Genomic DNA, 71,130 nt, shown 5'->3' on the forward strand with positions numbered 1-71,130 from the left:
AACCCTAGTTCTGTTGACCGCGCGGTCTACCCCTTTGACTGCATCCCATCGGGGGTCCCCCGGTGGGCATATGCCTCCATTTGAGCTTGGTTAGGTCATAGGTACATGTGGAAACAAGGATCATCACATATGATCTCAAGTTTCTCTCCGGTTCACCTCAGGAGTTCCCCCTATACATGCAGACCGCCTAAGTGTAGTAACCCCTGTCCGAGAAGCCGGACACACAGAGGTAGCCTTGGATATAAAACCATCTCAAATCACTTTTGTGCATTCCATGTGGACACACACAAGTTTTGGGGCCATTCCCTAGATCCGATGCTCGATTTCCGATGAAACCCTAGTTACGTTGACCGCGCGGTCTACCCCTTTGATCGCATCCCATCGGGGTCCCCGGTGGGCATATGCCTCCATTTGAGCTTGGTTAGGTCATAGGTACATTTGGAAACAAGGATCATCACATATGATCCCAAGTTTCTCTCCGGTTCAACTCCGAGGGAGTTCCCCCCTATACATGCAGAATCTGCCTAAGTGTAGTAACCCCTGTCCGAGAAGCCGGACACACCTGGGGGGGTAGCCTTGGATATAGAACCATCTCAAATCACTTTTGTGCATTCCATGTGGACACACACAAGTTTTGGGACCATTCCCTTGATCGGATGCTCGATTTCCGATGAAACCCTAGTTCTGTTGACCGCGCGGTCTATCCCTTTGACTGCATCCCATCGGGGGTCCCCCGGTGGGCATATGCCTCCATTTGAGCTTGGTTAGGTCATAGGTACATGTGGAAACAAGGATCATCCCATATGATCTCAAGTTTCTCTCCGGTTCAACTCCGAGGGAGTTCCCCCTATACATGCAGACCGCCTAAGTGTAGGAACCCCCGTCCGAGAAGCCGGACACACAGGGGTAGCCTTGGATATAGAACCATCTCAAATCACTTTTGTGCATTCCATGTGGACACACACAAGTTTTGGGACCATTCCCTAGATCCGATGCTCGATTTCCGACGAAACCCTAGTTCTGTTGACCGCGCGGTCTACCCCTTTGACTGCATCCCATCGGGGGTCCCCCGGTGGGCATATGCCTCCATTTGAGCTTGGTTAGGTCATAGGTACATGTGGAAACAAGGATCATCACATATGATCCCAAGTTTCTCTCCGGTTCAACTCCGAGGGAGTTCCCCCCTATACATGCAGAATCTGCCTAAGTGTAGTAACCCCTGTCCGAGAAGCCGGACACACCTGGGGGGGTAGCCTTGGATATAGAACCATCTCAAATCACTTTTGTGCATTCCATGTGGACACACACAAGTTTTGGGACCATTCCCTTGATCGGATGCTCGATTTCCGATGAAACCCTAGTTCTGTTGACCGCGCGGTCTACCCCTTTGACTGCATCCCATCGGGGGTCCCCCGGTGGACATATGCCTCCATTTGAGCTTGGTTAGGTCATAGGTACATGTGGAAACAAGGATCATCCCATATGATCTCAAGTTTCTCTCCGGTTCAACTCCGAGGGAGTTCCCCCCTATACATGCAGACTGCCTAAGTGTAGGAACCCCCTGTCCGAGAAGCCGGACACACCTGGGGGGGTAGCCTTGGATATAGAACCATCTCAAATCACTTTTGTGCATTCCATGTGGACACACACAAGTTTTGGGACCATTCCCTAGATCCGATGCTCGATTTCCGACGAAACCCTAGTTACGGTGACCGCGCGGTCTACCCCTTTGATCGCATCCCATCGGGGTCCCCGGTGGGCATATGCCTCCATTTGAGCTTGGTTAGGTCATAGGTACATGTGGAAACAAGGATCATCACATATGATCTCAAGTTTCTCTCCGGTTCAACTCCGAGGGAGTTCCCCCCTATACATGCAGAATCTGCCTAAGTGTAGTAACCCCCTGTCCGAGAAGCCGGACACACCTGGGGGGGTAGCCTTGGATATAAAACCATCTCAAATCACTTTTGTGCATGCCATGTGGGCACACACAAGTTTTCCAGCGATTCCGACGCTCCGGTGGTCTGTAACTTGGAAAACCCTAGGGCGGGGACCCCACACATCTACCCCTATAGCTTTCTCCGTGCGAGGGTTTACCAGTGGACTTTTTTATTTAGTTTGCTTTGTTTAGGACATATGTACATGGAAACGATAGGTTGGGCATACTTTACCATAAAATAGGCTCCGTTCGAGCCATGGCGGGGTTTCCACATACGGATCCTGGATTTTACCAACTGGTAGCCCATTATGCGGAAATCGTCAACGCCGGGTACATCCAAGGTTAGCCAAACCTTACATCACACTTGTACATGTATGTTAGGGGCAGAAGCAAGTTTTCCAACAATTCTGACGCTCCGGTGATCTGTTTCTTGGGAAACCCTAGGGCGGGACCCCTAGGGTTAGGGTTTTACCAAGTGATCTGTTAGGGTTATAGTTAGGGTTAGCAATGTATGTGGAAACCCTAGGGTTAGGGTTAGAGTTAGGGTTAGGTTAGGGTTAGAGTTAGCAATGTATGTGGAAACCCTAGGGTTAGGGTTAGGGCTAGAGTTAGGGTTAGGGTTAGAGTTAGCAATGTATGTGGAAACCCTAGGGTTAGGGTTAGGGCTAGAGTTAGGGTTAGGGTTAGGGTTAGAGTTAGGGTTAGAGTTAGGGTTAGAGTTAGGGTTAGGGTTAGGGTTAGAGTTAGGGTTAGGGAAACCGTAGGGCGGGGACCCCGCGGATCTACCCATATGTACATCGATAGCAAATGTTGGGCCTAGTGGCTCCGGTTGACCCGTCTGCGAAGAGCGTCACCCGTGGGACCTACATATGCCATCTACGAATTCTTAAAAAATAGAACCATTTTTTACATAATGCATACTAGTAAATAAATAATAGAAACATAATATAAAGTAATATGAGAGAGAGAGAAAAGAAAAAATAAAAAAAAAAGTCTATATGCCGAGGGTGGCCGTCGGCATAGGGTGGCCATGCCCTATGCCGAGGGTAGCCCTCGGCGTCTGTCTGACGCCGTGAGAGGGCGGTGACGGTGCGGGTGCGAGGGGAGGTGATGGAGACCTCTACGCCGAGGGCCAGGTAGACGCCGACGGCGGCCCTCGGCGTAGGAGCCTATACGCCGACGGTACCTAGACGCCGACGATCGGCTTCCGGCGCTGCCCTGGCGAGGCCGTACGCCGACGGCCCCGATAAAATGCCCTCGGCGTAGGGTTTGGCCGTCGGCGTATAGGCCCATTCCTGTAGTGTATGTACACGGCGAAATGCTTTCCTATTTGTGCGCCTCAGTAAAAAAGAACAACCGCACTCTACATTAAGCCGTATGCAACGGATGGCTTGAAGTACATGCACATCGGTGGGTCGATCCTCATGATGGACAGTATCGCAGAAGGGACACTCCAGATCCCGTCACCACAAATCAAACCCGAAGCAACCGCGCCTGCAAATTCCTCTGACTCCTTGCGGTTCAACCTCTCCCAGACAAACAGGATGACCGTCCCGATGAACATGTCGATCGCAAAATATGCTCCGATGTAGAAGGGAATAGCCATGGCCATTGGGAGCGGGACGTATTTTGACACGCTGCCTGGAGTGACGTCCTTCAGGAGGTTGATAGCTATGGCTGCAAAAAAGAAGAAAGTGCAGATTGCTAGGCAGTGCTGGGGCAGCGCTGAGAATCCTTCTACACCCAGGATTGACATTTCACGGAAGATGACCGCGTATGGAGCTTTGAACATGCCATCAGGATTGCCAATATCGAAGGCCGCCCAGTAAAGCCAAAATGTGAGAGGAGCAATGACACAGCCTAGGGCAGTCCCAATCAACTGTGACACAAACATGGACCTTGGCGAAGAGAGGGTCAGGTAACCAGTCTTGAAGTCCTGCATGAGATCGGCAGTTGTGGATACAATGGACATCATAACACCGCAAGCTGCTAAGCCCGCAATCACACCGCCATGCTGGCCAACCCATGAGGCAAAAATGAAAAGGCCAATCTTTCCATATGTGGATGCAAGGTTCCAATCTGTCAGGCCAGTGCCATAAGAGTTGCAGAAGGCGAGTAGGGGAGCAACAACATAGGCAGAGAGGACAAGGTACCACTTAAACTGTGGGAACATCATTGGTACAGTCGCAGTTGATATTGCTGCAAGGCCCACAAAACCAGATCCTGCCAACCAAGGAGGGATATTGTCTTTTACAAATACCTCGTTGAGAAGTTTTTCCTCGGATGATAACTTAGAACTTCCATCATCTGCAACAACAGAAAGGAAAGAAGATGAGATGCATGCATGATTTATGATATATTGGTAGGTAAACCGTAAACACCATACAACAAGAACGTTACCATCCTGAACCCAGACAAGAGGGAGTCTTCCTTGCTTTGATCGTGCATTCACTATTTCCTTGATAGTAGCATAAATGATCTTAATGATGTTATAGATACCATCACCAAGTATCACGGATACAGGTATGAAAACCTGGAAGGCAGGGTAGATACAACTTAATTTTTGTTAAACATAAAATTGTTAGAGACTAGTCAATCTCTGAACAAAGAATAATAAGTAGTAATCCAACTAGATGTGCCATCGGTATGTTCACTAAGTAAACATAGAAATCTAACAATTTTATCCTTCAACTCAGTTAGTCAAGATCACAATGTCCACTTGTGAATACACATGTTGACTTCAGATACACTTGGCTAATTTATTATGGGGGGAAAACAAGCAACATTGTTTTACCAAGCATTATGATTCATGGTCTAGTGGATTGCCAGTTTACAGTATGAAACTTGAAGTTATTTCCAATCAGTAAGAAAATTTCAAGTAATAAAAGCGCCCATTATCGAAAAAATCAGTAAGAAAAAAATCTTCAATCATTATACCTTGTATCCATAGAGTCCTTTGAAATCGTTGCTTCCCAGGTCAGCTGGATACCACTCCCCAGCTTTCGTGGTTATATATGGCCAAAGAAAACCCCAAGATATAATGGCTCCAAGCAGTGTAGAGCAGTTAACATGCAGTGGATGGTCCATTTTGAAACATGGGTAATTTCATATGACATAAGTTATATCAGTCACATGACAGACATGGTCAAAGCAGCTTAGAGCCCTAAGGAGTAAGGAGACAAGAAAGGCAAGTTTCTTTCGACCTTCAAAACTAAAATGTATTCGTTCAGTGTCTTGTACGTTGAAGGAATAAAAATACATTAAGGAAAACATACGTGTTTTTAAATGCAGCAAGCCCCAGAGATGGGAAATTATCGAAGCCACAAGAATCCCCAGCACCACTGAAGAACCACTTAAACAAGTTCCAGATAAAACTAATGCTTAAATACTTCCCAAGACAGCTAACTTGTTTCCTGCAACCACAAAAACAAAATTAGTAGCGTTAAGGCTCAAGAAACTTAGAAAATCGATAAGGACATTGCAATTTAACAAGTACAAGTAGTACATGCTGCATGAATACTGTACAAACAGAGGAAATTGGTATTTTCTATCTTCAGATCCACCCTACTGCACTAATTAAACAATTCATTGCAGACACCTTTCCCAAGAATGATAAGCTTCTGAGAGAGAGGGAAAGAGCATATGGCAACATTCCTTTTCTTAATCAAATACTACCTCTGTTCCAATGAACAAGGCGTTTTTTTAAAAGTCAAATTACGTTAAGTTTTACCAAGTTATTTGAACAAAATCATTAGCATGTAGAATACAAATTGCATATCCCTGGATACATCATGAAGTATATTTTTCATATGATATCTATATTATATTATAGTTTTTGTTATATTTTTCTAAAAATTTGATCAAACATTACTTACCTTCACTTTTTTTAAAGGCCTTATTCATTGGCATGGAGAGAGTAGAATTCAACTGTCCTAAATAGATCAATAAAACCGTGTACGACCGGCGGTTTCTATTTGAGCATTACAAGGACAAAATATGATGAAATTACCTAGCGCACATTCATTTACTCACTAAAGTGCAGTCAAAATAGGCTATCATATCCCCTAACTACTTGATAGATGAAATGCATATAATGGTGTCTTAACCTCAAAAAGAAATATAATGGGCTGTCACTTGCAACTTCACGAGACTATTGTGGCAAACTATTGTTGTTCTATATAAAGAAAAGGTGTCATTGGTCTAACTCTAACATAAATACAAGAAGATTTATTTTAGATTTGTTTATAGGAACCATCGTACAGAAGACCAAGAATTGATGTACATTGAAATATAAGTATAAATTAACGAAATTAAACTATGATCCGTTTCTTACTCCGCGAGCTCGGCTCCACTAGTAGTGTGGAAGCTATTTATCAACATTGCGGTAGCAGTTCCACTGGGATAGGTGAGCTTGTAATCAATTACCATCACCTAGCAAACACAAAAAAAACATACGCTAAATTTACTAAATTCATCCAAAAACAAAAAATGTTATCAGATAAACATGACATATGCGTGGTTCCAAGACATGAGTGAGTACCTTGCGCAGCGCAACAAGACTAAACAGACCGAGGAAGCTAACAACAAACATGAAGCCGATCATCCAACCCAGTGAAGGATTCTTAACATCCTCTGCCCTGTTACCAGGATAATCAGCCCCGATAAGCTCATAAGTGTTCTGATCCATTGCAAGCATGTACGATCCGAAGCCACCTGCATGCGTGAACAGAAATGTCAGTTCATAATGTGAGCTCCATAAGAAGGGGTGAATGAGAATTCAGAAGCAAAATTTAGCAATATTCACTGCACTCCCAACTCAGGGAACGCACGTAGCATGAACCAGAGTCCCCAAAATCGGACGCGTACCGCTGAATGCGATGCCGTAGCAGGCGACGACGCAGGTCTGGATGACGGTGTTCTCCTGCCTGGTGAAAGGCTTGGAGACGATGCCGAACCTGGCGAGCGCCGCCGTCCAGGTCCGCACGAGGAAGTAGCCGAGCAGGCCCGCGGCGACGTTGAGGGAGGGGATGATCCCCACCGTGAGGTTGAGCCTGTGCGTGATGAGGCAGAAGAGCACCCCGAGGATGGCGCTCACCACTATCCCCCGCACCGTCAGCTGCTCCCGCCACGGCGGCGGCACCGTCTCCTCCGCCGTCGCCGGCGCGCCGGCGAGGAGAGGGCCATTCAGCTCCGTCGCGTCCGCCTCGGATCCCATCTTCCCGCGGACGCTAGTGTCCCTCCTCCCTCGGGTCTTATGAGTTCGTCGGCAGCTAGACTAGCTGGTTTCGTGTAGCGTAGGAGACGAGGATGACGAGGAGGCTGGGAGTGATGAGGCGGGGAGGGTGTGTATTTAAGCTCAGCTGCCAAGCTCCAAACTGCCATGCAGGCCCCATCCGTCAGTTGTGATTTGGATTCTTCATTTTTGCCATGAAGACGTTCAGAGTTAGACTTGGTCTGTGCCACGGTGGTCAGAGAAGCCGAATTTAAAAGTGAGCGCGCCGTGAATCGTGCTCGGTTTCCTACCGTGTCCCCGTCCGTAACATGCGGGTGGTGCTAGCCGGCAGCTCGCTGTCCGGTGGGGCCTTGTCGAGCTAACCGTAGCCACACAGTTCTACTGCGCCTGCGTATGTTTGCAGTTTGCTGCGCTAATCAACCGTGCAGACGCTTAGATTAAGATTTTGTGGGTCCAGATGTAAGTGTAACCACAAATATACAGTCGCTAGAACCATCAGGACGCCTGCATTATATCCCTGCGGGGCCGGGTGTAATGTTAGCCACAAATGTACTGATTTGGTGCGTTGCTAAACCTGAATCATGGGAACACAGCTGGGCTGAGTATTGGCAATTTGGCACGGCTTGGAAGAACTATGCTTAAGGCCCCGTTCGGTTTGGAGTTCCAGAAAACATAGAAACAGTGTCCTCAAACTGGTAATCCTTAAATTAATTTAAATACCGAGAAAATACGAATTTGAAGGTCCAAAACGGCTGGCGGAGATCAGTGCCCTCAAACCAACCCTCAAAACGGAATTGGTTTGAGGGCACTGATCTGCGGCCCAGCCTTCAGACCCTCAAAACAGGATTTCAACAGTTTCTTTAGAATTTCTTGCAACAGCAACAATAACAATTTACAGCACATAATAACCATTCTAGCTATCTAAAACACCAACAAATAATAGTTTCAAACACACAATAATAAGTCGACTTATTACAACAATGTTTTCTGCAAATTACAATAATAGTTCAAAGCAAATAGAACATGAATAAGTGTTCGAATCAAATGGAACACGAATCAACTAAAACAAAGGTAGATCATTGGCCATGGCCAAGCAGCTGCTAGTGGTGCTCGACCAGATCATCGCGGAGCTGGTTATGAGTGCTGGCATTTTCAATATCCCGCTATGCTTGGAGAAAAGCTTGAAGGCGATCGGGGTTCCTCTCCGCTCGAACTCGGGTACCAACATTATCATAAAAATATGGCAAATTTAACCCCCTCTCATCCTTGAGTATCATGTTGTGTAAAATGACACAACACTTCATGATGTTCACAAAGGTTTTCTTATCCCAAAACAAGTTGGGCCTCGAAAAATGGAAAATCTTGCTTGCAAAACACCGAAAGCTCTCTCAATGTCTTTGCGGGCTGCCTCTTGTGCCTTTGTGAAATTAGCTTCTTTCTTTGATAAGGGTTTTCCTTTCTTCTCTTTAATGGACTTCACAAGAGTTGCCTACTCAGGATAAATGCCATCGGCACCTGAAGCTAGTCTTGCAAATAAAGGAGACATTTGAAGCACATTGGTGTCATTGACTGTTCCCGACAACCCAAAAGCATACCAAATCCATAAGTCCTCCGATGCCACGGTCTCAAGCACAATGGTAGCATCACGGCTTTTACCGCAATACATTTCATGCCATGCCTTTGGGAAACTTTTCCATGTCCAATGCATGCAATCTAGACTACCAAGCATGCCCGGCCATCCCCTTTTTTCATTCATCTCCATCAATCTCTTTGTGTCATGCTCGTTCGGAGCTCAAAGATACCAAACACCATACAAACGGATGACCATCTTGGAAAACTTACGCACGGACTCCGTGGTTGTATCTTGGCCAATGCGAAGATAATCGTCCGTATAGTCCGCGGGTATGCCATAGGTGAGCACCCGCATTGCCGCTGATATCTTCTGAAATGCACTAAATTCCATGGTGTCGGCTGCGTTTCTATGCAAGTTGAAATAGTTTGTGTTGGCCTCGAAATCTTTCACTATTTTCACAAACAAGTCGCGGCGCATTCGGTACCTTCTACGGAAGAGGCGGGTGGATATGTTGGTGCCTCTGCAAAATAGTCTTGCATGAGTTGGTCGTGGCCGAGAGCGCGGTTCCTAGGGATGCAAGTGCGACCCATCTTCGACCCCTGCCTCCGATCAAGTAGCATCGCGCGGACCTGAAGCTCCTTCACGGCGACGAGAGCAACCTTCATATCGATGTCATCGTCTTCGAGCAGCTCTTCGATGACCGAATCATCCGAAGATGACCAACCGGAACTGTCGGACATCGAACTGTCCATGTTCGCATCAATCTAAATACCGAGACACATACAATTAATCTAACTAAAATGAACCAAAAATGAAAATACAAAAATAAAAGGTTGGAGCTTACCGTCGCGGGCGGGGTCGGAGGCTGGGAAAGCTCGTCGCAGGCGGGGTCGGAGGAGGACGGGCTCGGGGCGGGAGAGGCGGAGGTGTACGAGAGGCGGCGGGGTCGGAGGAGGACGGCCTCGGGGCGGGAGAGGCGGAGGCGGACGAGAGACGGCGGGGTCGGAGGCGGACGGGAAACGGCGAGGTTGGAGGTGGCGGCGGCAGAATCGGGGTGGCGGCGAGTCGGGGCGAGGCAGCGGGGGCCGACGGCAGGTCACGGCGGTGGGGCGAGCTCGGCGGAGGCGGCGGGCGGGGTCGACCAGAGGAGGAGGAGGCAAGGAGGAGGTTGGGGGAAATTTCAGAGGAGGAGCACGAGAGTGCATATATGGAACATGGGGGCACGTGAACCCACTTTTTGAAAAGTTCGGTTTGTGATGTCAAAACATGTTTTAAAAATTGAAACACAAAATGATTTCCCAGATGATCTCAAATATGTGCCCTGGACATGAGTTTCGTGACGAAAAAACCTTTTATTTTGTCTCGGCAAAAAAGTGAAATTTTGCAGGGCTATATAGCAGTATATATGTGACGTATTTTGTCTTTTTTAGATTCTAAAATAAAAAAGTGATTTCTCCGCGAAAACTTTCTACACACATGGAACATGCGTACGTACCCGGATATTTTTATTTCAGAATTTTTTAACATTTGGAAAATGCATTTCCAACTAGGATTTACATGCACCCAGGTTCAAACCGGACTTTTCCGGAGGAGCACGCATTGACCAAAATGAAGGGCCCTTCAATTTTGCCTCTGGACCTGCACTAGTCCAGATCGAGTGGGGAAATGAGGGTTCGGCCTTCAAAAAAATTTGAGGATTAAAAGGTCTCATGGTTCCGTTCCGTCCCTCGTTGACACACTTTTATTATGCTGACACGCGGTTGGCACCAACATTAATTTAGGTTGACCAAATGCTAAGCTAACCCGCATGTGGATATCCAATGTAGCGTTGCCACTTGTGAGGCCACAGCTGGGCACGATATTTACGTCCGGTGCCACCAACAGACTTATTTGAGGGCCACCGGGATGCTTTAAGATTAGCCACGATGGGAGTATCACAAGTAGTATCATGCATGCTGTTGGCAAAAATCTAATGTCTCATATCAATTAATGAGGTGAGAGATGAGGGTAGTACTCCCTCCGTCCCGGTTCACAGGACTCACATGAATTTGCATCGTGACCAAGCCAACAGTTTATTGGACATAAAACTCTTCTCAAATCTTACCTCTCTCCAATCAGCTGTCTCTATTTAATAGCGAATGCTAACCGACTCCATGCAAAAACGGAAACGGACCACATGAAAACTCCTTTGGTTTCGTACCGCACCCGCATGCACAGCGCGCTTAAGAAAAGGAGAAAGAGAAAGTGGGGAGTAATTAGAGAGGGTTACTACTTGTACTTAAATGCATGCATGCTTTAGTGGGATGATATTATGGGACAAATATTTTTTCAGAGTAGGCACTGTGAACCGGAACGGATGGAGTACGTAGTATCATAATATAATACCGTATCATGACACATAAACCTAGAAAACTTCATGATAAATACATCATGTACATATATTTGCATTGAGATTCTACAAAACATTAAATATGACATAAATATGATACCATATTATGAGACTATGCATTGTGGAGGTGATATCACAAACTAGTATCATGTACATGATACTAATGTATGATACTTTCCATTGTGACTAGTCTAAAGTATCGTAATTTTTACTTGCGGATTTTGAGGCTGTATTTAGTTAGTTCAAGCAATACTCCCTGCATTCTCAAATAAAGTGGATGTTTTAGGTTTAATATTTATCCATAAAAGAGTGTACTTTTCTCTTTCCTATGCTCTTTAAAAAATACTTCCTCCAATTCATAGTAGTTGACATTAATATAAATGTATCTAGGCAAATTTTAACTATAGATACATCCCTTTTAGTGGAAGTGATATGGATCAAAGGAGTAGGAAAAAACACTTTTCTCTCATCACACAAGAATCAAGACCAATAACATTTAGTTCATGGTCTTCTTATTTTTTACATGCACTTACCTCATTGAATGTGAAGAAATTAAAGAGGTGAAAGATGGCGTGTGACATTTTCTAATGCAAAATCCTTAATATGCCTTGAAAATACCCAGATATACACTCTTTCGAGGACGGAAGGAGTACAGTAAGAACCACCAATTAAATGCTGAAATACGTTACGCCTCAAAGACTGAAAGAACTAGCACCGGTTGACAGAAATTGATGCTATCTGACTGATGACGTCATAGTTAGTACAGGATGATATTGATCTACTCCAGCTATATATGGGCACAACTGTTGCTGCTATGGAGGTGCCATTGCAGCAATAGCTGCAACGAAGTATATACCCTTGTAGCACAAAGGTTTGGATTTACAGGTCAAAACTCAAGCGCAATGCTCGAAAATGATTGAGGATTGGATCAAAATAAAGTGGAGAGGTGCCCTTAATTGGCATCTGTGTTTGACTAAGATGCCACATGGGCATGTTCATCTACATGAGATGCATCTTTTAACTGTACTAGCTGAGGCTGCGGTTGCCAAGTCCAGCGAGTTTTGGAAGGCCGGTTGTATATTCAGATAGGCTGTAACCCTTCTCGACCTTTTCAGCTTCAAGGGGAAACTCTTCGAGCGTCTGAAAAAATTCAGATCAAAAGGATGCTCGACACATCAGTTGAAAAGGTCATTTAGGAGAGAAGTAATACCCTATGTGCTTGTTCGAGAACTTGGAGCGTTTCTTGAATACGCTGCCGTCTGATAAGAACTTCATCTGTTTCCCTCAGCATTTCATCAAGTAGGTTCTCTCTACACATCAGATAATCATTTTAAAATAGTTCTTTCAGATAGGAAGTAATCTCAAATTGTAAGATTGAGCTGCTCACTAGTAAGTACAAAAACCAAAGGCAACTCACCTGTATAGTTTCCGAATTAAAACGTTATGGAGCTCCCGCTTTGTGTGGTTCACCTTAAGTAAAAAATATCAGTCAAACACCGGTGTCACTAATACAGCAACTACATTGCAAGTTACATTCCAACTGCAACATTGATCAACAAGCAATTATACTTGGCTGGCACAATGAGCGTTGACTGAAGTTATTACCTCTTGGCAACAATATTTTAGTTCATGCAAGACTATGCTAACTAGGAACAGATGGAAATTGTAAGTTCTATCATGAGAAATGTTGAAGATCGTGGGTAAAATGTCTATGTTTCAGAGCATAGCAATATTATATGGGATATACATCTACAGAGGGAAATATCTATCATAACATCCACAAGTAAATGATGCATCCCAGTTTTCATTGCTATTCAACCTTCAATATTGGAGGTATGAACTTTTTTGAACTCTGACAACTGGCGCAAAGAACAACAAATAAGAGAGTCCCAAGTCAAGTAGAAATATAATGCAATACACCAATATGTAGATAGTCAACGTGGTACCTTTCACAGGGACCACTGCAACGTAGATGACAAACTTACCAGAAAGTGCATTATAGCTTTTGGAACTGCATCCTCAATACTCTTTCTGACAATGTCATAGTAAGATTTGACCAATAGCTTCACAATTGCTATCTCTGTTCTATCCTGGTCAGTCTTGTTTTCTGATGGTTTCAATGTGATGGGTGGCTGGTACAAATAAGGACGACAATTAGAGATTAAAATATTATTAAAATCGGAGGAATTCTGAATTTCAAGGCTCGCTTGTGATAGCAAATTTTACCTCTCTTAACCGAATCATAGAGTATAAGCTATTTAGGACTCGCGGTCCTGGCATGTTTGACAAACTCCCACCAACTAGAGAGTTACCCTTCTGGCCTCCACCTGCTGCACTTGTTCCTACATTTTTTATACCAGATGTCAGATGATAACCCAATAATATATCTCCTTATATAAAGCTGTGGCAATGAACACTTGGACAGAACCATTTAACATATTGTAATTTCGAGGTATTGAACACTTCAATATAATGTACTCCCTCTGTCCCTTAATATAAGACGTTATTACATCTAATATATGAGCATATTTGATGTAATAACATCTTATATTAAGGGACAAAGGGGGTAATTTGCAGGTACTAAACACTAAGGCAAGTTAGATATAAACAAAACTCATTTTTGGGCTAAAGCCAAATATGTATGAGGATGTGCCTCTAGAGTAGCTCCAAAAATGGTGCACAGGGTACAAGGAACAACGCATGTACAGAGTGCTCGACACATATCCCCAGGATTTATTTACTCCTTAAGTATGTCTAGGTTAGCCTTTCTAATCAATCTACCACTGTAACGTTGTTGAAAGGTATATAATATCCTATTCCTACCATGTGAGTACAGATTGAGAAAACCTTCACAAATCATATTGAGAAAACCATCACAAATCATATAGGCGGAACATATCAATTAGTTGAAGTTTCGTATAAAAGTACATGCATGTCATTATATCATTGCATAATAGTCAACAGTGTATATTGAGTAATGGTCAACAGTGTGTATTGGACTCTTCTGGAAAACAAACAGTGTATTGGACACTGAGTGTGTTTAGATTACTACCTCACTTAGCATAGCTACACAAGATTCATCTAACGCATTTAAGATATAACTCACAAAAGTAAGGCTCAATGTCTTGGTTGCGTGAAGGCTAAAAACGTAAAAATGCAGAATATACTTTGAGAACTCATCAAACGTATTTCGATCACTGTTTCTCGAGAGCCAGGTCAGTAAAAGTATCTACACAGATGGATGGGGCAAAATGGGTGGTCGACGACTCCACAGCAGTGACGCTCTAATGCATGCCCTAATGGATGGTGTTCAAGACAAGAAACAATCTGGATGACCACAACTCCACTAATCCAATATTGTTTCCATAGTCACTTGTTTCCCATGCTGGAGACTTGATTCACCTCTCCTCGGTCATCAAGAATTTGCAGCATGGTTGCAGGCCAAATTGCCACCAAAATGCATATATTTTTACAAAATGACTAACCTCGCCTGTCAAGGCTAGGATTTTCCATGACTTGGACCCAAACATACTCTGTGTCAATATCTGAAATGACAAGTAAAAGAGGATGGAGGTAGTGTCTCAGAAATCAGAGAGTTATAATGGAAATCCAATCTCATCACTTAGCAAAAAGTACGGATTGAAGTTCGCAACCGAAGGGTATTCACATCATATGGCTTCCAAGTGAGTAAATGCTCTTTTATAGATGTGCTACAAACCAAAGGACAGAAAATTGATGCACCTGGGCACCAGTGATCCTGTTTTTATAAAAAATAAAAAATCATATTTTTGAGTTTCAAAAAAAATTGAAAATAAATCCGTATATAGTCAATGTTGTATTCCACAAACGTGTAAAATATCAACTTGAAATACTTTATATTATGATCTACACAAAAATGATAAAAGTGTAGATCTGAGTAGTCATTTTCAAATCTCCCAAACATATCAAATTTTGTCATTTTTGTCTAGCACAAAATAAAACGAATTTTGGGTTAAGATTTTCCATGATCGTGAAATGTATCATTGACAATCCCTAAAATTATTTTCAGATTTTTTTAGTAACTTGTAAAAATATCTTTTAATTTTTTTAAAATGGCAGGAGCACTGGAGCTCGGGAGCCAAAAACACTTTCCGCAAACCAAAGGTATACAAAGGTCAATTTGGTTATGTCATACCAAAGTTCAAAACTTAATCATCAGAAGATTTCTTTTTATCTTTGTTTGGTATGAATTTGTGCCAAGCAGGATTCAAATTGCCAGCACCTGTCAGATCAGCTAGGTTTAAGGGCAGGTTATACCAGCAAGGTAGCACCAGTGACTCGTTAAATTCATGTTAAACCACTATGGGGCAAACCATGTAGGAGTTGTGCTATTTCCACCTCTGGACATTAAATGTGGCTATTTTCTTCTAAACGAAAAGTGAAAAGATGGTAGTATGAATATGGGTGGTGCATCTATGCATTGCTACTAGCAAATCCCATATATGACCAAGTCTGACTGATTCAGTCATCTGGTCTAGGGTGTAGTTTGAACGGTGTCCTGTGTGCCCAACGCCTGGCCTGGAGCTTCCTGGGAGCTGCCTAGATATTGTTTGGTTGCAGCCTGGAGAAGCCACGGAAATGATGGCCTAGATCTACCGGCACCTTAGTTAGCCTGCGCTCCTGACCCAGGTCTTTCAAGTTCAGGCCACGTGTTTCAACTGGAGGATGATCTACGATACCAGTATGCCAGCAGTAACAGTAACCAGGCAGAAAACGGGACTACCTCTTAGACAGGTTGCTCGCATAGCATACAAATAATGGTAGTATCTTACTTTATATATAATATATAATTGGTTAAAATATGAAATGAAATGAGCTGCCAGGAAAGCCTGACTCAAATGCAATATCATATGAAAAGAATCATTATGCCCTAATAAAGAATAAAAATGTCATGCCAGCCTGAAGTGGAAGAAAACAAGGAGTCAACTCAGTGTAACCAAGGACATCGTGCTTGCAGAAGATACAATTACAAAATCTCGAAAGCAGAATATATGTACAGATCAGAGCTACAAGGGTTTACCTGCATCAGTATCAGGCTGAAATCCCTGTCCAGCAAAGAAAACAAGACAGAAAATGAAGTTGTATAAAAATGTTAGTACCATCTTATAACACATCTAGAAACCAAAGTCGAACAGTAACAAGATATCATTTGAAATCTGCTAACCTGCTCAGCTGTTGCTCCTCTGGTAGCATCTCTTGCAAAAACAGCACGTGACTTTTGACCTCTTTCAGATTTGAGCTGTATATTGTTCTCAATAGAAGATTTTAACTGCATCTCAGAACTTATAGCAATACCATCCTGCAATAAAGGAAGTGGAAAAAGGATGTAATACTTTTTGTCCGGGTCAAACCAAAATCAAATGAGCTTAGCAGCTAATTATAAGTGTTCATCATGCATGTCAAGTACCATCTTATAGTGGTCTACACTTGAATTATTGGTTAAATACACATGATGAATCCTTGCTAAATCCACCAAACTTGGTGTCACAAATTGATTTATTTTTCAAGAAAACGCAAAAAGCCTTTGTGTTTCATTTCACTGAATAGATAGAAGGTTCAGAGACTCAGAGTACACTCCTCTGATTTCTTTTTCAGAGTCCTGAATTGATTTATAGCCATATAAATCTGATGGCTAATATTTACTGGCAACTTGATGTGTGAAATACACATTTCTCGTAATTTACAATATAATTTACAATATACTAGCACTGTAGCAAATGGGGAAAACATAATTTAATATAAGTACTCATTATTAAATTATTTCTTATCTTCTAAACTACTCTAAGGGGAAAAAATAGGTCATGCATTGAGCATATATAAATCATGATCTATAAAATGCAATTAGGCAGAAGTTAGTAGGGAGTTGATTAGGGGATTAACAATTCCATGATAAAATACAAGGATTCAACTTTAATTCTGAGCCGTTGATAAGAGATTTATGTGCATCTAAGATCGTACTTTTATTACTGTAGATATTGTTTGATTGTGTTATTATCTGTCGGCTAAAATTTTAATAGACGGCAAGAGCGGCTCAATGAAACGATATTAGTGCTGTGAGGGGCCTAAAATAGTGAATAGTCATAATTGACCACACTAACAAATAATCAAAGCTGTCAATTCATGTTATCTCTCTTTTTTTAGTGGTGTGATTTCGACATGTGTGGTGACACTATGTGATCCGTCAAGATTTTGACACAGAACTATTAAAGCTACGGGCGATTTGTGTATAAATTCAACAAATTCCATCCACATTGATTTCAGAGTTACCATACAATTTGAGCTGCTCCCATCAGTTGGTTGTTTTCTTCAAAAGGAGCACTTGTGGGTGACGCTTAGCATTGAATTTTTACTGACAGGTAAACTATGATTAATGGTGCTAAAAAAATAAAACTACTTTGCGGATAGCAGAGCAGTTGAACGCAAAGGTACAGCCAAGTCACACCCATTCTTCTTTATGTTATTCAGGAATAGATGCGGTAACATGAAACCTGAGGTGGAAAAGGTGGTACCTTATGAGCCGATAGTGAAGTTGGTCCTCTCAAAGGTAGACCATCGTGCTTAGCAAGTTCAACAACCTTGCTGCCTCCAACAAAGCTTGAATGTGAGGTATTTATGTAATCCATCTGTAGAAAGATTTGCATCATTGCATACAAGAAAATAGACACAAAAGATATACTCACAAGCGCATAACAAACCTAGAGGCTTGTTAACATGTATCAGGAACTCCACTATGAATTAGCAATCCATGTTCCACAAAATTCAAAACCAAATATGGGCTCAAGCTCATAGACTATAATAACCTAAACTTAGTTCTTGCTGATGACAAATGAAGTTCTCACTACAGAAAATACTAACAAAGGGAGAAAAAAAAAAGAAACACAGTTCTATGTATTCAACAGTATTTAAAACAGAATAATAAAAGCAGACCTAACCAACTTTCTATAGAACACTTAGAAAGACTGTACATAGAGGAGGGAAACCAGTAGGTTGCTGCAGCCACACCGTTAATCAACCAATTTCTTTTCAAAGCATACACAATAGTGCAACAAAGCAACTTTCAGTATGAAAGCAGCCCACTGTTTAATGGTTACTTTCAGTTGGAAACCAGGATTGAGGAAAGTAGAAGCTCCAAAAATTAGACTCCATCACCAGAGTAATCCAACTGTTACCTACTATTGGCAGATAATTGCCCATAAATCTAAACACTTACCTCCATTTCAATAATATGGGTTATCATTGTTTCTGCAGGTCGAAGACCATCTCTCAAGAAATTGCTAACTGATTCACCCATCCGCCTTTTAAGAATTGGGTATTTCTGCAGCTCACTGGTTAAGCAACCATGGCTGATCTGCATTATTCAGGATTCCTTACAAACAACTTGATCAGATATTCTAAGAAATAAAAGAGTTATGAATACATACTTTGACCAACTCATCATAGATAAACTTAGCACACTGAAGACTTGGATCAAGCAAACGGCCTATCTGCCTTCGGACAAGAATCTCAAAAGGCAACTACAATTTAACAGGAAAACACATACTTGAGCATGGATGAGTTAGGTAAAAAACATGAATTGGAATAAAAATATGTTTTTATGCAGAGAGGAGATAACAAAATTTAACAAGAAAGGATTGCATCGTCTAGACAAAATTAAACCTCTGGCAGAAACATAGCACCCTTTGGACCGCCAGAATTCTGTATGCTAGTGCGAATATCTTCATCGCTTATGTTCTTGCAAGGGTCAACTTCCTGCATATAAGAGTGTAAGTAACTAAGAAATTTGAACTGCAAGATTCATCACAAAAAAAGGGAATAATGTGAAAAGTATACCACATATTGTTATTTAAAATTATGGGAATACAAAATGTAGTTTGTAACTCCATACAGCTACATACGAAGGTAATGTTACACTGACTCAAGGTAATTGTTTCTGCCAGAAATTAAACTATTTGGCAGGAAGATTTACTCCCTCCGGTTCAAAATAATTACCCAAAAATGGATGTATCTAGACATGAAGGGACAGATCACAAGGATATTATGTGGGTAAGAATTTAGCAATGGCTGCATACAGGATTAAATTGTAACAACAAATTCGAGATAAAAAGATAGGATGCCAGGCACCAAAGAACAAAGCCATTACATAAAATTCAAACCCCTGATTTGATCTACAAAAGTAACAAAGGAAAAAAAACCTAAAACCTCTATCATTTTCAAGTAAAAGTATTCATCTCCCCTCTTTTTTAAGGGGAGAATTGCGCCCATTAAAGCCATTTTAACTCGCATAGTACTCCTAAAATATGCACCATTCAGCACACCATCGTGATCATACAATGTAAACCTGCATTGTTTGACTTTCTCTTTATTTAGATGAAGCATAACACTGAGTGGTATTTTTGCAAACTAGTTTCTGGTAGTGCTGCATGAGGAACTGGTCTGATGTGAGAGCAATTTTCTCTTTATTTAGAAATTTCATTAGCACATCAACACATAGTGAATTGTCATTAGATAGACACATGTCTGCTATGCAAACATGTAAAGGTTATTGCTTTTGCAAACCTCCAAGCTCTTGACAAAAATTGACTGAAAAATGTAGTGAATTCTTGCTCCACCAGAAAGCTGATCTGTTGACACTTTATTTTTGCCCTCCACCATTGAAGAAAAGGCTGAAAACAGGAAATTTAATATAAACATTGGAAAAACATAGCTTTGATAAAATCAAACAGGAAGCTTGAAAAGAAGACAACAGTTGCATGAAAATCACTTTGCATAAGAGGTTCTTAGTAATTATTTCTTTTTTGATCTATGCGGTCGGAAAACGTTCTCAAGTCTAAATTGCCATGTAATTCAAAGAGTCACATAAAGATAAACAGAAACAAGAAAATGTTTACTAGACAGTTAAGATAATTCAAGGATAGTAGTACTTTTTCGGTGTTCTGACATAATTACTGAATGGGACTAAAAAGGATTGTTTGCATCACTATAACAGCGTTCATAATTCTAAAAATGTTTTAAAAAACATAATTTAATACCATTGGTTTTACAACGAATGGAATTATGGAACAGGTTAATTTTCTTTACCTTCACAATATTTTCCCAATATGTTCAATAGTTTAACTCCCTGGCCAGCCTGCAAGTATCAAAGACCAGAAAGGCAGGGTTGAGAGGTAAAAAAAAATGTCACTAGGAACAAACTAAAATGTTAGTGAAATAAGAGAAGACCAGATAAATATATGCTTATTGAGAAGAACACGCATCAGGGAGCCAGATGCGATGTGTCATTTATGTGGTTCGATAAAGGATGACATAAGAGTGGTTACTCTTTGCAATGCATATAACGAACTAGAAAGTAGAAACATATGCACAGTTAATGCATCGCAGCACTACAAGACAGTTGCATGATTGCATCATAAAGCAACTATTAACAATGTATACTTATGGAGGTATCTATACGCAATTACCGTTGATTCTGCAGCATCACCATAAGCAGCATGTTCCTTTGCAACTGCTACCAACTGAGCATTTATTCGAGATTTCAAACCTGGAAGCATATCAGTAATGTGCTTTAGTAGAATCTGCAAATAAGAGCCAAGATATTAATGAGCTGCACAGATAGAATATCATTAGCAAATGTACTAATACCATTTGTGGATGAAAGGTGCCCGTAGATACTGCATTAATACATACTTCCTCAGTTCCTAATTATAAGCCACATAGTTTCTGGCACGGAAATCAAAGAATGCAATTTCGGAAAAATTAAACCATGTTTGGAGGGGATTAACCCTAGGCAATTAACATGAGCTAATAGGAAACTTTGCATAAGATAAGAAAACGTAATCAAATTTCTAAAAATATTGTACATATAATTGGCACAATGCAATACGCCTTATATTCTGGACTTTTTCTCAAAAAACTATATAGCTTATATCTAGGAACGGAGGGAGTATATGGTAGAAGTTGCAGAGTTTTCAGCAAGGCTTCCATTACAAGAAGTATTAATTTTATTGACCACGTCAGTTTTCACTAATTTACTCTCCCAGTTCCTTGCTAAAAGCCCAAACTGGAGGTTTCAACTTAATCATGAAAGCCCCATTCTTGACCCTTTATCATGCAGTAAACTGAGACTAATTCATTCTAAGATCAAATTAATCTCCGAGAAACTTTTCAAGGAAGATCGTTCAGGATATTATTGACAAATGAAGTACAGAGAGACCACCTACATAAAAAGATACAAGGGCAAAGTACAGGAATAAATATTTAACAGCAATAGGCCAATACCATATTTAACTTCTTGGCTAATTGAGGAACACCACAGCATTGTGAAAGACCGTGATAAGCCTGTTAAAACAAAAATAGAGCTAAATGCAATCAACCACAGATTTTAAGAAAATGTCCTAATTCACAATGGATGGTAATGCTGTGAGAAAAATCATAAGTTCTGGGCATACAGGTAGAGTCGAGAAAAACTTCTCCTCAAAGGCAAGTGCATCTTTAATGCTTCGGTTAAAGTTGATGTCCTGTAGGAATCATCCATTTGTTAGAAGTGATAACAAATAGTTTAGAAATTTAGGTGGTAGTATTATCATCAACTGATAAGATCCAAGTTTACATGACCAATACATACTACAAATCAAGAAATTTAGAAATATAAGAGCACATGGGTTTATTATTCACTGTTCTATTGTGGTTGCCAACATGAACCTTGCACTAGATACAAAAAAGAGAAACTGGAACTGGAAATTTAAGATGACAAACAAAATTATTAGGAATCATAGTTATGCCTAAGAATATACCTCTTGGCTGCGATTCACAATACCTACATAACCAAGCTTGAGAGGAATCACATTTCCCAGTAAAAAGTTACGAGCATCAGTTCCCCTGTCCATGATGTCCAACTATGGCCATCGAATAAAGATTTAAATAGCAATCATTAAGTAAGCTAAGAATTTTGCAGTTCGTGTAAAGCACATTAATACCTTGGTGATAACACCAATTGTCCTCGATCCTGTCACAAATAGAGCAAACGGTTAAGGTTTACACTTCATACTTACTTTCCACCACAAGGAAATTCACAATCAATTCTTTAATAGAGTTGCTTAAGTACCATCAGGATCACCAAGCCTTGCCAGTTGAAGCGCATCAGAATTAGCTAAATCTGCATTTGCGGGTGAGACAGCCAAGATAATGCAGCTTGGATGCTTAATGTATTGCATGATCATTGTTCTTATTCTTGACTCAATATCACTAGGCTGATCTCCAACTGGAACCCTAGTTATTCCAGGGAGGTCAACCAAGGTGATGTCAATGACATTCGGTGAAAAGATTTTAAGACGGATCTGTTTCTCGGAAACCCCTTTGTTACCTCCAGCTTCTTTGTCAGTTTCCGACTGAAAGTAGTCAATATTTCATCTCGTGAGAACATTATGAAGGTATTGAATTAGTGAATAATAGAATATCATCATATATAATTTGAGAGATTCTACAAATGAAAAGGCTAGAATATAACTGAATACGAGTAAACGAAAAAATCAGTGTCACATAGTTCAGAAGTACATGCTGAGTTGCAGATAAAATGACATATAAACCAATCAAGTTGGGATATGAAACCCAACAGAAATAAAAGGAAACCAAAACAAGAAGGAGAAGGAAAAGGAAAAAAGAGAGTGAACTAAGATTCCGGCACAATAAACCAAATATGCCTCCGTTCCAAAATATGTGACATTCTAGCAAGTGTGTGATCAAACCTCTTAACCTTAATTGCTAGAAACTACTTGTACTTGTTAGACATAAAACATACCTTCATATTTGTCATGAAATATAATATCACAATATATACTTACTATTTTTTTACTGCATATTTGTACAAATATTTATAATCAGACTTGCTCACTGGAGGCTGTGCAGAATCTAAAATATAATGTGTTTCCAAAGCACAGTGTAAACACTCAACAGATTAATGATCATGTAGGATAAGGGGGAAGTGCATCAACCACACTATGAAGAAGGTTACATGCTCGCTGAACAGCTGATCAAGCACATATCTCTGAAGTACCAACCACCAAGTGTGCAACTTCACAAGACCCGCCAAGATAGGATAGGCATGTAAGCACATGACAAACTCTCCTAAGTGTTCCATAAAGGCAGCATTTCTGAATTTCAAGAATATACTTATAGCATATATGAGTCTCTCACATGCTAATCAGCTAATGTCTAATTGGCTTCAGCATTTGAGCATATACTATAGCTAACAAGCACCAGTAAGTAAATTGAGCAACTGACTGCTAGTAAACAAGCAAATCAAGTCTGATGTTCCGGAACTGCACAATAATATCTAGGTTACTTGCATCTTGCAAAGTGGTTCCTTGAGATGGAAAAAAGGAACAAAAACTACCTTCAAACTTTGACCTGATTGTGATCTTCCCACCATACAGGAATAATTACATGCTCAGCGCAAGGTCCATAGAAAATGCTAAAAGTGCATGATTCACGTTATGTGCTACCAAGTTTAAGGAACAGTTATTTTTGACAAAATAAACTAGTGCCAAGATAAACATTAACTGACTAAAATGTAGCCCACGATATTGGTCAATGCTAGGGCAGAGGTAACACGCTAAGCTAGCACACTCGTTTGCTCCGTCCAGAAATTATACAAACTGCAAAATGCCTATAACCCTTACACGAATTACAATCCCTGTTTAAGTCGTGGAATCAGCAAATAGAAATTGCCTGCACAGTACGAGCAGCAAACAAGCAAAGGTACAGAAATCACTAAAACTGAAGCACAGTTTCTAAGTTTCCAGCACCAGCATTACAGCAAACATATAGCCTACACTCGGAAAACAAGCCTGAGACCGAGACACTCGTTTCAAGCCCCCAGCAAAATCAAACGTATCGCCTGCACGCACCAAACAAGCAAAATCTACAGCAATCGCAGAGAAACTGACCTGGATCTCGCGCTTGATGTGCTCGAAATCGTGGAATCGGCGGCCGGGGGCGTGGAGGAACTCGCCCCACTCCTCGGGGGCCGAGTGGCGCACGAGCTGGAGCACGAGGGGCCGGCGGGTGCAGATTTCGGGGCCCCTCGGGAGGAAGTCGCGGCCGACGAGCGCCTCCAGCACACTGGACTTGCCGCTGCTCTGCCCGCCGATGGCCGCCACCTGTGGCAGCTCCACGCCGGCGGCGGAGTCGCCGTCTAACCGCGCCATGATGTCCTGCAGCCTATTGACGAGCGGGATCACCGCCTGCCCCACCGTCGCCGGGTGCGCCGCCTCAGCGGCCGCAACCGAGTCCGCCATCGCCGCCGACAGCCTTGGGTTTTGGGAGACGAGAGGAAACTCGTAGGGCTTTTTTCCTCTCTTTTCTCCTTGGCTGGGTTTTGGATGTGTCTTTCGTGTGAGATACCTGTCCTGACCTGGATTTTGCTTTTTCCAAATTTTGATTCGCGAGGAAAATTTCATGATATGGTTTTTCTAGCACTAATATGGAACCTCGGGAGGGAGTTTTTTTAGTTTTTTTTTCACATAACAAAGTGTCGTCTCATAAAACATGTTGAATGTTAAAATTTAGATGTACCTATTACTATTTGATATCTAGATACATCTAAATTTTTATAAACCTTTGAGGGAGTATTTAATTACCTACTCCTTTGGCTCCATAAAAGATGTCTTAGATTTAAACAATGTTCAAAAAAGCGGGTGCTTAGTTGAGCTTAAGAGCGTAAACTTAGGTATTAAACACGATTAAGCGGTGTGAGTAAGCGTTGAGCGTCGCTTACGCACGCAGAAGCGAGGCGAAGCGGAGAAAAGCGGCTCGCTACGCGTCCATGGTCAGCCGACGGTGATCGAAAAACTAGGGTGGTAGGTGGGAGGGAAAACAGCCAGATAAGATTCCCTAACACCTTTCCCCACACCCGAGAGAGATGGAAGGGGATAGAGGCGGCGCACATCTTCGTTGTTGGTGAAGCCTCTCCTCTACCGCCCTCCAGGTCTTCCTCTAGGCCTCTGGACATCGACTCTGCTCCTCCAAGCAACCTTTGTGCCCCTTTCGTCCCCTCTCTGGCCCGGCACCCAAAGTTATTGAGCCCCAGATCGAGCTCGACCTACTCGACATTGGCCGCCACCCGTCGCACATCAGGTATTCCCTAACCCCCATTCTTTTAGCTTTTCTCAACTTGATTTGGGTTGTTGTTGCCGGTTGTCGTTGTGCTTGCGCGCGTGTGTGTTGCTACCGTTGCTAATGGGTTGTTGTTGTTAGGCTAAGTTAGATTACAATATGAGTAGGTACTACATAGATGAGAATATGAAATTTGTTGTTGGTACTGCCTACTTCTTAAGTTAGTTTTTACTTGTTATCTTAGTTGATGATGAGTGTTGCATGCCTTTTGTTGCACTAGTTTGTGTGCTTTGCACTTTCCTATTGCTAGTGCTAAGAAATTGTTGCGATCTTGTAGGTATTGTATAATGGACATTGATGTTGATCCGGCTTCAGATGGTGACATGGGTTATGCCATATCGGATCTTCAACATTGGCGTCTCTGGTATAAAGCCCATGAAGGAATAGGGGAAAGCCCACAAAGAAATCTAGATGAAGCCGAAGATATTACGTTATGTGAATTAGGAAAGCTAGGCCCATATCGGGTGAACCGACCTATGATGTAACTCGACCTCGAGGTGGACTCTGAGACCTAGCCCGCTATATAAGGGCTAGGAGGAGTCACCGAGGGGAGACAGATTCAACCAGACGATACACCCTATAACCCTAGCTTCATATAATACAATCTCGGCGAGAGCTTTTGATCATACTTTTTGTCGACGGCCTAGTTTGGCTGACCGGTTTGTTGGTTCGCCAGTGTCCTCCTTCCTATAAACCCAAGTCCATCATCATGGGCATTGACAAGGTTGACCCTTTGTCAGATGGGTCAGTGCCTAAGGTGCCATGGGCATTGATTGGTAACTAAAGCGATGTTGGTTGGAAGTATGGTAAATATTGTCATCCAAACAACAAGAGTAAGGTGAAATGTGATTTGTAGACATATTTGCACCAACGGCATCTACCATTCCAAAAACACAATATACGGGTGGACAATGTTCTATCCTTGTATGCAAGAAATCTACACATGAAGCTAGGTGTGATGATCCAGCGTACCACTGCATGGTGTAGTACACAAGTCGTTGACATAACACAAGTGAAACACCGTTCCACTCATATTACATCTCTCAGAGTGGTACAACAGAAACATATGCGAGTCCAAGGTATGCCTATAGAAGTACACACGAGCTGTTTACATAAGATCAACACAACCTCATACTTTACAGTGAGGTAAAACTTCAAATAAAGCTCCAGAAGAACGACTCGTAGTCTATCTAATTGCTAATCCAAGTTTAGGAGCTACTTGGCTTGCTATAGAAATCTAGCTACTTAGGTGCTAGGATTAGGGAAAGGTTCCCTTCTATTACTAGTCTAGGTTTCCATTATAGCTGATGCAGAAATTGACTCCATTGACTTCTTTGACTGGATTCTTCATCTTGTTGCAGTTGACTTCTTTGTCTTCGAGTTCCACGGTAGTTTCTCCTTCGGTGCCTTGATCTAAGAAGAGGGTTCAAATGGGATAGAATGAGTACGAGCGTACTCAGCAAGTTCATATTAGGAAATATGTGTATCATGCACTAGCTACAGCCATAGACCAGAAAGTCATAGGCCAATGCAAGTTTTCATAATCATTTCTTCAAAAGGTTGCTTTTATTCAGAAGAACTATGTCCGTCAGCCTTCACCGGTTTACTAGAACTTCATGGAGTTCCTTTCCTAGGCGTTCATTCCAAACCCGGAACAGGGAGTGACAGGTCACGATTCATTACACTCTGCAGAGGTGTGTTGCTTTACCCATAAGAGATCTTAACCTTGGTGCCAACCGAGTCTAGTTCTCGTCCACACTTCCTTTGGTGTGAGGCCCGGTATAAGGTCATAGCCAATCATATTCCTCCGCTACCTCATACACCCACCCGTTGTTGCAAACTCCGACCCTGGGTCCTCGTCGGTCCACTTACACCACTTAGGGATGGACCCCGACCACGACAACAGTTCAGGTCTCTACCATGAACTCCTTCGCCGAGAGATGCAACCCATCATAGACCGCAATACCGTGGGGACTTAGGGCTTCCCCAGCCTGCCGCTTGATCCTCGGGCGACAAGTGCCTACGGTCTCTACCGTGGGGACTTAGGGATTCCCCAGCCTGCCGCTTGCCCCTTTGGAATACAAGTGCCTACGGTAAAGCGCATCCGTTGATATACAAGAGGTGGAAATACAATTGACTATTCCGTCCCACTCCAGATCTTATGGTTAACACGGGTATTACGGCACAAGAATCACTGGACGACATTTGTTGTTTAATCCTAGATGGATATAAACCCTTGCAATGGAACCTCCACCATATCAACACATACCATGGTTCCATTGCCCACCACATAGTCATATTCATAGTTATGAAAATAGTACTTTTGCTTTTTATGCAAGAGTGATAAGTATAGTACTTTGCAAGTAATTTGGTAAAAATACTCAAATGACATGAGCAAGCGATGAACTTGCCTTTCTTGACTGCAAGATTATGCAGGCAAAAGCTTCGATACGTGAGAACTCCAAATGCTGAAATACCATCATCGTCCGGTAAGGACAATGTTTAAAGAACTGGCAAAGATGCTATAATGCATAGTATGAGATGCAATCATCCCGAGCGTAATCTAACCTCGATGATTTAGGATGTATGAGTTGTAAATATTTCTTTAGGGTTGGTTGCACTTTTAGAATGGTTCTCAAACAAGGTTCTTATTAGGGTTTGGTTATATTAGCATCATAACCAAGTGATATAAGACATAATAACAATCTTACACATAAAGAATAGTGGTGGAATAATATGTAAAGAACAGTTGTAAATTTTAAGTTCTACAGAACATGGTTGATGATTACTTCTACTATACTTCAAAAGAATAACTTTTGAAGAACATGTTGTTTAAGAAATATTTAGTATTTCAAAGAAGGATTAGGGCTTCTAAGGTTTGATTGACATTTGTACTTCAAAAGAATAACTGTTGAAGAACAGGTTAATAAGAACAAGAACTACTTTAAATAGGAGCTAAGTGCTATTAGGGTTTACTAATAGGGCTAGTTGGTGCTTAAGTAGAAGTGATCTACATGTAGTAAGTATTAGTAGGTTTATTACTATGGTTTCTCCTAAGCATCATATCAAAGGATGGTTATCAAGTTGTTGCTATGAGTTAGGGTTTACTATGACTTCATATTTGCTTTACCAAATAATCTCTAATAGTTTCTAAGCTAAGTGGCTTATCATTTTCTAAGTAGGGTGTAGTTGAATAGGAGCATGTGTTGTGAAGTATTACACAAGGTTGATACTAGGGTTCATAATTATAGTTCTACTAAATTATGATGATTAAGGTTGATCCTAATGGTGTGGTATAATGGAGTGGTGTCAATGGTACTAATCCAATTAACAAGTTAGGGTTTATACCTAGGTGACCAGTGGATTATACCAGGTTTATTCAAAAATGAAGACCTAACATGACAAGTTCATGTGAATTGGTTTTATGTTGGTGGATCGTGAACATGCATTCATTGGTTACCTATCAAGGTTTTACATGTAGAGTTGAGGTGGCTATGATCACATGGGCTAAACCCCTAGGGTTTTAGGTTTGCAACTACTATGGATGAACACATGGAATAATGAGATCAAGGTTCTTATTCAAATTGAAACTAGGGTTTCTAAATTATGGTACAACTCCTAAAATGATGGTTGGACATATAGGTGTGGTAACTAATTACTTTGAATCAAAATTAGGAATGGTTTGGCATTTTATTAATTTTCACAAGATTTAATAATTAGAGCAACTCCTATTTAGGTTTTAATTAAGAATCAGGGTTTAATAATTGTTATTAGGTTTTAAAATATTTAATTTGTTAACTTAAGCATGTTTAAGTAAATAAGTTTTGAATTACCAGAATAATATTGGCTTATAATATTTTCTTGAGTTATTACTATGTAAAGAAAATAGTAATTTAGAATTTTCAAATTAGGGTTTATGAATTACCACTAATAATTAAGTTAATGCAACTATGATAAAGAAAATTAATATTAACATTTTATTTAGTTACTGAATAGTTAAATTTAATTTTGGAACTTAATTATTTATTGAATTCAATTTGTATTTTAAATAAATGAAAAGGCATAATTAAAGAAGTTAAAAATAAATGGATTTTTATTTTGTCACACATTTTTGTTTTATATTTTATTTGAATAGAGTTTATTTTTGTGAGCATTTTGATATATTATTTATATTTTTCTGAGTTGAAATGAAATTTCTATGATTTTGCAAAGTTTCAACTATTTACTGGATTTTGAAATAAAAGCAGAAACACTAAATGTACCCGGTCTAGTACTACTCAAGTGACTGACTAGTGGGCCAGAAGCCAGGTCAGCAGTCACGATGGCTTGACCAAGTCAAAAGTGCTGCAGGGCCCCACGTCCACGTCATCTCGCCGGAGAGAGCGCCGGCGAGCGACGGCGACGAGGCTATGATACGTCTCCGACGTATCGATAATTTCTTATGTTCCATGCCACATTATTGATGTTATCTACATGTTTTATGCACACTTTATGTCATATTCGTGCATTTTCTGGAACTAACCTATTAACAAGATGCCGAAGTGCCGATTCTTGTTTCTGCTGTTTTTGGTTTCAGAAATCCTAGTAAGGAAATATTCTCGGAATTGGACGAAATCAAAGCCCAGGGGCCTATTTTCTCACGAAGCTTCCAGAAGTCCGAAGGAGAGACGAAGAGGGGCCACGGAGGGGCCACACCCTAGGGCGGCGCGGCCCCCCCTTGGCCGCGCGGCCCTGTGGTGTGGGGCCCCCGTGCCGCCTCTTGACCTGCCCTTTCGCCTATAAAAAGTCTCCGTGACGAAACCCCGATCTGAGAACCACGATACGGAAAACCTTCCGGAGACGCCGCCGCCGCCGATCCCATCTCGGGGATCCAGAGATCGCCTCGCACCTGCCGGAGAGGGGAATCATCTCCGGAGGACTCTACGCCGCCATGGTCGCCTCCGGTGTGATGTGTGAGTAGTCTACCCCTGGACTATGGGTCCATAGCAGTAGCTAGATGGTTGTCTTCTCCCCATTGTGCTATCATTGTCGGATCTTGTGAGCTGCCTAACATGATCAAGATCATCTATCTGTAATTCTATATGTTGCGTTTGTTGGGATCCGATGAATAGAGAATACTTGTTATGTTGATTATCAAAGTTATACTTATGTGTTGTTTATGATCTTGCATGCTCTCCGTTACTAGTAGATGCTCTGGCCAAGTAGATGCTTGTAACTCCAAGAGGGAGTACTTATGCTCGATAGTGGGTTCATGCCTGCATTGACACCTGGGACAGTGACAGAAAGTTCTAAGGTTGGGTTGTCTTTGTTGCCACTAGGGATAAAACATTGATGCTATGTCTAAGGATGTAGTTGTTGATTACATTACGCACCATACTTAATGCAATTGTCTGTTGTTAGCAACTTAATACCGGAAGGGGTTCGGATGATAACCTGAAGGTGGACTTTTCAGGCATAGATGCAGTTGGATGGCGGTCTATGTACTTTGTCGTAATGCCCAATTAAATCTCACTATACTCATCATGATATGTATGTGCATGGTCATGCTCTCTTTATTTGTCAATTGCCCAACTGTAATTTGTTCACCCAACATGCTGTTCGTCTTATGGGAGAGACACCTCTAGTGAACTGTGGACCCCGGTCCAATTCTCTTTACTGAAATACAATCTACTGCAATACTTGTTCTACTGTTTTCTGCAAACAATCATCTTCCACACAATACGGTTAACTCTTTGTTACAGCAAGCCGGTGAGATTGACAACCTCACTATTTCGTTGGGGCAAAGTACTTTGGTTGTGTTGTGCAGGTTCCACGTTGGCGCCGGAATCCCTGGTGTTGCGCCGCACTACATCTCGCCGCCATCAACCTTCAACGTGCTTCTTGGCTCCTCCTGGTTCGATAAACCTTGGTTTCTTTCTGAGGGAAAACTTGCTGCTGTGCGCATCATACCTTCCTCTTGGGGTTGCCCAACGAACGTGTGAAATACACGCCATCAAGCTCTTTTTCCGGCGCCGTTAAGTGAGATCAAGACACGCTGCAAGGGGAGTCTCCACTTCTCAATCTCTTTACTTTGTTTTTGTCTTGCTTAGTTTTATTTACTATTTTGTTTGCTGCACTAAATCAAAATACAAAAAAATTAGTTGCTAGCTTTACTTTACTTGCTATCTTGTTTGCTATATCAAAAACACAAAAAAATTAGTTTACTTGCATTTACTTTATCTAGTTTACTTTATTTATTACTACTAAAATGAGTAACCCTGAAGTTGAAGTTCGTACATTTAAACAACGAGGGGGAGAATGTTTGAGAGATGCTTGGTATAGAATTAGTGATGCCCATAATAGGTGCACTAAGAAACACTCCACCATTATTTTGCTCAGGAATTTTTATGTTGGTATCTCTAGCTGGAATAGATATGTTCTTGATAGTCTCGCAAAAGGTGACTTCCTAAGTACCCCTGCATTAGAAGCTAGTTGCATTATTGAGAGTTTATTTGGAATACCCCCTGTTGATAAAGTTAAAACTGAAATCTCTCTTGAAGATGTTATGAAAAAATTGGAAACCATAGAGAAAAAATTTCCAAGTATTGAAGCTAAATTGGAAATATTACTTGATAAAACTGATGAACTTGATAAATCCTTAGGAGGAATTGATGAAAGAATTAGTGTCCTAGGAACTAATGCTATCCATGATGATCAAATCAATAGGATTGACGAACTTGAAAAAGCTATGGGAACCTTGGGTTCAACATTTTCTTCTCTTAAATATAAGGAGAAAGCTTATGTGGGTAAGGAGCAAAAGTTTATGTATGTCTCTAAAGTGCCTAGACCAAAGAAGTATTATTATAGGCCTAAAATTGACAAAGCCCTTAGCACCACTATGGATGGGGGAGCTCATGATAACGATGCACCATCTCTTGATAATACTTGATACACACTTTCTGCGCCTAGCTGAAAGGCGTTAAAGAAAAGCGCTTATGGGAGACAACCCATGTTTTTACCTACAGTACTTTGTTTTTATTTTGTGTCTTGGAAGTTGTTTACTACTGTAGCAACCTCTCCTTATCTTAGTTTTGTGTTTTGTTGTGCCAAGTTAAGCCGTTGATAGAAAAGTAAGTACTAGATTTGGATTACTGCACAGTTCCAGATTTCTTTGCTGTCACGAATCTGGGTCCACCTCCCTGTAGGTAGCTCAGAAAATTAAGCCAAGTTACGTGCATGATCCTCAGATATGTACGCAACTTTCATTCAATTTGAGCATTTTCATCTGAGCAAGTCTGGTGCCATTTTAAAATTCGTCAATACGAACTGTTCTGTTTTGACAGATTCTGCCTTTTATTTCGCATTGCCTCTTTCGCTATGTTGGATGAATTTCTTTGATCCACTAATGTCCAGTAGCATTATGCAATGTCCAGAAGTGTTAAGAATGATTGTGTCACCTCTGAATATGTCAATTTATATTGTGCACTAACCCTCTAATGAGTTGTTTCGAGTTTGGTGTGGAGGAAGTTTTCAAGGATCAAGAGAGGAGTATGATGCAACATGATCAAGGAGAGTGAAAGCTCTAAGCTTGGGGATGCACCCGGTGGTTCACCCCTGCATATATCAAGAAGACTCAAGCGTCTAAGCTTGGGGATGCCCAAGGCATCCCCTTCTTCATCGACAACATTATCAGGTTCCTCCCCTGAAACTATATTTTTATTCCATCACATCTTATGTGCTTTTTCTTGGAGCGTCGGTTTGTTTTTTGTTTTTGTTTTGTTTGAATAAAATGGATCCTAGAATTCACTTTATGGGAGAGAGACACGCTCCGCTGTAGCATATGGACAAGTATGTCCTTGGTTTCTACTCATAGTATTCATGGCAAAGTTTCTCCTTCGTTAAATTGTTATATGGTTGGAATTGGAAAATGATACATGTAGTAATTGCTATAAACGTTTTGGGTAATGTGATACTTGGCAATTGTTGTGCTCATGTTTAAGCTCTTGCATCATATGCTTTGCACCCATTAATGAAGAAATACATAGAGCATGCTAAAATTTGGTTTGCATATTTGGTTTCTCTAAGGTCTAGATAATTTCTAGTATTGAGTTTGAACAACAAGGAAGACGGTGTAGAGTCTTATAATGTTTTCAATATGTCTTTTATGTGAGTTTTGCTGCACCGGTTCATCCTTGTGTTTGTTTCAAATAAGCCTTGCTAGCCTAAACCTTGTATCGAGAGGGAATACTTCTCATGCATCCAAAATTCTTGAGCCAACCACTATGCCATTTGTGTCCACCATACCTACCTATACTACATGGTATTTTCCGCCATTCCAAAGTAAATTGCTTGAGTGCTACCTTTAAAATTCCATCATTCACCTTTGCAATATATAGCTCATGGGACAAATAGCTTAAAAACTATTGTGGTATTGAATATGTAATTATGCACTTTATCTCTTATTAAGTTGCTTGTTGTGCGATAACCATGCTTACTGGGGACGCCATCAACTGTTCATTGTTGAATTTCATGTGAGTTGCTATGCATGTTCGTCTTGTCTGAAGTAAGGGCGATCTACACTGAGTTGAATGGTTTGAGCATGCATATTGTGAGAGAAGAACATTGGGCCGCTAACTAAAGCCATGATCCATGGTGGAAGTTTCAGTTTTGGACAAACATCCTCAAATCTCTAATGAGAAAAGAATTAATTGTTGTTGAATGCTTAAAGCATTAAAAGAGGAGTCCATTATCTGTTGTCTATGTTGTCCCGGTATGGATGTCTAAGTTGAGAATAATCAAAAGCAAGAAATCCAAATGCGAGCTTTCTCCTTAGACCTTTGTACAGGTGGCATAGAGGTACCCCTTTCTGATACTTGGTTAAAGCATATGTATTGCGGTGATAATCCAGGTAGTCCAAGCTAATTAGGACAAGGTGCGGGCACTATTGGTACACTATGCATGAGGCTTGCAACTTATAAGATATAATTTACATGATGCATATGCTTTATTACTACCGTTGACAAAATTGTTTCATGTTTTCAAAATCAAAGCTCTAGCACAAATATAGCAATCGATGCTTTTCCTCTATGAGGACCATTCTTTTACTTTCAATGTTGAGTCAGTTCACCTATTTCTCTCCACCTCAAGAAGCAAACACTTGTGTGAACTATGCATTGATTCCTACATACTTGCTTATTGCACTTATTATATTACTCTATGTTGACAATATCCATGAGATATACATGTTACAAGTTGAAAGCAACCGCTGAAACTTAATCTTCTTTTGTGTTGTTTCAATACCTTTACTTTGAATTATTGCTTTATGAGTTAACTCTTATGCAAGACTTATTGATGCTTGTCTTGAAGTGCTATTCATGAAAAGTCTTTGCTGTATGATTCACTTGTTTACTCATGTCATATACATTGTTTTGATCGCTGCATTCACTACATATGCTTTACAAATAGTATGATCAAGATTATGATGGCATGTCACTCCAGAAATTATCTGTGTTATCGTTTTACACCTCGGGACGAGCAGAACTAAGCTTGGGGATGCTGATACGTCTCCGACGTATCGATAATTTCTTATGTTCCATGCCACATTATTGATGTTATCTACATGTTTTATGCACACTTTATGTCATATTCGTGCATTTTACGGAACTAACCTATTAACAAGATGCCGAAGTGCCGATTCTTTGTTTTTACTGTTGTTTTTGGTTTCAGAAATCCTAGTAAGGAAATATTCTCGGAATTGGACGAAATCAAAGCCCGGGGGCCTATTTTCTCACGAAGCTTCCGAAGTCCGAAGGAGAGACGAAGAGGGGCCACGGAGGGGCCACACCCTAGGCGGCGCGGCCCCCCTTGGTCGCGCGGCCACGTGGTGTGGGGCCCCGTGCCGCCTCTTGACCTGCCCTTTCGCCTATAAAAAGTCTCCGTGACGAAAACCCCGCATCGAGAACCACGATACGGAAAACCTTCCGCAGACGCCGCCGCCGCCGATCCCATCTCGGGGGATCCAGAGATCGCCTCCGGCACCCTGCCGGAGAGGGGAATCATCTCCGGGAGGACTCTACGCCGCCATGGTCGCCTCCGGTGTGATGTGTGAGTAGTCTACCCCTGGACTATGGGTCCATAGCGGTAGCTAGATGGTTGTCTTCTCCCCATTGTGCTATCATTGTCGGATCTTGTGAGCTGCCTAACATGATCAAGATCATCTATCTGTAATTCTATATGTTGCGTTTGTTGGGATCCGATGAATAGAGAATACTTGTTATGTTGATTATCAAAGTTATACTTATGTGTTGTTTATGATCTTGCATGCTCTCCGTTACTAGTAGATGCTCTGGCCAAGTAGATGCTTGTAACTCCAAGAGGGAGTACTTATGCTCGATAGTGGGTTCATGCCTGCATTGACACAGGACGATGTGACAGAAAGTTCTAAGGTTGTGTTGTGCTGTTGCCACTAGGGATAAAACATTGATGCTATGTCTAAGGATGTAGTTGTTGATTACATTACGCACCATACTTAATGCAATTGTCTGTTGTTAGCAACTTAATACCGGAAGGGGTTCGGATGATAACCTGAAGGTGGACTTTTCAGGCATAGATGCAGTTGGATGGCGGTCTATGTACTTTGTCGTAATGCCCAATTAAATCTCACTATACTCATCATGATATGTATGTGCATGGTCATGCTCTCTTTATTTGTCAATTGCCCAACTGTAATTTGTTCACCCAACATGTTGTTCGTCTTATGGGAGAGACACCTCTAGTGAACTGTGGACCCCGGTCCAATTCTCTTTACTGAAATACAATCTACTGCAATACTTGTTCTACTGTTTTCTGCAAACAATCATCTTCCACACAATACGGTTAACTCTTTGTTACAGCAAGCCGGTGAGATTGACAACCTCACTATTTCGTTGGGGCAAAGTACTTTGGTTGTGTTGTGCAGGTTCCACGTTGGCGCCGGAATCCCTGGTGTTGCGCCGCACTACATCTCGCCGCCATCAACCTTCAACGTGCTTCTTGGCTCCTCCTGGTTCGATAAACCTTGGTTTCTTTCTGAGGGAAAACTTGCTGCTGTGCGCATCATACCTTCCTCTTGGGGTTGCCCAACGAACGTGTGAAATACACGCCATCAGGCTACAGGATACCTGAGACGCTGTTTTTACGTGCGTTAGAACCAGGACTCGACGCTGAGCAAACTAGCAACAACGCCACCACCTGGAGGTCACCGGAGTTGCTCCGGCGAGCTCATCTGCGGCGGCGCGGTTCGGCCAAAACGCAAAACGAAGCTAGGATGCGAGCTAGGAAGCGAGAGTTGGTCCAACAGACGCGCAAACTCACCCTGAACATGCTGGTGTGGTCGATGGCGTCGATGACCGACGGAGACGACGACGATTGAGCATTTTCCGGCGAACCCGAGTGAAAGGGAACGGTGAAATCCGCCTGGCTCCGAGCTCCCCTCGATGCCTGATTGCTCCCAGATGATCTACGCACCGAGGCGCACCTCCTCGGCCATCAATCGAACGCCGGGGTGGTCTTAATCGGCGGCTAGCCGGAGAACAGCCGCAGGTGATTCTTGTTGATTGCGAGAGATAGAGGGATGGAGAAAGCCAGAGAGTTAGCGGCGAAGCATTAGGGTTTCCTGGCGAAGCTCTGTGCATATTTATAGGGCAAATGGTGGTCGGCAACGCCGACTCGACGTCGGAGATGGTCGGGATGCACAGCGAGGTTGGCGCTTGTTCTGAGCGCGAATCTTGATGGCTTTGGATAGGCTCGGACGTGAACGAGCTTGGGGGTGCCTCAGAGATGATCTCTGGCGTCCGGGCGCATCTCTATCCGCAGCGAGGACGTGGCCGAGCTCCACCGTCGCGTTGTCGACCACGGGGAAGACGACGACCTCGCTTTTCTTCTGTGTAACACGAACACGTACGTGGGCTGGATTTGGTTTGTGGGCTGGGCTGAAACTTGGGCTGCTGCTGGACTTCGCGTGAGCTGCGGTGCTGGGCTGCAACGAAGAGGTAAGCCTGGTAAGCCCCTCTCTCTCTCTTATTCTTTTTCTATTTTCTGTTTTGATATTTCTATTTGAATTCCAATTTGAATTCTGTTTTGTTTTACATGTTCTTAAATATTTGAACATTAGTATAATTTGATAATTATGCTTACTGCATTATGTTGTTGTTTAAACAAGTATTGCAATCTTGGTTATAGTTTGTGAGATTTGAGTAGAGTAGAAATAGGTTTAAGTATTTACCTCAATTCTCTTTTATTTAGAAACCAAATTTATTTAAATGGTTTGGAATTTGATAACATGTGTATGGTGAGCATATTACTAACTTTTTACTAGGGTGCTTAACAATATTGATGGTTCACATGCATTTTATTATGGCTAGTAATTAAAGTAAATGGTAATAAGGATGGATTGGATCATGATTTTATGTGGAGAATTATTCCTAAGGTTTTAAGAAGATGGCTAAGAAAATTCTATAATCACTAATCTGGTTGTAGTAAACTTTAGTTTGAACTAATTCAGATGGATCCTATGTTTATAATTAGCAATGCATTTTCTAATGATGGTTTAATTTATAGAACACTACTTCATTTGGTCTACTAGGATGGAAGAGTAGGGTTTAATATTTTCTGTGAAGTGATTCCTAGGTGAAAGGTTTAGGGTTTAGGTGATGCTTCACTAATTGAAGTATAAAATAGGCATGAGGCATGGCAGGGTTCTTATTATAATCCAAATTAATCCATGGGTTGGAATTCAAATGTAGTTTAGGGTTTAAGTAGTGATCACCAATGTGATACACAACTAGGATTAGAATATGAGCATAAGCTGTGGTTATGTTTCACTAATGGAACATGGCTCTCATCTACAAAATTAAAGGTTGGTTTAAACAACTAAGATTTAATACTACTCTAAAATTCTCTAGGATAGACATGGCTATGGTTAGCATCTATAATCTCTCTCACTTCTAAATGTCTTGTAATAGCCTAAGATCCTACTCAAGATATGATGATATGATCCTCTAAATATATGGTTTGCCTAGGAATTCTACCTTGGTATTTTCTGTAGCTTGTTCTTCAGGAAATCTGATAAACCTACATCTTGTGGTATGCCTCCACCTCCTAGCTTCTTCATCTTGATCCTATCTAATTCACATGGAGTGGCTCTATGGGTTTGTTCCCATGTAACATGGTACTTGATGAGCAAATGGATGAAGGGTGTGGCTCTATTTATAGGCTTGGGCAAGCTCTAGTATCATGACACATAGATGGTGACTCTTGTTTTGGTTTGGTGAGTAAGATGCTTGGTTGTCATGCCCTCATCCATAGCAATCCTTTGAGCATGAGGTGGCATAACTTGGAAAGCAAGTCATGTAGATATTTTCATCACATGTGGCATGATCATTATCCTCTCATATGATTTTTTTTGGATAGCCAAGTGGCATTTGTTACTAAATATCTTATGGATGGTTTTATTATTGTGGATGTGTCATCATACCAACTTTGATTGGATTTACATTATAAGATTGGTAAAAAGGTTAAGGTTGAAAGTTATTTCTCAATCTTGGATAGTTGGGTTTGATTTCACCAAGCATGATCATATGAGTTTCAAAATACTCATAGTTAGTTTTATTCAAATAGTTTGGACTATAATTCGTAATGTAAATGGATTTAGTTTTATGATATTCCATATACTTAATAAGTTATGATTTAAATAAGAATGTGTGGCTTTTATGCACTTTAGACCCTATGGTTTACCTTATTTGGTAATAAGTTTAGAAGTGAATTAATTTACACACAAAGGTAGTTGCTAACTTTTAAGTGTTAATAAGTTAGGGTTTGATTCTCAAAGAATGTGTTGTTGTAAATATAATTCCATTTGATCTAATCCATAGCTCAAATCATCTCTACCCAAAACAAGGTTTTAACAAAGATCACAGTGAAGTTTATAGCGCTTGACTTGATGATCTACTTGATTCGACAAGTCAAGTGAAACTTCAGTTACTGTGGTAAGTTTTATTTGAAAGCGCGAAAATCCCCCGGATTTTCTATGCATGAATGCAATGCACACTTTGGTGTTCTCTCATTTTGTAGCCTCTAAACCTGGGATATTACACTAGGAGGCTTGCAACAAAGCTCTTGAGAAATTCAAAACGACGAAGTCAATAAAGTGGCAACATGAGTAATATCTTAGAGGTGATGTGCACATATCAAGCTCGATCAATGTTCCAAATATTGGCCGATATTTCAGTTAACTAGACGATTAACTACGGATCAAAGGCTGACCTAAACGAAAAGGGCTTCTTGGTGAGTTTACTGGCTTAGCCGATTAACCGCTCTAATAAGCCAATTTAGCTGGAATCTTCACTTAACTGGGACTCTTCTCCGACCGTGCCTCTTCTCCCATTTTCACCCCTCCCGCTCGACTAGGGATTGGGAATTGGGGCCCCCACGCCTCCTCCTCATCTCCCACTATATCTCGCTTGCCGTCGGTGTTGTGGATATACTTCATAGGTATACCATCAACATGGTCCGATTTCAGCAAACCCGGGTGGCCCACAGATGGTAGTGGTGGCATATGACCCATCGGGCGGCCCAGTTGTTGTTGAACAAGATGGAAGATGTCCGACCCAGGAACAAGGAGCCGGATCCCAACCGACCTATGAGGTAGGCGGATCCGAACCGCCCTACGAAGGTAGCCGGATCCGAACCGCCCTACGAAGGTAGCCGGATCCGAACCGCCCTACCGAGGTACCCGAATCCGAACCGACCTACAGAGGTACCCAGATCTGAACCGACCTACAGAGGTACCCGGATCCGAAGAGGTCTATGCCAGGAGTCAGATCCGTGAAGGCCCATGAAGGAAGCCGGATCCATGACGACAAGTTAGGAATAGGTGGATCCTTGACGTACACGGCAATGTAATATTCCGTAGTTAGGCAACTTGTATTCCGGGTAGGACTCTCCGTAGAAACCCTAGATCTGGGCGCCTATATAAGCCGGATCCCGGGAGCCCTGAGGGGGGATCTCGAGCTAGAAGCGAGACAACCACAACTCATTATAACAACGCGAAAGCGTCTAGATAATTCCAGACAAGCAGCAGTAGGCCCTGTCATCGTGCAGGTGTTCCGAAGCTGGGTAAATCGCGTACCACCGTCCTGTGTGCACTCCGCCCTATGGCCCCTACTTCTTCTCCCCCTCGTGAGGATCCCTCCTCCGAGGCACCGTCGAATAGGCAACGACAGTCGGCAAGAGACAACACCGCCGGTGGCCAAAGACAACCAGCGGCCGCATCTCAGCTTTTAGGACCCCTCCAGTCCCTTGTTCTCCCTCCTCCGGTTGTCTTTCCTTCCTGAAGGGGTTTGTGTATGTAAAATAAAAATATATACCTAATACGATCACCCAAAATCTATCTATGCAGTAACATAAACCGTGAGGAGGATCAACTTATATTCACCGATAGGATTGCAAAAGACTCGATGACGAAGTTGATGAAGAACTCGAGCAAGGATTTGATGCCCGTTCGATGAACTTGAGCAAGGTTCCACCTCACCGAGAGTGTTGCGAAAGACTCAGCCGACAGAGCTTTGCCCACTTGATGAAGGTCCGAGGGCATCTTCGAACAATGTTCCGCCTTATTATTCCTTTAGGGTCAATGACATAGGCATCCCAAATGGGCCTGCCGAAGATGGTACCCGGGGTTTACTGGAGGCCCAATACCCGAAGAATAAGAAGATTCGGGAGCCCAAGATCTATTAAGGAAAGATAAAGAGTTGTAATAGGAAGTGTTATTTGTAATCTGGCGGGATGAGTTAGAAACCGTCCCGGACTCTGTAAACTTGTATAGCACGAATCCCTCGGCTCCACCTCCTATATAAAGGGGGAGTCGAGGGACGACGAATCAATCGAATCATTGTTTGCAAACCCTAGTTTTCATAATCGTCGAGTACTTTTCGGCTGAAACCTTCGAGATCTACTTACCCTCTACTTCCAACTAAACCCTAGCCTACAATCTATAGGCATTGACAAGTTGATACCTTGTCAATTGGCGCCGTCTGTGGGAACTAGAGGCGTAAGGAGCTGATCTCGATGGCACGCTCAAGATCTTCGACATCGTCAACCGCAAGCAACACAATGGATCGAGGTAAACAGATCGCTGCTGGTCTTGTCGATTTTGTTCCTCACCCACCCTCCCGTTTGGATGCATATGCGTATCTGGCGGAGCCCATGGAGATGACGTTCGGAAGGTTTCACTTTCGCGTCGAGAAGGAAGGATCGTATCGTGTCGAGATTCCGATTTCGTCGGGATCGTCGGTGGCCGATTCCGATTTTTCAAACTATGCATCGTCAACCGAGTCAGGAGAAGAAGAAACCTCGGCGACACGCTACGTCAGCACCAGAGCAAGAGAGAAACTCGCCAAGATCTTCAACGACATGTCGTTTGAGTCATCTGCGGACTCATATATAAGCGATGGCTCAAGCGATGTCGACAGTTACGACTTCATCGACAAATCTCTCACAGTGGGCAAGGTCTTCATCAATCTCAACGATGATGTCACCAAACCCAACGTAGATCTGAGTACAAAGTATCATCAGATTTACGCCATTGAAGATCAAGAAGAGACATCTGAGGCTTTCGACAGTCTGGGAAATCCATACGTCGATCCCTCCAATCTGCGACAAGGCCTGGGAAACAAATACGTCGGGCCAGAGCCGCGAGATAGAGTTCAACTTTCGCAAGCAGCGTGGGACAGAGCCGCGAGAGCTATGAACGGTACAGAACCAATGGCTACCACGGCCACACCAGAGGAATTGCAAGCATATCAATATAGGCTCGCACGAGCTGCCAGGGAATTGGAAAAACAGCTGAGTTGAACAGGAGAAAGGAGGCAGCTTCTGCATCCAGCAGAAGAAGGGCAGATCTAAGTCGACAATCTAGAACTACGGGTGATAGCCATCGGGAGGCGCGGAACAGAGCAAGATCAAGGCTGCAACACATACCCGAAGCAGAAAGAGAGCACTTGGTCCAAAACCTCGACATGTCCTTTATGTCGATAGATACAAGAGGAAACATCATCCCTAAGACACCAGAGGCTGGGTATATGGCGACACACGCTTTTATCCTTGCATCTAAACCACCTCCAGGTGATCCAAGGGAAACACTATACAATATGGCGGTAGCAGGAGTTGGAGCTATGGGGACAGCGTTTGTATCAACGCCTCCCGAAGGAGCGGCAAGGCAAAATAGTCCACGACCCGCAGCAGCAACAGCGGCAGCACCTGAAGGGCCAAGTGGAGCAAGAGACACAGCAGCACAAGCAAGAGTCGATAGAGCGCGGCAGAGCAGAAGGGATCATCGGCAATCTCCGGAACTGAACGATGAAGATATGTGTGGCTTGCCATGCTTTACGAGGAGAGTCCGAAAAACTCGAGTCCCCTCAGGATTCAAGTTACCCGATAATTTCAAGAAGTTCGACGGCCTTCAAGATCCAGAGGATTGGCTAGTCGACTATCTGGAGACGGTGAAGCTCACAGGAGGAACCAGGGCAACAGCCATGCAAAGCATCCAGGTACATTTGAGTGGAGCCGCACGATCTTGGATAAAGAAACTCGCTTCAGGATCCATCGACAGCTGGGAAAGTTTCGAGGATGTATTCGTCAAGAACTTCAGATCTACGTGCAAAAAACCCGCGTCGTTAGAGGAGTTGAGAGCGTGTCGACAAAAGCCAGATGAGCCAATGAGAAAGTACATCCAGAGGTGGAATATCATCAAAAACTCGGCAGAAAATATATCCGACGAGAGAGCAATAGATGCGTTTGTCGCAGAGTCGTGCGTGGAGATTTTGTCGAGGACTTGGGAAGGACCAATCCAAAGACAGTATCCGCGTTAATGGAGATAGCAAATAAATGGGCAGATGGAGAAGACGCTGTCCACAACAAACGGCACAGGTCGCCAGAGGAGGACCGTGGTCGAAACTATCAACCGAGGTGAAGATTTCCTCGGCAGTACCAGAACTATGACGCTCCAGGACAAATTTCGGCAGGTTTTCGGACAAACACAGGAGGAAGCAACAGAGATGATTACCAGAGAAGCAGTGAACAGCGAGGTGATAACAGGGATGATTCACGCAACAGGCAAAGTAGCGGGCCTAGGTTCCCAAGACCTTTCGTGTCCCCTGAAGAGATGATGAATGGACCGTGCCGATGCATTTTCCTCGACAAAGAATGGTAAAAGACAGTCAGGGCACTTGCAGAAAGACTGTCGAAATTTCCAGGCAATGTTGCGGTATGCAGAGAACGCTAATGCGCGGGCAGCACAGAGAAATCCTCGGGAACCCAGGAGCGAGATTCACTTGCCGCCTCCTCCCGCGATTACAGATGACAATCGGCATCAGCTCAGAATAGCGGCAGCACCTGCACCACCACCTTATGTTGATCCTAACTCCAATGGAGCAGTGTCGATGATTCAGAAGGGAAGGCCGTCCAATAGAGCTCAGAAAGTAATCTCACGACAGGTGTTTATGGCAGAGAAAATGCCTCCACCAACAGTTGAGTACCTTAATTGGTCAGGACAAGATATCGGCTTCACAATAGCAGATCACCCGCAGCAAGTTCCTCGACCAGGGCAGTCAGCACTTATTTTGCCAGCAGTTATCACGGGATTTGATGTCTCTCGAGTGTTCATAGACGGCGGCAGTAGCTTAAACCTTATGTATGCAGATACATTGAGGAAGATGAACATATCCTTAGCAAACTTGAAACCAACAGACACAAGGTTCCACGGCATCACACCGGAGAAACCAAGTTACCCATTGGGAAAGATCAATCTCGACGTTCAGTTTGGGACCCGAGAAAATTATAGAATCGAGAGGCTCGAGTTTGAAGTCGTGGATTTTCCGTCGCAATATCACGCTCTGTTGGGACGACCAGCATATGCTAGATTTATGGCGGTGCCACATTATACATACTTGTTGTGGAGGATGCCTGGACCAAAGGGACCAATCACAGTCAAAGGAAGCTTTGCCTTAGCCGATAAGTGCGACAAGGATTTCCACCGGTTGTCAGAAACTTTCGGGATGCAAGCTGAGTACTTGGCGTCAAAAAGCATGACTGATTACGACGTACTGCCAGACGTTGGAAGGCCAAACAAAGAATCAACTTTCAGTACCGAGAAAAATTCAAAAGAGGTGCAGATTCACCCGACAGACCCAAAAAAGACGACATCTATCGCAAACGACATGGATATCGCATAGGAAAGCGCGCTCGTCGAGTTCCTCCGTGAGCACTGGAAAATCTTCGCATGGTGTCCAGCTGACATGCCAGGAGTACCCAGGGAACTTGCCGAGCACCACCTAAACTTGGACCCACTAGCGAGACCAATCAAACAACCTTTGCGGCGTTTTTCAGAACCAAACCGCAAAGCCATGCTATCAGAAATCAATCGACTACAAGAAGCTAGTTTTATCAAAGAGATATTCACAGAAGCCACATGGGTAGCAAATCCTGTGCTGGTGCCGAAGAAAAACACTAAGGTCCTTCGCATGTGCGTCGACTTTACGTGTCTCAATAAACATTGTCCAAAGGATCACTTTCCCCTCCCGAGGATCGATCAAATTATCGACTCCACGGCTGGATGTGAACGTCTTTCCTTCCTGGATGCATATTCTGGTTATAACCAGATCAGATTGAAAGAAGAAGATGAAGTAAAGACCGCGTTTATTACACCTTACGACGTGTTTTGCTACAGAACAATGCCCTTTGGTCTAAAAAATGCGGGAGCAACATATCAGAGGATGATGCAGAAGTGTTTGGCGACACAGATTGGGAAGAACGTGCAAGTATACATTGATGATGTCGTCATAACATCAAAAAATGGGGCAACACTGATCGAGGATCTCAAGGAAACCTTCAACAACCTTGATAAGTTCTGCCTCAAATTGAACCCGACGAAGTGTTCTTTCGGCGTCCCAGCAGGAGAACTTCTAGGGTTTCTAGTCTCAGCAAGAGGGATTGAAGCAAATCCCGACAAAATACAAGCTATCGTGACAATGAGGAAGCCAACAAAGTTGAAGGAGATACAATAGTTAACGGGGCGAGTCGCAGCTTTGAGCAGATTCGTCGCTAGACTGGGAGAAAAAGCGTTACCATTTTACGCTCTGATAAAGCAAGGGGATAAATTCCAGTGGAACGAAGAGGCCGACAGAGCTTTCGAGGACTTGAAGCGTACAATCTCGACACCACCAATCTTGGTGGCGCCAAAAGAAAGGGAACCCCTCCTGCTGTATATCGCAGCCACCCCCCAAGTGGTGAGCACGGTGCTAGTTGTCGAAAGGGAAGAAGAAGGAAAACTCCACGGCGTGCAGAGGCCAGTATACTTCGTTAGCGAAGTATTATCGCCCTCAAAACAAAGGTATCCGCAGTACCAAAAGATAGCATACGGAGTGTTCACGACATCACGAAAATTGCGCCACTATTTTTCGGCACATCCGATCATAGTGGTCAATGAAGCTCCCTTGTCAAATATACTGAACAACCCAGAAGCTACGGGTCGTGTCTCCCTTTGGGGAATAGAACTTTCCCCTCGGGACATCACGTATGAAAAAAGAAAAGCAATAAAGTCGCAAATACTGCCGGACTTCATCGCAGAGTGGATGGAGCTGCAAAATACAGGACCTCCAGATTTGTCGAGAACTTGGACCATGAACTTTGATGGGTCCAAAAGACTAGAAGGGGCTGGCGCAGGAGTAGTACTCATATCACCTGAAGGCGACAAGTTGAAGTACATCCTTCGGATGACGTTCCCTAACGCATCTAACAATGAAGCAGAATATGAGGCTCTCATACACGGGATGAAGATGGCGAAAGCCTGCGGTGCAACTTGACTAAAAATCTTTGGCGACTCACAGTTGGTGGCACAGCAAGTTATGAACCAATGTGACGCAGTCAATGATAGCATGATGGCATACAAGGAGGTGTACAACGAGCTCGAGAAGTTGTTCGATGGATGCGAAGTAAATCATATTAGTAGATTGAGCAACGACGAAGCCGACGTTCTTGCAAACATCGGGTCGCAATGCCTTGCAGTCCCGCCAGGTGTATTCTGGGAAGAGATAACAGAGAGATCCACTAAGTCGACAAAATCAAAAAAGAAGGAGAAGAAACCCTCGGGGGCTACCAAGGAAAAGCAAGAGGACGAAGAAGAAGATCAGGACCTGGTCATGGTGATACAGATACCGTGGATGCAGCCGTACATATCATACATACTCAGGAAAGAAATACCCGACGATCCAGTTGAGGCAAGGCGAGTAATTTGACGCTCCAAAGCTTTCACGGTGGTCAAGGGAGAATTGTATAAGCGAAGTATTTCAGGCGTCTTGCAAAGGTGCGTCACACCCGAAGAAGGAAGAATAATTCTGAAGGATGTACACGAAGGAATATGTGGCCACCACGCAAGTAGTCGAGCTATCGCATCAAAGGTTTTTCGGGCAGGATTCTACCGGTTGACAAAGAATCGAGGACGCCAAGGACATAGTAAGAACTTGCGACGCGTGTCAAAGGTTTGCCGCAAAACCTCACTCTCCAAAGAAGCCAGAGCTAGCACCAATACCATTGTCATGGCCCTTTGCTCAATGGGGACTTGATATGGTGGGCAAGTTACACAAATCCTGGCCAGGAGGAAAGGAGTACATGCTAGTAGCTGTCGATAAGTTTACAAAGTGGATAGAAGCGAAGCCGATAAATTCACCAGATGGAGCATCCGCAGTAAAATTCATAAAAGGCCTCGTCTTCAGATTTGGAGTGCCCCACAGCATCGTCACAGTACAACGGCAAAGAACTTCACATCCCATGAATTCAAAGATTATTGCGAAGAGGTGGGTATCAAGCTGAACTTTGCGTCGGTTGCACATCCTCAAACCAATGGGCAAGTCGAGAAAGCCAATGGCATCATCGCAATGGCATCAAGAAGCGCTTGTTAGGACCACCGGAAAAAGCTCGACATACTTGGCCGTAAGAACTACCAAGCGTGTTGTGGAGCATCCGAACAACACCAAACACAAAGAACGCAGAAACTCCGTTTTTCCTGGTTCATGGAGCAGAGGCAAGACTACCAATCGAGATAGAGCACAACTCTCCACGTGTCGCTGAATATGATGAAGAAACGTCGAGAAGAGCGCTAGAAGACGACGTCGACGCACTTGATGAAGCTCGAGATGAAGTATTATCTCGGGTAACCAAATATCAACAGGACTTGAAGAATTACCACAGTCGACGTTTGCGGCCAAGATCTTTTCAGGTGGGAGACCTAGTTCTTCGGCTCACGCAAAAAAGTCATGAAAAACTCGAGTCACCATGGCTTGGCCCTTACATTGTCACGGAAGTAATCGGAGGAGGAGCATACAGGATAAAGGACAAGAAGACAGGGGTGGAGGAGCCAAACCCCTGGAACGTGGCGCAACTTAGGCGGTTCTACGCCTAGAGTCGAAATATAGTCCTTGTAAAACTTCAATGTACTGAAACGCCCGCGAGTTTTCAGACGCACTCTTTTCCTTTTTCGGGGCACCGAGTGGGGCCGGAGAAGGTTTTTAATGAGGCGGGCTCGCGGTGCTGCAATATAATAAAGATAGTGACAATATAACTTTTCTTCTTTATCGACATGATCAAAGTCTTTGCTCCGACGAATTTCAATATAGTTCATCGACAAAAGAAAAGCCTTGCCTTGGTATTCAAATACCTCGTGAGTCAATAAAAATACAAAATAGTACTCAATAAAAAGCTCGGGGGCTCATATTCGCCATAAATATATAAACGCCTTGGTTCAAAACCTCGCAAATATACAAATACAGTAAAGAGTCACCGAAACACTCGGGGGCTAGACAAACAGAGAAATATAATGTTTGCTTTACAATATAGTCATGGATTACAAAAAAAAGAAATATCTACAAGAGGAAAATAACTAGTCTTGATTCAATATGTCGTCAAGAGTAACTCTGTTTTCTTCAGGAGCAGCACCAAGAAAATCGGCATAATGGCCATCGGCAAAAAAGTCGGCGTCCATCCGAAGAAGGTCCTCAATCATTTCTTCGGCTATAGGCGTAACCTTCGTGTTAATCCTGTCAACACCAACTCTTCGACGTTTTACCTTTTGATGAACTTTCGCGACAACTTGGGTAAGGTCAAGATTCGAGTGGCAGATCTGGAGCATGATAAGAGCAAATCTGGCGCCAGCTACCAGTTGAGCTCTGACAAAATCATGGATACTGCGAGCATCTTTGAACCTTTCCATCAATTCAGGAAGAGTTTTTGGTTGGACGTTCCGAGGAAACATGGAGTTGTAAACCATGGACAAGGTCTTGGTACAGAAGTCAAGGAAATCGCGAGTTTGAGAGGTGCGATCTTGAAATCTGACAATTTGGCGGGTCCTCTCTGGGGTAGCCCAAAACAAAGAACCATGGTCCAGGGAAAGATTAACAAGGAGGTTTGTCCTAGTAGTTACCCTCTCTTCCTCGGCAGCAGCATCAGTAAAGGCACCTATCAAAACAAAGAAGTGGAAACCTTTACGAGACAATAGCATGAAGATGAAAGATATCAAAGGATGAAATAAGCATACCCGACATATCTGCACTGGCTTCATTCATTAATTCGAGCATGAAATTTTCTCGAGTAGTCGCCTTTTCAGCCTCGGAAGCAGCAATTTCCTTAGCAGCCACGGCCTCGCGAGCTTGCTGAAGAGCAACCTTTTCGGCTTCAGATGATTTACGAGATTGCTCCATCATCACAAGTGTTTGCTTCTTCGCATACTGAAGTTGCTGTCGAAGTTCATCCAGTTCTTGCGACAAGGTATCGTCGACAGGTGCAGCATCAGCAAAAGCTCTCCTCGCGCGAGAAGAAGAAGGCGAAACATTGGAAGGAGCGGAAGATGGAGTATAGTTATCAAATATCAACTGAAATTTAAACAAGACAACATCAAACAACAAGCAAAGATAGAGTTTTCATTAATCTCTTGGAATAATTACAAAGGGCATTACAGTGGAGCTAAGGAAGTACATGTCGCCAAATAACTACTTTGGCGACAAGAGCAAAAGAAACAGAAAGAAAAACAAAGGCATGCAACTAGACCTCCGGCCTTGACGAGCTAGGAGTCGACGATGGCTTAATCCCGAGATAGGCCAAGATCTTCTTTGTGTTGGGCTTGGCTGCCTTAATCAGCGACTTCCACCTTGATTGCTCTATCTGCTCGGTGTCGCCAACTTTCATCCAGTCAATAGTCTGTCGATCGTGCAACCAACGCGACAGTGTTCTCAACGGCAACCTTCATATTTTCTTGGCGCATCTTCAGTCCAAGATCTTCCGGTGTATTGAACATCTTGGCAAGGTTGAGGAAAGTCGCAGGCTCCTCTTTCTTCGGGAAGAAGTAGGGGAACAATGCCGACAATACTGCGCTAGCATTCGACACACCTTCACGAATCTCGGACCCATGAAGCTCCAGATAGGAAAGTGCGTCAAGGACAGGGTCATTGACAGGATTCGTCAGATCAAAATCCTGGTTTGTTTGGGCTGTCAAGGAAACAAAGCATTAGTGAAAAGACAAGAAACAACGATTCTCATAAAAATAGAAGGGATCAGCAAAATTACTGAAAGTGCGGCGGCTTTGAGTTTTCAGACGCTTGAGGATTCCTTCTTCACGAGAAGCTTGCGCAGCTTTGTCCTCATCTAAGGCAGTTGTCGCATCCTCAAGTTTTTTCTGCAGTTCCTCGACACCAGCAGCTTTCGCCTTGGCTTCATCAGCTTCGGCCTTGGCTTTGCTAGCAGCAAGTTCGGCTTTCTTGCGAGCCGCCTCACTTTGCTCAAGTTTTCGAGCAAGTGCGTCGGCGCGTTCATTGGCCTCTGCAAGTTTCTCTGTCGAGATATGGAAAAGAGAGAGAAGAAAGATCAAAAATCGCGACAAGCAACAGGAATAAAAAATCAAGGAAAAACAGCAAGTATAAAAGTCGTTACCTTCGGCTCTATTAGCATATTCACGATACCCAATAAATTGGGAACCGATGCGGAGAAGATCCTTGATCATAGGCTGTTCAAGGTGAACACAGCAAGAGAAACATCGCCATGAAAAAAAGAAAAGGTGTAAAAAAAAAGCAAAATAAGGAAAATATAGATGTCGACAAGCTTACATCATCTAAGAGCAGAGTCGACGAACTGCCCAACTGAGGGGCAGGTTCAACAATCTTTTCAACCCTTGTCCTTTTTGGTGAAGGAGCAAGGGGGCTTGATGGTGGAGTAGTGGTGACGACGTCTTGTTGAGGAGGCGAGGTTTCTTCTCCTTCAACTAGCGTGTCTGATGCAAGTACAGTACGTGACGTGCTTGTCCGAGGAGCCACGTCAGTAGTTGGTACTTCTCCCTCGTCATCACTGTTGATCAAAAAATCGGCAGCATAAAAAGCAAGACAAGATAAATATTTCGAGTACAAAAATAGGGAGAAATAAAGACGACTTACGAGCTGACGAGGGATTCAACATAAGGATCATAAGCTGCCTTCGGATGAGAAGGAACAACTTCTTCAGCCTTAGAGGTGCCAGAATCTTCGGCATCAGTCCTTTTCCTTTTGTTCCTTGGAGAAACAGCAGGAGGAAGGGATTGCGTCGACTCACTGGCTTCAGACTCAACTTCTTTTTCATGAGAAGCCGCAGATTTGTGAGAACCCGCGACTTCACTTTCAGGAATAGAAGAACCTTGAGTATCTTCGGCAACGATGGCCTGTTCTTCAACTTCTCCACCCTCCGGAAGAGGAGGAAGGGAAGTCATAGTAGGATGGTTCTGTAAAAATAGTGGCCAAAGGAAAATTAAAGAGATGACAATATAATGAGATGCAGAGAAAGTGCGGAACAAGATAAAAACTCGGGAAGACAAAATACCTCGGGGAGTGGATTGGCGGCGCTGTATGGTTCCACGCGACAAGAGGAAGGAATTGGGTCTTTACCCAGGCGAGAAAGTCTTCGAATCAACTTCTCCAAGTCCTTGGTGGAAAGATCACCGGAGATTCTGTTGGCGTCGTTTTTACCAGAATACGTCCAAAGGGGATTTTTGCGAGCCTGAAGAGGCTGCACTCTAATCCTAAGGAAGTAGGCAGTGATTTGAACACCAGACAGCTCCTTGCCTCGAGTGTTTTGAAGCTGACGAATACGAGACATGAGTGCCTCTGTCGCCTTTTTCTCTTCCTCAGAAGCTTCGGCATCCCAGGAGCGGCGGCGCTGGATTCTGGCACTTCCGTCGAAAGGAATTATGTTGTGCTCAACGGAGTTGGCGCTTTCTTCGTGAATGTAGAGCCACTTTTTGCGCCATCCTTGGACAGAATCAGGAAACTTGACGTCGAAATAGTCGACATCAGTACGAACACAGATAACAACGCCACCTATGTTATAAGTGACGTTGTGGGAACCATTGCGGCGGAGGCAAAAAATGCGTTTCCACAGAGCCCAATTGGGAGGGATTCCGAGGAAGCATTCGCACAGTGTGATGAAAATAGAAATGTGAAGGATGGAATTGGGAGTCAACTGGTGCAGTTGAATCCCATAAATGAAAAGAAGGCCGCGGAGGAAATCGTGGATTGGGGCCGAAAGGCCGCGGTTGAGGTGATCAACGAAACTAACCCGGTACTCCATTGGAGGGTTGGGGTAGCTTTCTTCGCTGGGAAAACGGATGGCGTCTTCCTTCTTCATGAGGCCAAGCCTCTTCAGCGTGTTGACGTCCTGGTTGGAGATTTTGGATCTCTCCCACTCAAGATCCTCGGCGGCCATCTTGGATTCCGGAGTGCTGTGGCGAGTCAGACGCGCGCGCGGTGGCATCAACGGCAATGGGCAGAGCAATGTATGTGAGTGCGGAAGATCGGAGAGAGTTGGGCGCAGGGGAAGTTTTGCGAAGAGGAACAGGTGAGCGGCGCAAGCGAGGGGATGAACGGAGGTTGAAGAAAGGTTTATATAAGAATCGGGTGAAGCAGTGTGCCGTTGGATGAAGAAATCGTGTGGTGAGAATAGATCTTCTAGATACAAGGGCAAAAAGGTATTTTTACTGAGATAGGCGTTACCGTACGTGCGCCAGAAAAAGCGGAGGACGTGTGTCCCCCACTTGCACGACGTGTCAACGTGGTGGAAGCAATGGACCCACAGGGCAGAAAAATCACGATTATTCGAGAGGGATGAAGTAAATTTGATTCAGGGAAGCATGTCGACAAGAAAAATAAAAGAAGATTGGCGACAGGAAGAATTATTCAATACTTCGGGAGCCTTTGATCAAATACAAGTTTTTGCCCAAATGCTCGGGGGCTACTTCGACAAAAAGTAAAATTTCGAGTATGGCAATATAGAAATTGCGGGAGTCTACAACCAAGCACAAGTTCTTGGCTGTAGCCTCGGGGGCTACTCCCATCGGGAGCGCTGTTCGCGCACCCAAGAGATAAAAAAAGAAGAAGAAAGAGATCATATTGGGAGATAATGACAATATAGCGACAAGGTGGACTAAAACGTTGAGCCTACAACCAAGCACAAGTTCTTGGTTGTAGCCTCGGGGGCTACTCCCATCGGGAACGCTGTTCGCGTGCCCGATGAAATTAACAAAGGAAAAATAGAAAAGCAAGAGAGTATATTTCGAGTTATAATTAACTCTACATATACTCCCATCGGGAGAGCAATATAAGTCATATTTGACTCGATAAAATGTGCCATTCCAACAGCCGGAAAAGCACTCGACAATATATTCTCGTAACGCCGGTTGCGATCAATTTCTGAATGCCGCAAATTTGCGAAGGTAAGACCCCGCATCCGTTCTGTGGGCGTGGCATCGCCAAAGATCAAGCTTCGCTACTTTTATCCGAATCAACAGATACGAAGAAAAATCCTAACGGATGCGTTAGGTACCCGATAAATTTGACTGGGACTCGACGTAATGGTAAGACCTTAAGCGGCGCTCGTCGAAGTTTACACCAAGATCCCGAGATCATGTCCAGGGACGTGATTTTGAAGTAGGTTTTTGCGGATTGCCACTAGAGCGATTAACTAGTACCCGATCCGTCGGATGAACTAGCCCCCACAACCATTATCCCTGTACAATATAGAATTTTATGTGAAGAAATATAAAAAAGTTAAAGCTTTCGAATAAAAATAAACAGTGGAGATTTTCCTTGATTCTACGATTCAAGCAAAATCTCGGGGGCTACTGACATAGGCATCCCAAATGGGCCTGCCGAAGATGGTACCCGGGGTTTACTGGAGGCCCAATACCCGAAGAATAAGAAGATTCGGGAGCCCAAGATCTATTAAGGAAAGATAAAGAGTTGTAATAGGAAGTGTTATTTGTAATCTGGCGGGATGAGTTAGAAACCGTCCCGGACTCTGTAAACTTGTATAGCACGAATCCCTCGGCCCCACCTCCTATATAAAGGGGGAGTCGAGGGACGACGAATCAATCGAATCATTGTTTGCAAACCCTAGTTTTCATAATCGTCGAGTACTTTTCGGCTGAAACCTTCGAGATCTACTTACCCTCTACTTCCAACTAAACCCTAGCCTACAATCTATAGGCATTGACAAGTTGATACCTTGTCAGTCAAACACAAGACCCCTTTGCAGCGTTGCATGCTTCCATTGATCATTATTCCAACAGGACTTCATCATCATAGACGGATTTGTATCAAAGTATGCGGTGACTCAGCATACCAGGTGATGATCAAACTCTCTCTATTTGATAAATATTTAATTTAGATGCTTTTCTTCTTGTTTGGACATAGATCATAATGATCTATTCCAGGATTTGGGTATACCTCACTCCAGCTCCTACCGATATAGCTTGGCTGGTGTTGATCTTGATCAACTTCTGGCCTTGATGATCTTCTCCTCCTTCCCTTGAGCCTGCTCCTCCTAGCTCCAGCTATGTGACCACGATCTGGCTTCAACTTCTCGGGTGTTTGTGGATGATTTAGCGGTTTTGGTGATGATCTTGAGGTGTCGATGAACTTGCTTGTCTTGCAGATAAGGTGATTGCAATGTCCTTCTTATAGCATTTCTCAGTTGCTTCTATGACTTGTTTCTTCAGCATGAGTAAGTTGTGTGCTTGCTCACGTAGTTGTGATCCTAAGCTAGTGAAGATAGGATTCACCAAGTGATGCGTATCAATGCTAGGTCTTTATTCTTGAGCTGAGGCTTTTATTTGCAATGTCCATTGTATTTGCCTAGCTTTTGTAGGAATCAAGAGAATAATCAAGAGAATAAAAGAGAATAAACAATGTAGCTAGGTTTAGTTTAGGGTTTTTATTTTCCTAGTTTAATTTTTTAATATATATATATATACTTCTAATGAGATGGATTTGTGAAGACCTTGTAATATTTTAAAAAAAAATTAATGAAGTTTTTTATCTATTTATGAATTGCTTGTTATTGTCTAAACTAGGAAAGTTATAATCAAATGTAATATATTTGATTTACAATCAAATATTGTTTAAATACTTAGAAAGTTATAATTTGAAGCCAAGTTTTCTTTCTGTTTTGAAATTCAATTTTGAATTCCTAACTTTCACATTTTGAGTTGAATTCAACTTGTTCCCCCCAAAACACATGGTTTCAACAAAGGTCATGCCGAAATCCGTCGCAATCCACTGATGACCTAACCCTAGTCATCAGCCGAAATGAATTCCTATCACTGCGACGTTTAGTTTTAGGCTCAAAAAATTTCCCCTCAATTTCAAATGCATGCATGCAAATACCAAGTTTCCTAATTCTACCCCTTGTTTAATCCTAAGTGCTAGGATGTTACATAATCTCTTGAAAACACTACTTTTATTGAAAACTCAACTCATAGATTAGGTTCCTCACCTCTTCCAATGTCAACTAGACCGGCCAGAGGAGGGGAAACCACTTATGAAAGAGGAAGAAACAAGACGGCAACTAGGTTTAGAAAAGTGAATGGCTGTTTTGGTCTGCCAGAAACACAATAATTAGATACTCCCTCCGTGACAAAAAGGATGTCGCAGATTTGTCTAAATTTGGATGAATCTATGCACTAAATCGTGTCTACATACATCCAAATTTAGATAAACTTGCGACATCCTTTTTGTGACGGAGGGAGTACAAAGCAATATAGGGAACTAGAAAGGACAGCTACACGAATCACTAACACTTTTCAGATGACTAATGGATGCACGACAGCTCATATTTATGGTAGAAAAACACATCTCATTCTTGCTTGGTCTCTATGGCCCTCTGCACCACCTGAACACTAAGTCCTAAACGTCCAGTTTGGATTTTATATTAAAAAATAAAATGATTTTGTGAGATGCAACAAACTTATGTCGAGGCCTATGATTAGGTGAAAACATTTCCAAAACATATAATTATGTGCTACAATTGTTATAATTGCTACGGTTTTGCTTACATATTTTCGAGGTATGGCCTATATCATATGGTAACCTTTTTTATGAATATTATTTTTACACTGCGTTATTTTTAATACTTACTTGATACTCCCTTGATTCATATTTAATTGACTCTAATTTGGTATAAATCTGTATTAAATTTGATGTACTAAATCAGAGTCAATTAAAAAGGAATCTTAACGCTGAATTATTCACAGGTTTAAACTTTTTTTTTTGAAACATATTCACAGGTTTAAACTTAATCAACCGTCAAGTGCATAGCATTCAACTTTTGAAACGGTACAAGTACAATTCCCCAAACCCCACTCGTGCTTAAACCTTGGTGCATTTAAAATTTAATCGGAAATAATCAAAGTTTCGATGTGATTGCCGCTTTTGCAGTCGGGATCTCCAAGCGGCGAAACACGAGTTTTCACCATTTTATCCGAACTCCACGCTGCCGTCCCAGGCTCGCAGGAATCCCCACCAAACACCGTCCATGGCCATGGCCACGGCCACCTCTGCCTCCGCCCTCATCCTTCCCCGCCTCCCCATGTCGCCGCCAATGCCAGCGCGGGCGTCGCCGGCAACGACGATGCCGAGGCGGAGGGGGGCCAGGCCCCTCCGCGCCGCGTGCGCCTACGCGCTCCAGGAGGGCCAGTCCCGCAGCTCCCACCGCCTGCCCTGCGGCCTCGACCTCGAGGTCATCGCCCAGCAACCGCCCACTCCGGCCCTGGGAAGGGGAAGAAGCGACCGGCCGCCGCTGGTGTTCCTGCACGGGAGCTTCCACGCGGCCTGGTGCTGGGCCGAGCACTGGCTGCCCTTCTTCTCGCGCGCTGGGTTCCCCTGCTTCGCCCTCAGCCTTCGAGCGCAGGTAGTTTGTCAGGCTCAGGCATGCATGCATTTAGGCCGCTTGTTGAATTGCGCATGTGGTGGTGGTGGTGTTAACATTAGCGAGGCTACACGTTCAGAAACCGAAAATTGCGATAATAAGTTCTCGGAAAAGCAAATGTGGCCGGAGATGAATTCACACAGTTTGATGGTGGATGCTGTTGCATAGACCACATAGTAAAATGTACCATAACCTACAAAGCAAATGTGGCTGGAGATGAATTCATACAGTTTGATAGTGTTTCTACTGACAAGCAGTGGTGATTCTTTCATGGGGTGTAACGGCACAGCAATTGCGAGCGTTTTTACAAGACACACATAATTTAGTATTTCTTATCAAAGTGTCAGAATTTAATTGATATATGATCTGCTGCAGGGTGAAAGCAGCATTCCATCTGAGGCAGTGGCAGGCACGCTTGAGGTAATTACTCAAAAATTTATGTTCTTCTGTGACCCTAAATATTTTCTCAACCATAAATCATCAGCGAAGTTGCAAGTAATGCAGCACTTCTTCCTGCCACTAATAGCATTGTTCACTGTACCACTTCAGCGCTAGTTGTCTCGTGCTGTATTGCTTTATTATCTTACTAAACTCAGCTCAATGTGTGATTGACTTGCAGTAGACACATAGTGGCGATATTGCTGATTTTATCCGAAAGGAGGTTCCTGACCCACCTGTCCTAATTGGACATTCCTTTGGAGGCTTGATTGTGCAGCAATATATATCATGCCTACAAGGTATGCTCTCTCCAGTGGTACATTCTTGCAGTATGTATGCTACTCGGCAGTGTTCTTTTCACGATTAACATGATCGTACTTCTTTCCATCCTCGTGTTTACAAATAAATCTGATGCTTGGAAAGAAAATACTTCCGCATATGAACCCAATGGTATCAATCATGTATCACATAATGCATACTGGTCAACCAACTGTTAATTGCTGGTCAAAGGCAAATCTGAATAAGCTGGACGCCTTACATAAATCAGTAGAGGGAGTATTACATAAAGAATTGGTTTTTGGGGATAGATAATTTTTTATCTGACAAAAGATCTTAATGAGCCTAGTACACAAGCAGATACCCCGCCCCCCCCCCCCCCCCAGCATTCGGACCGTTCTTTGTCCTTGAATCAAGGTATTCAGGAAGAGCAGGTTGTTCCAGCTAGATACCGTCAAGAATTCCTGACTATTGCATGGGAACAGATTCATGTTAGAAGTATTTTTCCTTTCCAATATTTTTCTATTGGAGGTTCTCTCATTCCTTTTATTGAGCACAATGATGCGAATCGGGCTTTAATGAGTTCTAATATGCAGCGCCAAGCCGTTGCGCCTAACCTTCTCCAATCCAAGTTTTATTTTTTGCATCTCCATAACTCTTGCCTTGCTCATTCTCAGTGGACAAGGGCATGTGATTCTCAGCACTATATAGGGTGCAGCTGAAGCCTGCTTCATTTTGTAGCTGCCACGGCACCTGTGCTTGGTCATCAAACCTCATGCAAAATAGAAAGAAGAAGGCTTCAACTGCACCCTATGGCATTGAGGTGATTTACGCTCCCTCATTCCTTGAGAATGAGATGGACTAGACTCAGAGAGATGCACATCCTCTAAATGGAGAGGGTTTTCAGTTCCATGAGACATGTCTCCACTCTGCAATAATGTTGGGTTCTAGCTGGGTACTTTGGATGGTTGTCGACGAGTGCAAGATTATCAAATTTTGCAGCAGTCCGCAAAATGATCACTGTATGATGAGGGGTACTGTTTTTTTTTTGGTCCCCGGCTGCACAAATATGAGTATAGCAAGCACACACTCTCACGTGTCAGGGAAAAAGATTCACCTGCTTACCATTTACAAATGTTTAAAAGCTACCTTGTATGCATCAATGTTGTGGTTCTTACAACTACACATTGGTCATAGTACTCATGTTAATTAGTAAAAGTTTAGTCCTTCATCAGCACAAGAGTACATCCTATTTCACTCTCTTGTTTGCATTTTTAGTATATTACCATCACACAGTGCTAATGAGTAATGTGCGTCTCAATTTTCTTATGGGAATTAATGTCTCTCTTCATTTACGCTTAAGTCATTACGTGTCACCTTTTCTATTATAAATTCAGAACCTCTTCATCCAAAGCTTGCCGGTGCTGTTCTTGTCTGTTCTGTGCCTCCCTCAGGAAACAGGTACACAAATTGTTGTTTGGTACACATTTACCAGCTTATCATACTATTATTATGATATAACTCTTTTGTATCATCCTCCAGTGGATTGGTATGGCGTTACCTTTTGACTAAACCAATTGCTGCTGTCAAGGTAAACAAAACTCCATTTTCCCTTTTTCCTTGACTTTTGTCATTCTGCCGTTTTATAATTTCAGTACAGTACTCCGATGCCCTGCATCTATAAGAAAAAATTCTAGTGCTTACTTTAGCTCCTATGGTGTGTGTTTTGCTTTATGTTCACTTGTCTGAAATTGTATTAGTTGATACTTAATCCTGTTACAGGTGTGAATTGCCTTGAACATTCACTTACCATACAATCAGCGATCAATCTCCTTTCGAGTACCTCCAAAGTTTTCTTAATGTTGAGTGTTTGCTAATTATAGCATCAAGTGCTGAACAAACTAGTGAAGCTTCCCTTGGCAATGCTCTGTACAAAACACCATGCTTATTGCCAGTCATTTCTTCATCTTGTACAATTGGCCTGAACTAAGTATGCTTATTTTAATTCCCCCAGTTCTCCTTTGTCGGTGGATGACTGGATGTGTTTGCCGATCCTCAATTTATTGAACCTGAATTACTGACCATATTTCCTGACTTTCTTTCCTTCTCTTTACAAGTTAATTTGAATCGTTCTCTTTCATAAATAAAGGATTGATATGAAGATCGGTGCATATATGACCATTACTTTGCTTCAACCTAGGAAATTCATGTGTCTCTTCAAACCTTTAGTATTTTAATGCTATATTAATGTGCGTAGCTTTGTTCACACGTACACATGAAATTTTATCCATCTTGCTATCAGGTTACTCTCAGCTTGGCTGCAAAAGCGTATGCAAATTCATTGCCTCTCTGCAAGGAAACATTTTTCTCATCAGACATGGATGATGAACTTGTCCTGAGGTATTGACCTCTGCCATGCCATTTACATTTTTCACGGAACATTTTGAATATTAGGCTATAAAATTTCCCACAAATAAGGTTAGAAACTTGAACATGACTCCTATCAGGGGTGGTGTACTTGTACGGTGCACCACTGGAAGGGTTATTATTGGTACCGCTCTGCTGACTGAATGGAGTCTCTGTATATATTATTGATTACCACATCTTTCCTTCCTATTGCTGATTCTCCAGTTTACTAGGCCATTTCGCTGTCTAAGTTTCTATTTTCTTGTTATGGCACTAACATCTACAACTCGTTGCAGGTACCAAGGTCTAATGAAGGACAGCTCGAAGTTGCCACTGTTTGACTTAAGGAAACTCAATGCATCATTGCCTGTACCTTCCGCGGCAAACGGTACATTAGAAGTTCTTGTCATGGGTGCTAGCAACGATTTCATTGTGGTGAGTGAACCCAACCCACAAACAAATCTCTCACAAGTACGAAACAAATTCCTCGTTTCTCATTCTCTAAACATTTCGATTATCTAGGATGCGGAAGGGCTTTCTGAAACTGCAAAGTTCTACAACGTGCAACCTGTCTGTGTGGAAGGGGTAGCACATGATATGATGCTAGATTGCTCGTGGCAGAAAGGAGCTGAGATAATCCTGTCGTGGTTAGATAAACTCGCACCATGATCAGTCTAGTATTTTTCTTCATCTGGTAGATTTGACATGCTGGGGCCTTTATTCTTCTTGGATATTTGTAGTGTACTCCACGAAAACGTCTTGTATTATGGGACGGAAGGAGTGAAACCTTGTGCTTTCAGCAGTTTCTGCTCTGTAGATGCTTGTGTACTATTGTTGAAAACTTGACATATTTCTGGCCCAAGTGGTCCAAGCCCATATGTGTGCTGACCTATAAAAGGAGGGAGCTGGAGGAGAGCTAACCCTAAGAGAGACAGAAGAAACCACACCAGCCACCAGGGACCAAGGGAGAAGAGGTGAGCTGCTGCTCCAAGGTGAGCTGCTGCTTCAACATGGTATCAGAGCAAGGCGGTAGTGGGGCATGAAGGGAAGCCGGTTCAGGCAGGGAGTGGGTCTGCGCGGCGGAGAGGAGACGAGGTGGTGCTGCGTGCAAGGGGAAGGAGAAGGACAAGTTGGACTGTGGTTCTTGCTGCTGCGTGCAGCTACTCGTCCAGGAGTGAAGCAGGGGTGGTGGTTTCTCAAGTTGTGTGTGCCTGCTGCTGGTGAAAGGAGGTTGCTAGTAAGCGTGCCCCGAAGCTGTTTGTTGTTTTTGCTGGGTGAAGGTGAGAGTGCAGATGGGTGAGCCCAAAGGCCTTGCGGAGGCTCTCGAGCAGCTCACGCTGTTTCTCTCAAAAGGGGGTGGCTCTGAGGCCATTGTTCCCCGACAAGAAGTGGTTCAGAAGATTGACCTGTCACCCAAAGACATCAAGCTAGAGGGGGTTACCAACTATCTGAGTTGATCTCGGAGGGCAATGTTGGCTGTGGATCAGAAAGATATTGATGGGTACTTATTGGGGACTGTCAAAGAACCAGGAGACAAGACCAGTGCTGAGGGAAAGAAGTGGAAAACCGTCAACTCTCTGCTTATTGGGTGGCTGTTGAACTCGGTGGTGCCCTCCATTGGGCGTTCTGTGGAGGGGTTGTCCACAGCTGCTGAAATATGGAAGACCTTGTCCATCCAGTACTCTGGTAAGGGCAATGTCATGCTCATTGCTCAGATTGATGGGAAGATTCGCCATCTCCTCCAGGGGATATGACAGTGATGGCATATGTGGCAGAGCTGCAAGCCTTATGGGCTGACCAGAATAACTATGACCCTCTCGAACTCTATGATGCAGCCTCCATCGAGTCAGGGCAAAAGTGGATAGCACGCAGGCGTGTGCTCAAGTTTTTGGAGGGGCTAAGTAAGTGCTTTGATGGTAGAAAGGCATCTCTGTTGCACCACACCTCCTTGCCCACTCTTGACGAGGCCATTGCGGCAATGGCTCAAGAGGAGGTGTTGCTCTCTAGATGAGAAAGTTGTGTCAGCTCCAACGTTTGCTGTGACCGAGCGTAGAGAGTGGAAAGAGACTAGGGACTGTTTCATTTGTGGGGAGACTGGTCACCTGAAGTGGTACTGCCCAACTCGTGGTAGAGGCAGGGGATATAACAGAGGGGGAAGTAGCAGGATGTCAGGAGGTAGAGGTGGATACTCAGGACGTCAAACTGCTAGAGGTAGAGGAGGACACACCAGAAACTCTAGTGGTCAGAGTGCACACATGGCGACTGAAGTGGACAATGGGACGCCAAAGGATGCAGAAGTGGATGGTGCTGCCTATGGAAACTTTGCTAACTTGGTCTCCATGGATGAAGGTAATTCTGAAAAGGCATCTCTTGCTACTAATGAGAATGATACGGAATGGATTCTAGACTCTGGCGCATCTAAGCATGTTGCGGGTAAATTCGGTGTGTTTGAGTCTTACATTAAGCATCCTCCTACTCACAAAGGCGCCATTCAAACTGCTGATGGTACAAAACAACCTGTTGTTGGAGAAGGCACAGTAAAGTGCACTTCAAACATCTCTTTGTCATCTGTTCTACACGTCCCATCGTTTCCTGTTAATTTGCTCTCTCTGAGTGCTCTTATTGATGACATAGACTGTAGTGTGACTCTTAACAAGTTTGGTGTCGTGATTCAGGAGCGGGGGACGATGCAGATGGTTGGGACTGGCACCGGGCGTAAGGGGCTCTGGTATGTGGAAAAAGGGGTGCAACCAGAGATGGTGTATGCTGCAACCATGGAGGACAAGGAGAAACAAGCTATGATCCATCATTGTAGGATGGGGCATGTGTCTTTCGATAAGATGAGTAGAATATTTTCTGATATTATGTGTGGAATAAGCAATGGCAAGTTAACATGTGATGCTTGCGAATATGCTAAACATACAAGAGCCTCATATGCGAGTAAGGGGCTTAGGAGCATATCTCCTTTTATGCTTATTCATTCAGATGTATGGACTTCTCCAGTGGTGTCAGTGAATGGAATGAAGTACTTTGTTACCTTTATTGACTGTTATTCTTGTATGACTTGGGTTTATTTGATGCGCCACAAGGATGAGGTGTTTCACTGTTTTCAGAACTTCCATGCATATGTAAAGAATCAGTTTCAAGTACAGGTGCAGGTGCTCAGGACTGACAATGGCACAGAGTATTTGAACACCACCTTTGGGGCCTTCTTGTCTGAACAAGGTATTCTTCATCAAACGACTTGCCCAGATACCCCTCCCCAAAACGGTGTGGCAGAGCGGAAAAACAGACACATTTTTGAAGTAGCTCGCTCGCTGATGTACACAATGAATGTGCCCAAGTTCCTTTGGAGTGAAGCAGTCATGACAGCCATTTTTTTGATTAACAGGACACCCTCCAGGATACTCGGTATGAAATCCCCATGTGAGTTGTTGTTTGGAAAAAATAAGTTTGTTGTCCCTCCGAAATTATTTGGCAGTACATGCTTTGTTCGGGACCATAGACCATCGATTGGGAAGTTAGACCCACGAGCAGTAAAATGTGTTTTTGTTGGTTATTCCTCTAGTCAGCAGGGGTATAAATGTTGGTGTCCCTCTGCAAAACGCATGTTTGTAAGTATGGATGTCACCTTCAGGGAATCCGAGCCATTCTATGGTAAGCAAACTGATCTGAGCTTGCTGTTTGCAGAACTTGACCAACTTCACTCTGTGCAAGATGGTCATGAGGGGGAGAAGGTAGTGTCTCACACTAAGGGCGATTCTATGGGTACTAAACCTGATGGTGATGTGCAGGTTCAAGTCCAACCAATAGTGGGTACGATTCCGCTTGATTCTCCCCAGATTCCTGCTCCAATTCATGATCGGTGGCCGCAGAATCTCCAAGTGTACACTCGTCGGCAACCACATGTGCAGGGGGAGCAGGAGGGTAGTGATGTGAGTGCATCTCACACAGTGGGACAGCAGCCACATGTGCAGGGGGAGCAAGGGGGAGCAACAAGGCAGTGCTAGCAGCCCATCTGACACAGTGGATCTGCCAATTGCATTGCGAAAAGGAGACACGTGAAGCAGCCAGAAAGGGTGAAGTGGCAAGGAAGGCTCTTTGCGAAAACTGTTTCTGATGAACATGACATTAGCAATTTTGTTTCTTACAAGGCTTTGTCTCCTTCCTATAGAGCTTTTGTGGCCTCTCTACAAACCGTGTCAATTCCAAACGATTGGAAGACAGCAAAGCAAGATCCGAAGTGGCGCGAAGCGATGATAGAAGAGTTGGAAGCACTGAAGAAAAACAAGACATGGGTGCTAACCAGTGGCGGACCTACCGCGGGGGGGGGGGGGGGGGGGCGAGCAGGGGCGGCCGCCCCGGGTCTCCTGCGGCGCGGAGAAGGGCACCCCATCTCTGTATCTACCGGCGTCCGCCATTGACGAATTGCTGGTCGATCTATTTTTCTCGTCGAAGGGTACGCGTACGTGCGGGCAAGGAAGAAAGATATTGGGCCTACACAATTGGGTAGTTGGGCTTAAGTGAGAAATGAAAGGCCCGTTCGCGTTTTTGCTGTCCAAACACACCACGCACACATCGAGCTGCCTCCATCGTTCCAAAAAAATCCCCACATGTTCAGGTCGTTCCAAACTTTCAATCTTTGCTCTCTTGTGATGGCCGATCTGCCCCCGCTGCACACACGCGCCGCCGGCCGCCGCTAGGCCTTAAGCATCTAAGCGCCTGAGCTCGCCGCCGCCGATGGACTCTGATGTGAGGCTGCCGCCAGGCCTTAAGCAACAGCTGCATTCTAGATGATGTGATTTCCGATCTGGGTATCTAGATACAAATTGGAGACTATGCTACCCCAGAAATTAGAGGTGAATTGAGAAGGGTATATTGTTTGATGTTAAGCAGCTACAATTGTTTTCACACTTGTGCTGAGATTTAGATACATAATTTGTTTGGTTGACATGTTGTAGGTCTTGCTTGGAGCCAATGAGTGTTTAATCAGCTAGAGTACATGTTAGTAGTTTCTAAGTCTCTTTTATGTTTTTTCATGCTCTTAGTAGTAGTAATCGTATCCACACTGAAAAATGCTCTTTCCGAGAATCATTCATTTTTGTTATGTATACTTGCATTTCTGCTTTAAAAAAGTTCTATTAAAATGTTCGCCCCGGCAGACCTCAATTCCTGGGTCCGCCACTGGTGCTAACCACATTGCCAGCAGGGAAAAAGACAGTGAGTTGTAAGTGGATCTATACTGTGAAGCAGAATCCTGAAGGGAAGGTAGAAAGGTATAATGCCAGATTAGTCGCTAGAGGGTTTAGTCAAACTTATGGAATTGACTATGATGAGACGTTTGCTCCAGTGGCGAAGATGAACACAGTAAGAATATTGGTTTCATGTGCTGCTAACTTTGGGTGGAAGTTGCATCAATTAGATGTCAAGAATGCCTTCTTACATGGTGACCTGCAGGAAGAATTGTACATGGAGATACCACCAGGTTTTGGTACCTCACAGACCAAGGGAAAAGTATGCAGCCTGAAGAAATACTTATATGGTCTGAAGCAATCTCCAAGGGCATGGTTTGATAGGTTTAGACGAGCTGTGTGTGGTATGGGGTATGGTCAATGCAATGGTGACCATACGGTGTTCTATAGACACGCCTAGCGGAGGATCACCATTCTTGCAGTCTATGTGGATGACATTATCATCACTGGAGATGACCAAGAGGAAATAAAGAGATTGAAGGAGTGCCCGAGCAAGGAGTTTGAGGTGAAAGATTTGGGCAACCTAAAATATTTCCTTAGCATAGAAGTGGCTCGGACAGAGAAGGGAATATCTTTATGTCAACGAAAATACACCCTAGATCTCTTGAGTGACATGGGCATGATGGGATGTCGTGCAGCCCCCTACCCCAATTGAACAAAATCATCAAGTGACTACAATCAGGTGAGCTAGTGAATACGGAAAATTATCAGAATTTGGTTGGGAGACTCTTGTACTTGTGTCATACTAGGCCTGACATTACATATGTCGTGGGTGTGGTGAGCAGATACATGCATGAACCAAGGAGTGGGCATCTTGATATAGTTCACAGAATCTTGAGATACTTGAAGGGAACTCCGGGAAAGGGGTTGTGGTTTGCAAAGAGTGGACACCATGAGGTGGATGGCTATAGCGACTCTGATTGGGCTGGTTGTCGAGATGATAGAAGATCAACGTTAGGCTATTGTGTGTTTGTGGGAGGAAATCTGGTGTCATGGAGAAACAGTTGTGTCCAGATCAACGGCAGAAGCTGAATACAGAGCTTTATCTAAAGGGGTGTGTGAGATGCTTTGGGTGAAGCATCTCCTGAGCGAGTTGAAGCTTCTCAGAAAGGGGCCCTTGAGCTTGGTGTGACAATCAGTCAGCCATAAGTTTTGCAAATAATCCAGTCCAACATGATAGAACAAAACATGTGGAAATTGATCGCTTCTTCATTAAATAGAAACTTGATGCCTGGATCATCAGCCTTACTCATGTTAGTTCTGGGAAGCAAATTGCTGATTGCTTGACAAAGGGACTGGGAACAAGGGAATACAACTTGACATGTGACAAACTTGGCATGTGACAAGATGAGACTGATAGATATCTACCATCCATCTTGAGGGGGAGTGTTGAACACTGGACATATTTCTGGCCCAAGTGACCAAGCCCATATGTGTGCTGACCTATAAAAGGAGGGAGCTGGAGGAGAGCTAACCCTAAGAGAGACAGAAGAAACCACACCAGCCGCCAGGGACCAAGGGAGAAGAGGTGAGCTGCTGCTGCTTCAACAACTATGTAGCATGTTCTGAAATTTGAGAGGTTGAACAGTAGTCCAAATTTTGTTGGAAGTAGTAGTACTACTTAAGCTCAAAAGTAAATTTCCTTTCTGTGGTACTACCTCCGTTAGGAGTTATAAAGCCGGTGCATATAGCTAGGTTGTAAATTTGACCAACCTAATGTAAGGTATATGTTGCAAACTATATATCTAGAAAGTTTAGATGTTCTACTTTCTATGATATAATTTTTATGATGTATAATTATGTTACGTTGGTCAAATCAACGATCTGGGAATACAATAATACATGCTGGCCTAATGTAGGGAGTACAGTTTGAAGTTCTTCGCTAAAACTTAGTCCAAAGCTTTCTTTGAGCGAGTTCTCGCTGTAGTACATTATAAATTATTATTAGTATTTTTTGCGAGTGAACTTAAATTGTTAATTCATTGATCAGAATAAATTATTTTCAGTTTTCCAATTTGAATCAATATTATTAATTTTCATAAAGTGGCATCAACTGAATTAGCCGACAATAGGCGATGGTATGATCAAATCGTTTGAACCGCGATGTTTGGGTTTGGGACCCTCTTCTTCCTATCCTATCTGTCTACCCCTCCCCTCTCCAAACACAATCTTGAGTACATGTGAAATTTCATGTGTACTACATTTGCTGTGCTAAGGGCATCTTCAGCAGAGCGACCAGGCGGTTGAAAAATGCATCTGCATCCAAACCTAGCGATCTGCCACATACTGATTGGTCTGTCGACCCAAACGGAAATGCGGTCCAAATATGCTCCACGAATGCGTCTGCACAGATGTGTGCAAGAGCTTCTCGCACAGCCATGCTTCACCTTCAACGCGAGTCCATGGCTAGGTTTTAGCAAGCCATGCTTCGCCTTCAACGCAAGTCCATGGCTAGGTTTTAGCAAGCCTAGCAAGCCTTGCTTGCCCTTTTTTTTTGTATTTTTATAATTATGTAAATTATGAGCTTTTAATAAATGAAAAACGTTTTTTAAATGTCTTTCGCTGGTCGATTTTAACCATTTAAACTGACGCAAACAGACGTGTAGATGATTCGTTTTTGATGTCCGATTTACGTCGGGTCGGCTCGTTAAAGATACCCTAGCTACATCTACTGCAACGCTCGCGAAACCTCGGGTCCACGTGGCCCGCAGCCTGCAGGCCTCCAGAAAACCAGCCGATTTTCGGCAATTAGCACAAAACTAACCTAAAATTAAAAGGATTTCGAAAAATGAACTATCAGCGAAATAAATTCACGAATCTAACCCCTCCGCATCACGCCGTAGGCTAGGATGTGGCACCCCATTGTGTGACACCCTAGCCTACGACGCCACACAATGGGATGCCACACCCTAGACCATGGCGTTGCACTTGTTTTTTGCCGCGCCTCAACACCATTGTGCCATGCCCCAGCCAACGGCGCCACACAATGAGATGCAACGCCATGGAGATCGGCGTGACACAAAATAGTTAGATTCGTGAATTTGTTTCGCGGTTTACTTTTGAAATTTGTTTCAACATTAGGGTATTTTTGTCCAAATTGACACTCGCAAAAAACAAAAAAAATTCCGTGTCCGGCTTGGCCGGCAAAAGACACGCGCGCACCGCGACGCGCTCATCTCTGCTCCGCTATCCACTTCCCGCTCCACCCAAATGCCGCTCCTCCCAGCCCCGCCCACCTCCACCGCCACGCTCCCCCGCCTCCACCTCCGCCTCCCCCACAACCTCCACCTCCCCCGCCGCGCCGCCCCCCGCCGCCCGCGCCTCCTACTCCCGGCAGCCGCCGCGGGCTCCCTCCCGCCCAGGGCCGGCCCTGACCCATGGCAGGCATGGGCAGCCGCCTAGGGCCTAGGCCAAGGGGGGCCCAGGACCGGACCTTCTCTATACTACTGTGGGTATGGAAAAATGTTTCGTATGGAAGTGAGAAAGGCAAACAACCTAAAAAATTCAATGCCTGACCTTTCGGTCCAGCTCCCATCGTCATCAAAAGCATTCACCAGCGGGGCTGTTCAGGTGGAGAGGTCACCAGTTTGCACAAATGTGTGACGCAGCTACTTGTCCGAACGGTCCGACTACCTGCCTGGCTGCCTCAATCAATTCGTATATAAAGGAATAGACGATCGCTAGTTTATGTGTGGATGTGTCTTTCTCATATCTCGTGGATTGCTTCTCACTTGTCAGCGTTTTTCCCCTCTGTGTAAGTCCATGATTAAATCTCTTGTCTAATTTTCATTTAATTCTTTTTTTTGAGAAACACAGTACAAACATAGACGTTCACATACACGCACATACACTCACCCCTATGAACGCACACACGCACACCCTACCCCTATGAGCACCTCCGGAAGACTGAGCTGGCGGATTGGATCTTGAAATTGACGAAGTCACCATAGGTGCCTCGCTGCCGACGGGAACGTCGCCTCCCACTGAATGAAAATTTTGCCTTTATGAGACACACAAATATCAAACCTGGGGTTTGAACTCTGGTGGGCAGGGGGTACAACCACCCTCCTAGCCACCCAACCTCAGGTTGGTTCTCAATTTTCATCTAATTCTTGACATATTCTTTTAGTTAGGGTCTAATTTGATGTAAATTATTTCATCATTGTAGGTGTTATAAACTTATAATGCCAAAACAATTGTCTGGTGCTGCGAAAAAGAAAAAGAGAAAGCTAGATAATCATTTTATTGAATCGCAAAGAGGTGTTTTAAACACGTATTTCCAGCTAAAAATAGTGTTGACGCCAACAACAATAATCAAAGGCCAATATCTGATCCGGAACAAGATCATGAGGATAATAAAGAAGTTTCTCTAAATTGAAATTACTAAAAAATTGTTTGAGGTCAACTATCTTACAAGACAGATTGAATGGTTTGGCTACATGTTGTATTGAGAAGGATATCCTGAACAACGTTGATCTTGAAATTGTTCTTGATGATTTTGCATCTAGAAGTACACGAAGAAGATTTTTTGTGAAGCATTGAAATATAATTGGTGACGTAGTCATTGTAATTTGATTTTTATTTGAGTTAATTAAACTAGTAAAAATACTTATTATATTTTCTACTATTTTATTGTTATTTTTATCGTAAATATATGTACACATATTTGCGTCAAGGGGTCCTTTTATCGACTTCGCCCAAGGGCCCCGAAAAACATAGGGCCGGGGCTGCTCCCGCCACCCTCCCCCGACGCGCTCCTCCCGAGCCAGGCCACGGGGCTCGTGGCCGCCTCGCAGGCCAACTTCATGCGCGTCATCGTCGCCGCCACGGCCCCGGGCCTGGAGCAGCACCGGGGCGCCGACCTGCTCTGCGTCGTGCGCGCGCTGCTCAAGAAGATCCGCCGCCGCGTGCTCGTCGGGGACCGGGTGCTCGTGGGCGCCGTCGACTGGGCCGGCCGCCGCGGCGTCATCGAGGACGTCTTCGAGAGGCGGACCGAGGTCGCCGACCCGCCCGTCGCCAACGTCGACCGCATAAACCGTCAGCGAAGTTGCAAGCAATGCAGCACTTCTTCCCACCACTAATAGCATTGTTCACTCTACCACTTCAGCGCTAGTTGTCTCGTGCTGTATTGCTTTATTATCTTACTAAACTCAGCTCAATGTGTGATTGACTTGCAGTAGACACATAGTGGCGATATTGCTGATTTCATCCGAAAGGAGGTTCCTGACCCACCTATCCTAATTGGACATTCCTTTGGAGGCTTGATTGTGCAGCAATATATATCGTGCCTACAAGGACGGGGTTCATTTTCTTCATTTTTTTTTTGACGGGGTTCATTTTGGGCTGGCTGCGCTGGACCTCATCCTTGCACGGCTTCTCTACTACTTCAACTGGAGCGAACACGGGCGATGAGCTCTCCCAGCGGCGACACGGGCGACCCCACCTCCGCCGCCGATTTCCCCACCGCCACCGCCGTTCCCACCGCCGCCGCCGTTCCCACCGCCGCCTCCGCCTCTCCCCCCACCGCGCCATCGGTACAGGTACGCAAGGCTGCCATAATCTCGGTTACTGATGGGAGGATTGTGCGTGCACCTGGATTTCTCCGCATCACGGATGCTAGGGTTTCGATTCTCGATATCAATCTGAGGCAGATTGGCTCGGAGGTTGCTCTGAAGCCGATTAATGGCGGAGCAAGTTGTAAGATCAATGGCCTGTGGATCAAAATTGGGCCGGAGACGAGGATCTCTGCTTCCGCGTGTCGGGATTTTCATCGCGAGCCGCCCTCAGCGCGCGTTTGCGATGTGGTCCGGCTTGGTGGTCAGCTTGGTTTGGCCCAATCGATGGCGGCCTGTGCTCAATCTGTTTCTGGGCCACAGCCCAACACTGTACAGACAGCGCCCTTATCCATCGTCACGCCGCCCAGGTTCAACCCTAGATCTCATCAGACGGGGGCAGTTGTGTTCGTTCCAACGCGATTCAACACGCGACCGCAATCTCCACCTCCAAATCCACCACAGATCTGGTCTGGCGTCACCTCCGGCGACCGAAGATCGTTTGTGCAAGTGCTTCAGTCTCCGCCGCCGATGGATCGCCGCTTTGGGGCCCCGAGGCGCTACTCTCCGAGGAGATCCC

At 43.5% G+C, this 71,130-nt stretch overlaps 4 protein-coding genes across 8 annotated transcripts; 2 read left to right on the top strand and 2 right to left on the bottom strand.

The window, feature by feature from the left end:
* Positions 1 to 3,241: 3,241 nt before the first annotated feature.
* LOC127334339 (probable metal-nicotianamine transporter YSL6) lies at positions 3,242 to 7,154 on the bottom strand. The gene is made up of 7 exons (XM_051360771.1): positions 6,806 to 7,154; positions 6,480 to 6,652; positions 6,273 to 6,370; positions 5,167 to 5,352; positions 4,877 to 5,018; positions 4,340 to 4,472; positions 3,242 to 4,246 (listed from the first exon to the last, which is right to left on the bottom strand). Exons 1-7 carry the CDS (start codon positions 7,152 to 7,154, stop codon positions 3,303 to 3,305), a joined length of 2,025 nt encoding a protein of 674 aa, XP_051216731.1. The 3' UTR covers positions 3,242 to 3,302.
* Positions 7,155 to 11,834: 4,680 nt separating this feature from the next.
* LOC127334340 (dynamin-related protein 3A) lies at positions 11,835 to 24,536 on the bottom strand. 4 transcript variants are annotated; one of them, XM_051360774.2, is made up of 21 exons: positions 24,115 to 24,536; positions 22,275 to 22,557; positions 22,147 to 22,175; positions 21,964 to 22,065; positions 21,619 to 21,687; positions 21,449 to 21,508; positions 20,632 to 20,745; positions 20,252 to 20,300; positions 19,730 to 19,836; positions 18,830 to 18,922; positions 18,595 to 18,687; positions 18,384 to 18,521; positions 17,683 to 17,796; positions 16,338 to 16,472; positions 16,194 to 16,218; positions 14,620 to 14,679; positions 13,361 to 13,464; positions 13,120 to 13,266; positions 12,552 to 12,604; positions 12,345 to 12,444; positions 11,835 to 12,274 (listed from the first exon to the last, which is right to left on the bottom strand). In XM_051360774.2, the coding sequence occupies exons 1-21, from the start codon at positions 24,463 to 24,465 to the stop codon at positions 12,161 to 12,163; spliced, it is 2,340 nt and encodes a 779-aa protein (XP_051216734.1). In that variant the 5' UTR covers positions 24,466 to 24,536; the 3' UTR covers positions 11,835 to 12,160. The 4 variants fall into 4 exon arrangements, with proteins under 4 accessions (XP_051216734.1, XP_051216732.1, XP_051216737.1 ...); XM_051360772.2 differs by having other exon boundaries at positions 13,361 to 13,476; XM_051360777.2 differs by lacking the exon at positions 14,620 to 14,679.
* A 31,609-nt stretch (positions 24,537 to 56,145) lies between these two features.
* On the top strand, positions 56,146 to 60,562 carry LOC127334343 (uncharacterized). 2 transcript variants are annotated; one of them, XM_051360787.2, is made up of 8 exons: positions 56,146 to 56,608; positions 57,002 to 57,046; positions 57,249 to 57,363; positions 58,732 to 58,801; positions 58,883 to 58,931; positions 59,643 to 59,740; positions 60,043 to 60,181; positions 60,269 to 60,562. In XM_051360787.2, the coding sequence occupies exons 1-8, from the start codon at positions 56,234 to 56,236 to the stop codon at positions 60,413 to 60,415; spliced, it is 1,038 nt and encodes a 345-aa protein (XP_051216747.1). In that variant the 5' UTR covers positions 56,146 to 56,233; the 3' UTR covers positions 60,416 to 60,562. The 2 variants fall into 2 exon arrangements, with proteins under 2 accessions (XP_051216747.1, XP_071682510.1); XM_071826409.1 differs by having other exon boundaries at positions 56,148 to 56,608; positions 58,738 to 58,801.
* Positions 60,563 to 68,208: 7,646 nt separating this feature from the next.
* On the top strand, positions 68,209 to 70,086 carry LOC139835701 (small ribosomal subunit biogenesis GTPase RsgA 1, mitochondrial-like). Its single transcript, XM_071825564.1, has 2 exons — positions 68,209 to 68,382; positions 69,675 to 70,086. The coding sequence occupies exons 1-2, from the start codon at positions 68,209 to 68,211 to the stop codon at positions 70,077 to 70,079; spliced, it is 579 nt and encodes a 192-aa protein (XP_071681665.1). The 3' UTR covers positions 70,080 to 70,086.
* Positions 70,087 to 71,130: the final 1,044 nt, after the last annotated feature.

Source organism: Lolium perenne, chromosome 2, assembly GCF_019359855.2.
Source record: "Lolium perenne isolate Kyuss_39 chromosome 2, Kyuss_2.0, whole genome shotgun sequence".
Classification (NCBI taxonomy): Eukaryota; Viridiplantae; Streptophyta; class Magnoliopsida; order Poales; family Poaceae; genus Lolium; species Lolium perenne.

What these genes read in the sequence shown, in the direction of transcription:
- LOC127334339 (XM_051360771.1), bottom strand. Translation starts at nt 7,154, where the DNA reads ATGGGATCCGAGGCGGACGCGACGGAGCTGAATGGCCCTCTCCTCGCC. An exon ending in AAGGACTCTATGGATACAAG is followed by an intron (nt 4,473 to 4,876) that starts GTATAATGATTG and finishes CCTGCCTTCCAG; the next exon opens with GTTTTCATACCTGTATCCGT. An exon ending in TCTTGTCTGGGTTCAGGATG is followed by an intron (nt 4,247 to 4,339) that starts GTAACGTTCTTG and finishes CTGTTGTTGCAG; the next exon opens with ATGATGGAAGTTCTAAGTTA.
- LOC127334340 (XM_051360772.2), bottom strand. Translation starts at nt 24,465, where the DNA reads ATGGCGGACTCGGTTGCGGCCGCTGAGGCGGCGCACCCGGCGACGGTG. An exon ending in GTGCTATGTTTCTGCCAGAG is followed by an intron (nt 18,688 to 18,829) that starts GTTTAATTTTGT and finishes GTTAAATTGTAG; the next exon opens with TTGCCTTTTGAGATTCTTGT. An exon ending in CTATGATTCGGTTAAGAGAG is followed by an intron (nt 13,267 to 13,360) that starts GTAAAATTTGCT and finishes TATTTGTACCAG; the next exon opens with CCACCCATCACATTGAAACC.
- LOC127334343 (XM_051360787.2), top strand. Translation starts at nt 56,234, where the DNA reads ATGGCCATGGCCACGGCCACCTCTGCCTCCGCCCTCATCCTTCCCCGC. An exon ending in GTGCCTCCCTCAGGAAACAG is followed by an intron (nt 58,802 to 58,882) that starts GTACACAAATTG and finishes ATCATCCTCCAG; the next exon opens with TGGATTGGTATGGCGTTACC. An exon ending in GATGATGAACTTGTCCTGAG is followed by an intron (nt 59,741 to 60,042) that starts GTATTGACCTCT and finishes AACTCGTTGCAG; the next exon opens with GTACCAAGGTCTAATGAAGG.
- LOC139835701 (XM_071825564.1), top strand. Translation starts at nt 68,209, where the DNA reads ATGCCGCTCCTCCCAGCCCCGCCCACCTCCACCGCCACGCTCCCCCGC. An exon ending in CCGGCCCTGACCCATGGCAG is followed by an intron (nt 68,383 to 69,674) that starts GCATGGGCAGCC and finishes ATTTGCGTCAAG; the next exon opens with GGGTCCTTTTATCGACTTCG.